The sequence below is a fragment of the Salvia hispanica genome, chromosome 4, assembly GCF_029641045.1.
Source record: "Salvia hispanica isolate PSC_SH4W2 chromosome 4, Shi_PSC_v1, whole genome shotgun sequence".
NCBI lineage: Eukaryota > Viridiplantae > Streptophyta > Magnoliopsida > Lamiales > Lamiaceae > Salvia > Salvia hispanica.
The window spans coordinates 9779324-9850348 of NC_142695.1; the positions used below are offsets into that span (position 1 = coordinate 9779324).

The following is a 71025-nucleotide window of genomic DNA, read 5'->3' on the forward strand; positions in this document are numbered from 1 at the left end:
GAGATTTTCTCATTATTTATTCGATTTGATTGTTTAAGTTTACGTACAAGATCGATTGTTCAATTTTTGGATTTTATTGCTTTCATAAGATTACATTGGTAATTGGAAAAACAGATTAAAGTACTGAACTTTGCTTCTTGGAGATGGAAATACATTGCTCATTTAGGATTCTTTGGGAGAAAAAAATGAACTTCTTATGTTTTTTCGTGCTGTGTCTTGCTGAGAGTGAAATAATGTGTCCGAATCAGCATCTGGTTTGGCCCGGTCCTGTCCAAGCAATAAGGCTGGCCTAGTTGGCCGGTGTCGTGTCAGCCTGGCCAGGTCTATTTGTTTGTCATATTTATTTCCATGTCATCTTCCTATTATTTCTCACATTTGTGATTCAATAGTATGTGTATGGTTGATGTGCAATACTACAATTTAGATTTTGTGATCAACGTTTTCAATCTACATCATATCTAGCACATTGCACCTCAAACAAAATGCTGGATCAATTCATTGAGGTTGAGATTGAAGCTGAAAAGCTCTTATTGGGACGGCATGAGGTAAATGGACTTGATTTTGTTTTGCAATCTGCAATTGTTATTTTCATATCCGATGCTTATCATGTGTTGTGACTGCAGTGGGTTGAAATTGATAAAATGAGGAATGGAAACAGGGAAGCTTTGACAGCTCTAAGAAAGAGGGCTAAAACTACAAAAACGAGTGTCCCTTCACCTTTCGAATCTCTGATGAAGGATATTGATCCAAGGCCACTGGTGAAAGAGGTCTGTGCTACATGTGGTCACCATAATGCTAGAGAGAGCACATTGCTAATGTTCCCTGGAACTGACACCTTTGCAACTATTCCGTTTCATGCTGCTCATACCATTTTGGAAGAAGGTGGCTCTTTCTCTGTTTGAATAGAATATAATGTTTTTGGCAATATTTATCCATAAAATTGCTAATTGGAGGATCTCTGCTTATATTTTGTTGTAAGTTCCCTTTTTGATGATGAGTGGTTCAGTTTAGGTATGTAGGGTATATCTATTTTAGGTTTCTATAAAAGAGTGATGGGTTATTGTGTTCTATAAAGGAGTGATGGGTTATTGTAATTGTTTCATAGTGGTAATTAAGATGCAAAATTGTTTAATGGTGTTATTACTACATGGATGCATCATTTCATAAAGCAAAGGGCAAGTAACCATAGGGATTATAAATCTGTGATGTATGAGCAAAAGGTTAATGCATACATACATATGGTTGCGGATATTATAAATGGCTATATCAGCATATCTCCTAATGTCAATAAGGCCCAAATGTGAATGGGATGTGATGTTGTGAATAACACGAACTAACCTTTCATCATTGTCTGGAATGTTAAGGGCTATCAGATGCCTCTTCAGCCTTTCTCTCTCATTTTGGAGCTACGTAACTGTATACCAAATAACCAAAGTCTAACTCACTGTTTACACTCACTAACGCAACTGAATATTTATGTACCTTGAATGTACTATACTCGCTAATAGATTATTTTGTCCTAATTTAACTGAGCTGGATTGGCTAGCTTTAAAGCTTCCTCTCCTCTAGTGTCAGATAATCGTAATACTAGAGTCTCCTCACAATTGTTTTGATATATTTTGCCATGTTTCACTTTACTGATGGGTTCTATATTTTCTTGTTGTAGATCAAGCACGCCTTGATTTTGATTCCAAAAAACTCCAGAGCTTTGTTAAAGAGCAATCATTAATTCTTTCAGAAAAAGGTGCTCTTTCCGACAAGATAGGTCCTGGTGTGCTAAAATCCCTGGTGGCCTTAAGCGACAAACCAAAGTAATAAGTTACCTGCTTAAAGAATCTAAGTATCCATGTCCTTATTTTATGTCAGAGAAATTACATTCATATGTTGCTTCTGTTCAGGATTGAGGAGGAAAATTGACAACTCCCTGCAGTAATGGAGGAGAAGTGAGTTATTTCTTATAGGGTATGCTAACACAATATTAATCTATGACTGTGTTTTCTTTCCTTCTTGATTTATTTCTAAATGCATGAAGAGGAGAGGTTGGCAGCAGTCAAGTTATGTGATTTGAATAGTTAGAATGTCAATTCTAGTGTACAGCTTGATTTTGTAGCCTTTCTTTTAAAATTCCATGTCCCATTATTTCGAGTTAGTTTAATATTGAAGCTTTTTATTGCCATTGGGCACTCTGTGGATGTATGAGAAGATGTTCTGCTTGATCATTGTTGGCACTCCTTCATTATTAATATTTATACATCAGCATATAAAAAAAGAGAGAAGGGTGAAGAAGATGTTCGACTTAGACAGATAAAGAGATGTGAAATCCGCCCTCCAGTCTGTTATCCTAACCAAGCAAGACCAATAAATTCATTGGTGTAGCAGTCTTTTATGATGTGCTACTGGGAGCCTTGTGTCAGTAATTAGGATTGAAGGAATTTTATGTGTTCATACCTTTCTAGTCCTGACACTTATGTCCCCCTGTACCAAGTGAAATGTAAATAGAACTGAGATACTTCCACTTTATCAATTGAAAGACACAGTTACAACTCATTTCCAATCTTGCCCAATATAATTAGCTTCCATAGAACTTAATAGTATCTCCTCTATTTTATATTCTCCACTATTGACTGTTGCATCACAATAGAAATTTCTACAGTATTATGGATGTTGGCTTTACGGGAACGTAGCTTAAGGTCCCATCTAATTATGAAACATCCATCAATATTTGTGTCTGTTCATTAGTATTATTTTCTTTAAAGCTTTTCATCACTTCCTTTTTTTTGGCGTTTCTGGTCCCATTAGCATCTACCCTTTTGCCCTCTCAGCCAATCTTTACTTTAGAAACCAATATCCTCCTTTTGTCTCTGTTAAAGCAAGTGCTTATCAGTATGCTTGTTGAAGCCTTTGTTTTTATGAAAGTAAGTGTGACTGAATTGTTTCTTTCAATTACAGGTGTAAAATTCTGCATGAAGATGACCAAACACATGCTAGAGTAGAGCACGAAAGACAGCGACTTGAGGAGCTTCCTAGTGAGTATGATATGCTACTACAACTACCAAGGTTGCTTTTCTTGAATCAAGCCAAAAAATGTTGTCTTAAAGAAGAGGCTCTTAGCACTCTCCTAATTATGTTAGAAGGTCACACTTGGCCTAACACTAATGAAAAACTGTGGGGTTCGTGGCATACCTTACTTATGCCAGAGCCGTTGCTCTCTTGATCTCTTATCATCTGGTAACAAAGGGTTGTCTATAACATTTTACTTTTTTCTATCTTCTCTAGTTAAGACTTGTTTGTGCCTTTTTACTCTCTGATTAGCACTAGCAGTAGTGAAATAGCTTTATGCTGGAGAATATAAGATAGCGTAAGCACCGGAAACTCTTTGAATGGACTGGTTAACATAAAGGTTTTGGTAGTGCAGTAGTAAAGCACGCGGTGTAGAGGAAATGGAGGAGCAAGAGCATACTTTTGGGACCCAGACGTGTAGGTACACTTGTATTATGTTTTTGAAACAAAGCATCGTTAGACATTTCTATCATATACCTTGCTCGTAACATATGATCGTCTGGGTCTGCTGATAACTACGATAGCGAATGTCCTCAAGCCGCTGCTTGGCTCTAATTTGTGCATCCATTGAATGTCTTTGTATTATTAGCTTCAAAGATGGGGATATTGTGGGCCGGTTTTGTGGTGAAGTGGCTATCATTCGGTGGGCATGATTCTTGTTTGGGGACAAAGTTTGAAATAATTAAAGTCGGATTAAAAGTTAGTTTTTCTTGGCTGTTTTGATTTTGTAATCCCAAATCAATGTATTGTTTGCACTTTGCATGTGTTATCGTTGTCATTACTTTGATGATTAGAGTTGAGAGATATTGACAGGGCATAGATAAAAATCGTTGCTGCTAACGACTTGTCTACATTAGTTATTGTTTAACGAGGAACGAAAATGTCGTGCAATTATGGAGGCAGCCACAATTTTTGTGCAATTATTTATGTATTGATTGTATTTGGTATAGGAAAGAAATTGTTCCCTAGGTTGAGTATTTATTACTAATTGAAATAAGACTAAAACTTGACCGAAATCCATTAATTTTATGTGTATTCGTGTTGAAAAATTGTTGCTATTCGTGTCAGTAACTCAAACCAAAATTAGGACAATGACTTCAATCTAACAAAATATATCAAAGGATTGTATGATGATTGATTATTTCAATGGACCAATATAAACTTTTCTTGTTGGGTTTATTGCCCAAAAATGAAATTTTGGCAGTGAATTGAAATTGACTTCACGGTGGAATTGCATGTGGCATGGTTAAATCGTAGGAGTAATAAATATTTTGATGTAGTGAGGAGAAAAAAGGGGTAATTACTGGGGAATACCCCCTCAAGTTGATGGTACCCAAAACAAATAAGTAGGTCTATGAACATGTGCAACAAGTTGCTGTCAGCTGACAAATTAAATGAGAACTCTTGTGGTTTGTTGTATCGTTTGTTGGCATCTGTGAATGTTCATTTTCAACAAATAGTAATGCCTGCAGCCATTTCTCCATTCATTCCTGTCTCTCTTTATTTTCTAACCAAGTTTGATCAGGAAACCCACCGCCGCTATCTCAACGGACGAAGCAGAGCCACAAAAGAAGATACTGTGTCTTATGAAATCATGATATTATTGGTAGTAGTATTTGTTTTATGTACAATAAATTGCGACCACCTTGGAATATTAAAATCATTTTTAATCACTTGATCATGAAGATCATAAATATTTGTGGATTTTTCTAATAAATTAATATTTGAAATTATTCAGCCTCTCGATCACTACAAAAAACATGGGCTTTTGCGAGCAACTATTTGTCGAGTACATACCGAGCATACGTTTTAGTTGATAATCAACTTCTCGGGATATTTTGGGCCGAAAAATTGTTGAGTGGAGTACAAAATAATACTCGGCGAATAATCAACTCTTTGATGCCGACAAATTTGATCGAGTTTTCAATGATAGAAATTGCTCTGTAAATGAAAGAGTAATTTTTACTGAACACTAGTAGGGTGCTCGATATTTTGACCGATTATTTAATAAAAAATAGTATTACCAAGTATATAGTGTGTCCTCAATATTTTGGTCGATGTTTTATACTTAACCTTTACCTAGTAATGTTGTGCTTGACAATGGGCATAACTCATCTCAAATTCCACTTATGAGAACTACTCTTTAAACTTGTTGAGCACCTCATTCTTCTCTTTATTTAATTATGTACACCTATGTACTTCTATTTAATTATCATTTATGATAGACAAAATCATTCCTTTTTTTGTGATTTCTTGGTTTTGAACTTCTTGATTTATGAAGCTCCTTAGCTTGCAAGACATACTGCAACTCATCAAGATCATTGGTTATTTTTGAACCAATCGAAGGTCAAGTGAATCATTTAACTTGCTATAAAGATAGCAAATTATCAAATGAAAGTGACCAATTCAATAATAGTTATTCACAAATCATAACTTGTCAATCATTTGCGTAACAATCAGTCCGCACGTACCTAAATTCAGAACGCGATGGAGGATGGTTGCAAATCGCAATACAATAATACTATATCAATTATACAGTTCCGATGAATAATACTCTTACTCCAAATATCTTTACAAATCGCCATATCTCTTTATGGCTATTTCAATGAAATACAAATGGCCGTTTGTTTTTATAATCGTTTAAACCACTACAGTTGTTTATGAACAAAAGTTTTAAATTATTGAAAATATCTCATTTCTCGTTTCTTCTAACAATCCAAAAATATTACTACTAGTATTTAGAATTCTCGATAAGTGCGAGGAAAATCTATATCATCAGAACAGTAAGGGTGTCTCCGGTGGCGCCCCTCCCACTAGGACCTCCACTAGCCCTTCCCATAAAAACTGTTTGCCAGCACTAGCCTTTCTCATTCCACTGCCACATCACTAGTCCTTCCCACTGCACTAGGACTTCCACTAGCCATTCCCACAATTATTCAATTTACGGACTAAAATCAACGGAATTATTAATACGTCGAAACGAAATACGGGAAAATTCGAAAACTTCATTAAAAAAATTACATTAAAAAAAAATTACATAATTAAAAAAAATTACATAATTTTAAAAAAAAACATAGTTTAAAAATAAAATTACATAATACCCTCGGCTCTCACTCCTCATCCTCGTCCTCGTCCCCATCGTCCATGCCGCTGCTGCCTCCGACGTCCCCGCCCCCGATCTCGACGCCATAATCATCAATGGGTGGCAGCCTTAAATCGCGCCGACATTGGTCGACCACCTCCTTGCACAACCTTTTCAACACTGGATCCTGCGCGTTATACCACTTCATAGTGCTTTGCATCAGGGTCTTCATTTGCTGCGCGCGGGCGAGACAGTCGTTCTCTGGGCCTCCTGGGGACTCCGATTCGACCTCGTAGGACCCGCTGCCGCTGCCGCTTCCCCTCGCCATCCGCTGCGCAGCCTGTTGCCCCATCGGGCGCCGACGACGGCGAGAGTCTGTTCGTGGTAGCGGGGATACTTCCTCGGCTTCGGGGAGCTCGTGCGAACCAGCACTGCTGCTGTACTCACCGGAAGAGTTGATCTTCGTCCACTTCCAGCCCGATTCGACACCAATCGCAAACTTTTGCGAATCCTTGACCACGAGAAAGGCCTCCCACTGGTCAAACTCTCTGATGTTCAACTCTCGGTTGGGGTACTGGGCCAAGGTTTGTCTCTTCACATCATCCTCAGACATGCCGCTAGTTACCATGCGCATGTTGTTTTGGTAGAGGGCGGCAAAACGACAGAGCTTAGGCCTCAACCGAAGCCACTGTTTCCGGCATTGCTCGGGTATGCGAGGCTTCGCCCCAGGCGGTTTGACGTTGCGGTAGGCGGCACTAATGCGATGCCACATTCGGTCAACATACTGGTTCGCCCCGACATAGGGATCCTCTATAACACCGATCCATGCCTTCGCAAGCGCGACATTTTCCCACACGGACCAGATCGTCCTCCTCTCAGTCTCATCCTCGCCCTCCTCCTCCTCTGCCCCCGTGTGTGAGGAAGAGCTCGGGACTTTGCCCTTGCCCTTGCCCCTACTCCCGCCTCTGGCCTTGCCCTTGCCTTTGCTCCTGCCCCTTGCAGTTGGCTCCGCCTCATCGGGAGTCTCACGGATCGGCGATAGCCCCAGATCCTCAAAAGAGAAAGTCTCGATGCCGGCGTACTGAGTCTCCGGAACAGTACTTGGGGAATCATCGGCCAACAAATCTATATATGGCCGATACACAGATTCCCTAGGCGTCCTCGGGCTCCGCCTCTCCATCGACCCACCCACCGACATATTTGGCGGCGTACCGCCCATCCCCACTGCCCCGGGCATCATCCCTCCCACCCACGCCACCTACCGCCCATCCCCGCTGCCCCTGGCATCGTCCCACCCATCCCCGACATATTTGCCGGCATACCCGCTGCCCCTGGCATCATCTGACCCATCTGACTCATCCAAGTGTACATAGTGTAGAACATTTGGGGGTCATCGCCGGTATACCGCCCATCCCCGCCGTCCCCGCCATCTAGGGATTCATCCCTGCAAAATTTCCCTCCGATCCGATGGGAATCGAGTGTGTGTTTCCTCCGCTCGTGGTGGGGGAGTTTCTATTGTACTCCATTGTAGTAGAAATGAAATTTGTAGATTTAGAGAGAGAAACTTATTAACACAAGTGGTGTGAATGAAATGAAGTTGGGGGAGCCCTATTTATAGAGTTTATTAAAAAAAAAAATTAAAAATCTCGGACATCCGACCGGGACGTCCGACCTTCGCCACTGTGGCGGACGTCCGGTCGGACGTGCGCACGAGGGGCGAGCCCATGGTAGGGGCACTCGGGACGGGCGTGGACGGACGTCCCGCTCACTACGGCGGACGTCCGCCGGTGGAGACACCCTAACAGCACAATATGTCCTATTTCTAATGAATCATATAACATGCCAATTACATGTACCCTATATAAAACAGTACATAAAATCCGTATTGCAAAAGTATACGACACCCTAACTAGGTATATATATGTAAAACAAAAGTTTAAACTTTATTGAAATAAAATAACAAAAGGGGCATAAATTATCCAATTGAGAGAAGTAGAAGTAGGAGGCAATGTTGGAGTATGGATGGGGAAACCCACCACCGATTATCCTTTCCGGTGACGATAACCGCCCTGTCTTCGACCTTTGCACCATCTCCGACGCCGCCAACTTCGCTAATCCGGACAACCACATTCCCTTCTCCAATGCCCATTTCACCAGCTTCTACAACCCGCCCCCGCCCCCGCCCCCGCCCCCGCCTCCGGCCTCCTACAACAGCCGAATCGGGCTCAACCTCGGCGGCAGGACCTACTTCGCCTCCTCCGAAGACGACTTCATCAACCGTCTCTACCGCCGCTCCAGGATCATCGAGCCCGGTCCAGTCAACTCGCCCCGCTGCCAGGCCCACGGGTGCAACGCCGACTTGACCCACGCCAAGCACTACCACCGCCGCCACAAGGTCTGCGAGTTTCACTCCAAGGCCGCCACCGTCATCGCCGCCGGCTTGACCCAGCGCTTCTGCCAGCAATGCAGCAGGTCCCAAATTACAAAAATACCCATCATTCATGCATTGCATTTCTTCAAAATTTCATGAGCGATCCCGAGGGCATTTCCGTAAAATTAATTTCATACTTGCCAATTTCAGATTCCAGCTGCTCTCGGAATTCGACAACGGCAAGAGAAGCTGCCGCAAAAGGCTTGCCGACCACAACCGCCGCCGCCGCAAATCCCATCCAAAAATCACCTCCGCATCTGAAAACCTTGCAACTAGTAAAATACTTCACCTCTAAATCTCGCACACAATCTTACTCCCTCCGCTCCATAATAATCGTCATTTTATTTTCTGCACTCATTTTGAAAAAATGATAGTAATAAATAGTTAAAGTGAATAAATAAGAGAATAATGTAGAGAACTATTAATTTTTTTTTAATTTACTCTTTCTCTACTTAAACTAATTTATTAAAAATGAGTGAAAAAAATGAAATGTGTTTACTACTATAGAACGTAAGGGAGTAGTAATTAGTAAAAAATACGTGGACTGATTTTGACAAAACATTTTCAGGGTTGCCGCCTGATTCCGGCCCACAGTCATCGTCGGTGACGGTGGCCATCTCGCCGCCTAGAATCTCGCTGGATTGCTTCACGACGAACTCGCTCTTCTACACCAACGCGTAAAAATTAGGCAGCAGTATCATAATTGCCATCACATTCAAACTTAATTTGCTTTTTTAATTTTAATATCACTATGATTATGGTCACGTACTTTGTTAGCCAAATATGAACAATGTACCTTCATGTTTCAGGGGATTCATTTCCCACTTTGCATGCCTAACTTCAGCTTTGACTGTTTTCATATTAATGAGAAAAAAGAGTTTTTCATGGAAATTCCATCTGCATTCAAGATGAATTTCCATATGTGTAAAAGGGTTGGGTTTGGCAGAGAGGCACTCATGCAGACTCTTGCTATTTACAGTTACTGCATTAATTTCTTTTTGTCTGTGGCTCACTCATATTTCGATACTGTAAAATTAAGGATGAGGGGGTAAAAAAAGAACAAAAAGAGGAGCCATCTTTTTCATCGATTTATACTTTGAAAATGAATTTATAGTGAAGTGGTAAAATTTTCTTGGTGAAGAAGATGCCAGTAAGTCAGTCTGTCTCCTGCATGGAGGTATTGGTTGAGGAAAGCTATATTTGTGGGACCTTTTTTTGTCTATATATCACACATCAACTTTTTTTCAACGTTGTTTTTCTTTTATTATTATAATGATTGATTTAATCAAGGAAATAATTATAATTGAACAAATAAGGCATCATTCAAAATTGTAGACTGAAGAATGGTAGACCTTTGGTTATAAAAATCATTCAGTCGATTACTTGTAAAAGAAATTTATATTCACAACATAGATAGACATATACAATCATTGTAAAAATTTGTAGTGTCGATCTGAAGTGACTTCCAATCTTGATGGACCGATGCCATTAGTGTGGTATAAAACTACATTGATAAGTATTACTCCCTCCGTTCCATAGTAACGGAGGCGTTTCTTTTCGGCACGGAGATTAAGAAAAATTGTGTTAGATGAGTTAAGTAAAGAGAGAATAAAGTGGAAAATAAAAAAAGGTAGAGAGATGAAGATAGGAAAAAGTAAGAGAGAGTAAAGTAGGTGTGAAAAAATGTGTTGACTTTTACTAAAAAAGGAAATGACTATATTACTATGGAACGTACCAAAATGGCAAAATGACTCTATTACTATGGAAAGGAGGGAGTATTTCTTTGTTGGTTAATCTAAGTACGACGCCTCGGTGACCAATTATTTCTCAATCTATATAATTGACCTTGAACATACGGTATGAGTTATGCACTACTTTGACATATTAGAAGGTAAAGATTTTTCATAAGACTATTACATCCGCCCTTGAAAAATACTTTTAGAAACTTTTGAAACGGCACGTGTTTTTAATTCACAATTGGTAAAATAAGAGAGAAAGATTGGTAAAAGTAAGAGAGATGAAAAGAAAAAATAATGAAATAAGAGAGAGGAAGGGAAAAAGTAGTGAAAGTAGTGTTAATGGATTATGAGATCCACGTCCTAAAATAGAAAGTAACTATTTTTAAGGGACGAACCGAAATAGAAATAGTTTCTATTTTTAATGAACAGATGTAGTATATTATTTGTATGTGTTGAGTAGTGGTAATTAGTGTTGGAGAATGACTAGTATTCAAATTTTATTAAATCAAGGTTCAGTGCGCAATATCCTCAAAATATGTTTTGAAAAAGAATTTATTATAAGAATCCTAGCTAGTTAAAATTTGTTCATATATAATTGGTAATGTTCCACAAGTATATAGCTCAACTGATGCAAGCCCGGGTACGCAACGTCGAGCACCGAGACAATTTTGAGGCCTTGGATTGATTAGCGGCAAAAAATGAAGGAGAGAGGGGCGATACGAAGACGAGGGTTGAGCGGCCGGGAGAGAGATAGCGTCCAAGATGAGCCACTAGACTGGGTGGCTCAAGGGAGGCCTAACCATCCGACCGCGTGGAGCTCTTTGACGGACAGAGCAAACTACCCTGTCGAGTATCCCTTGCCACACTATCTCACTCGGCCGTGTGAGTTCCTCCAAGGCGAGTTAGTAGCACTAGCTTTATTTGGTAGACTGTGCTGAATCCGTATTTTGGCTAATTTCAGCATTATATACATTGAATTTAGGACATTTTGTGCAGCGAATAACATGATATCGTAGATCATAATAAATATATACAAATTGCATTTTTCATTTAATTTTTGTCATCTGGATGTATGAAATTGAAATATCGTTCGGATTGTCATAAAATTACCTTTAGTTTAATGACATGTGAAAAAAATATTAATGAAAAGAGTTGTATGAAATAATGTTCTTTGGATTTTTTTAGATTGGTAAGGACTTTAGTTTAATGACATGTGAAAAAAATATTAATGAAAAGAGTTGTATGAAATAATGTTCTTTGGATTTTTTTTAGATTGGTAAGGATTGTCAACGGTCATTGAAAGTGACATGCGGCATTAAAATTTTAAAAAATTCAATGAAATTATAATAGTGCATCGAGTTCATTATCTATATGATATTATTCAAACAAACATCATCAATTATTTTATAATTAAAAAAAATATTAATTCCGTAAAAATAAATCTTATAGCTCACATACTTCTGTCGTGGTTGATCATCCTAATCTGTAGCTCTTGTTTAACTTAGTTTTAATATAAAAATGAGTTTTTATTTGATCAATTCTCTCTCTATTTATAAATACCTCCATACCATTAAAATTGAATGGTACAAAAATTATATACCTCCCTACCATTAAAATTGAAACTTGGTCTGAATTGAATGGTACAAAAAGTATTTATGAATCATTGAATAATAGTAATAGTGAATCTTGTTTCCACCGTATTCAAAAATCTTTTTTTCAATTCCTGCTACTGTGGAGGGGGGACTGCCTTTGCAAATTTGGTAGATCGTCCTATCATTTATGTATACATGCCATAATATCAACCAATGTTCATTAATTCTGACTATTGCACGATATAACATTATAACTGTATATTTGTTTGGTTTTTAAATGATAGGACCATACCAAGAACCCCTTACTATAAGTGAAAGAAAGAAAAAAAACTACTCAATACAATACCAAAAATTTGAAAAAAACTGAGACCCACAATTCTTGCTTGGAATGAGAAATTTAAGGAAGTTTATTGTATAGAGCAAGATGAGTTCAATTTAGAGTATTAAACATTAAGAACAAGAAATTTGAAATGACATTCCCACTACTACATGTTTATCTGCCTTTTCCCATGATAACATCCAAATACTTTCCTTTCTTTCAGAATTTATTTTCTATTTAAGGGGAAGCATCTTTGTTTAGGAATATTCGGTAATCTAGAAAATCAGATATCAGATGGCCCAGTGTGATTGTTTCGGGGCCCAGCCCACAGACCTTGAAAAATGATAAAAGCAAATTTGAATCAATTTATTAATGAAATACTACCTGATGCTAATAACATCTCTACATCCACAAAATAGAATATCTTTTCATTTTAATATGATAGTATCATTAACCATGGTCTTGGTTATTCGTTTAAACTTTAAAGTACTCCGTACAATCTATTCAAAGATATTTGTGGAACACATGTTCTAAACAATTAGTGGTGTGTTTCTTTGAAAGAATTCAATGCCCTTCCTACATAACCTAATTAATGTAAAACATACGATTATGCAATCATTGTCATTAATTTTCTGAAAGTCAATAATGCTCCGTTTATGATTATAATCGCTTACCTTTTGATTTTGGTTACTATATGGTTCAATATACTAAGAAATGGAGTACATAATGTTATTGTATGCGTTTTGGCATTTGCCACGAATAAATCATTTCAATCAAATATAAACAATCGATTTCATGTTTGTATCTCGACGAATAATTTAATTTCTAGCTAATAATAATGTTAGAAATCCACGTCATACGAAGAATCCAGAGAGTTTGGTCAGTTTACTAATCTTTAATTCTTGTCATATTATTACTAGAGAAAATAAGTAGAGGTTTACAATAATAAACAAAATAACAAGCGAAGGCGAAATGATATCCACAAGTTTAGATGCACAAAAAACAAAGTTAAAACGCAAAATCAATACCCCAAAGGCAGGTTGTTCCACAGGTCAGAGCAATCTCCAGCGGCGCCTTCTTCCGATGGCCGGTGATCGTGGCCCAAAATAAGCCCGAAAGCCGACTCCGGGCCCTGCATGAGATTCAGTGTCACGTGCCCGCGGCTTTCGGGCTCAGCCCACCCCGGCCATATCTTTGCGGCATCGAAGACCGACGCCCGATTCTCCGCGATGAGCTCCCGCAGGGCCGCGCTGCACCTCGCCGGGAGATCCGGAGCCCCGTAGCTCGCCGGTGAGTGTGACAGAAGAGAGAGAGCACACCCACTGTTGCTCATGCTCACTAAATGCGGCTGCCTGCCTAATATAGTAGTACTCCATTTTTGTCATTAGCATATTTTAAAAAACTCTTAATTTGGAAACAAATGTGGATAATTGGATAATTAAGTTACCTTTGGTAGCAGCAAAAGAGGAAATGTGTTGTTGCGAGCTCTTTCTTCTCCTTTCGTTGTGGCCTGCCAGTCTCCTTCTACAGCTCCTCTTCGTGTCATCAAATTCTCCAACGGCATGAAACCTATATAATTCCATTAAATTAAACATTTGAAGAAAACAATACTAAAGTAGTGGTTATATAATAGTAGTACCATCTACCTGCTGCATTGCTGGCAGAAGCGTTGGTCGATTCCGAGAAGCACGACTTTAGGGGCTTTGGCGTGCGTCTGGCAAACCTTGTGCCGCCGGTGGTAATCCTTGGCGTTGAGCAGAACAGCCTGGCAGCCCTCCACCTGGCAGCGCGGAACAGAGGAAGGCCCTTTGGATCTCTTTATGAGTGGAGAAGAAGAAGAAGAAGAAGAAGACAGATCCCCAAAGTAATGCCTCTTTCCGAGCTTCAAGCAAGTCAGATGCGGATCGGGATTGCGATACCCAGCTTCCTGCATCTGCATCGCCTCCCATGCATTATTACCGTTATGCCCTCCTGCTGCACTGCTACTGTTACTGCTACTCCACCCGTATTCCATTTTTTTCCTTCCACAGCTACTACACCAACTCTGTATCTCTGTGTGTGTTTTATGTATATATAGTAATGGATGGTGCTGCAAAAAAAATGGGATTTGCTTCTTGTTACTGTAAAAAGAAGGAAGGAAAGGAAATATGGAAACAAGGTAGGGGAGAAAAAAATAAAGTGTGGGGGATAAGATTGATATGTGACAGTTGTACAAGTAGGGGTATGGTTGCAACTGCCCTTCTACTGCAATAGGGTTATGTTCTTAAACAGAAAAGCTGCTGCACTTGTTGCAGACTGATATAAATCTACTACTCCACCACCATTATTCCACTCATTTCCATTTTTAAAATTTTCTGTTTTATTCTATATACATATGTCATATCCAACCAAATAAAGGGACCAAAACTACTTTCTATATAAGTGAGATGTTTTGTGCTTTTAAGGCTATTCGCGCGTCTACTCTTATCCATCTTTTAACCATCTCATCTCTTCATTATTCATGGATTCCACTGTACTTTTTCACCCAATCTCTTAACTAAAAGACACACCTGCATTCCTCCATGAAATGAGATCCCTTCCTGTGCAAAATGCCACAACAGGGGATGCTGTAGTGATCTACACCACAAATTAATTTCCCCTACTTGTATTATTATTTTTCATTTAAAAAATGGATGGTTTGATTCACCACAGCATCCCTGCTGTGGCATTTTGCACAGCAGGGGATCCCATTCCATCCCTCCATCTCTTAATCATCTCATCCCTTAACTATTCATTCAATTTCATTTTTTATTTTTAATTCCAACAAATTCAATTAATAGAAACACACTTCATTAAATAAAATAAAAATTACAATTTAAAGGCCTAAAAATTAAAAAATACATATTTAAAATCCTAAAAAAAATTAAAAATACATAATTAAAATACTCTAAATTACATTATAAAAACTACTCTGCCGGTGAATCATCCCCCGAAGTCGGCGGTGCACCCAAGTTAGATCGATCCTGAATACCAAGTTGAGCTTTCATATGCTCAATTCCGTCCATATGGGCATCAAATTGGCGAGGATTCATTTTTGAAGTGTCAGCCATCGTGGCGAGCAGATACATGGATATTAGGGCAATTCATTTTCAACAATTGGAGAGGAAAGAATAGATGAGTGAAGTGTTTGTGTGTAAAATGGAGAATGGAACAGGAATGGAGTATTTATAGAATAATAAAAGAAAAAAAAAATTAAAAAATTCGACCGTTTGCAACGGTCATTTTACCGTTAATTTTTTTTTAAAATTTTTGAATTTAAAAAATAAATAAATAAATTTATGACGTCATAATTCGATGCACCCACTCGCGGGCCGGCGAGTTGGCGTCACGCCAGCGCGCGCCACGTGGCCCGCGCGCGTGGCGAGACAGCTCAAGGCCGGCCCCTTCCGCGCGCGACGCACGACGAGCTAGCTCGTCTCTTCGAGACGAGATGCATGCCGCATCGCCGTCTCGATGCCAGCTCTTCTCGTCGAGACGAGACCGAGACGGCATCGAGCCGCGATGCGAATGCCCTAACTCCCTCATTTTCTAATTAATTGAGATAGTCCCTCCGTTCTTTTTGAATATACACTGTGGATTCAGCCAATAAAGAAAGAGTGAGAAAAAGAGAAAAATAAATTAAAATATTGTTAATCGAAAATGGATCTCATCTTAATATAGAGAAAAGACTTTCTAAAATTAGACAGTGCATATTCTTGTAGGATGGACTAAAAACTAAAGAGTGCATATTATTTTAGAACAGAAGGAGAATATTTTTTCAACATAGAGCTTTAAAATAGTGTATTAAATGGATAATGAATAAAATAAAAGAGAATAAAGTAAGAGAGATGAAAAGAGAATAAAATTATAAAGATGATTACCGATTAACAAAAAATAGAAATGACTCTTGGAACTCGCCAAAATAGTAAAATGACTCAATTAATACGGATTCGCAACGAGTTTGAATGCAAAATTGATAAAGTAAAAAAGTGATAGGGAGAAAAATAATTAAAATATTGTTAGTGGAAAATGTAATATTCCAAAAATTAGCTTAAAATAAATTGTTTGAAAAAGTAAGAATTACTATATGAATTCCAAATATTAGAAAGTAATTTTCTTCCCTCTTCAAGAAAGTCGAGATTGTTGATTGGGAGGAGATATTATACCCACCGTCCAATTTTTAATCATAACGAATAATCTAGAAAAAGAGATACTCCCTCCATCCGTGAATAGGAATCATGTTTTTCTATTTTAGTCCGTCCATAAATAAAAGTCCCGGTTCATTTTTACCATAAATAGTAATAGGGTCTCACCTTCACCTAACTCATTCCACTCACATATCATTTAAAACTAATATATACAAGTGGGACCATATTCTATTAACCTTTTTCCATCCACTTTTCTTAACATTTTCTTAAAACCCGTGACGTCAAGGAATGAGACTCCTAATAGCAAATTGAGGAAGTATTACATACTTCAATATTTTTATTTATGCCATGTGTACACTTCAAGTAGTACTAATATTTTTGCTATCTCTATAAATAGAGAAGGGGAAAGGTCCGGTAAGGGGGGAGAGAAAAACTATACGATACCCTTGAACATGATATCAACTATTTTCTTTCATATATTTGCAACATTTTTCTATTGGGGAATTAAAAATGTCCGATACATGTTCGTCGGTGAATGGAGGTAATGTAAATTGAGGTCCTATGATTAGTAATTTATTTGACAGTAAATTATTATTTCTACTCTTAAAGTGCTTATTTATTGTTCATTCTCTAAAGATGTTATGCAAATATTGTGAAACTATACCTATTACTTGAAGATTATGGTACGATATTTTTTATAAGTAAATACGGAATTTAATATGGATATTTGGTATTTTAGAATGGAATTATTTCATTAAGGGATAGAAGCAGTGAATTTTGATGTGTATAGTAACAAAATACTTGAAAAATTAATCTAAAAAGGCTTAATAAGAATAAGATGTTACAGGGAATGAGTCCCACCTCATTAGAACGAAAAATAGTTTTTGAAATTGAAAAGTGCATATTCTTGAGGAATTGACTATAAATGAAAGAGTGCATATTCTTGTGGGACGAAGAGAGTAATTGTTTAAAATCATACCTACTTCGTTCATAACTGTATTTTTTTTCTTTTTGCCATTTTTTTAGTATATTTGGTAATTTTATTACTTACATTTAATAATAATATAAAAATATTACTCCGTATTTTACTTTATTAAATTTTAGTAGTAGTACTCCTCTCGTCCCATAAAAATATGTGTACTTTTCATTTCCGTTCATCCCAAAAAAATATGAGTATTAGCACCATTTATAGAAAGTTGTTTACAATTTATACCACTATATCCTACCATTACAACTCATTAAAACTAATAATAATATGGGTCATACTATCCATTAACTCTACTTTAATTAATTATCGTTCTCTTCTTTTACTTTATCAATTATGCATTAATTTTCGTGTAATTTCAAATGTCCATATTTTCATGGGACCGAGAGTATTAAATTCAAGAAATTCATTACTCCCTCCTTTCGCGAATAGGATTTCCGTTTTTTTCATTTTAGTCCGTCCGTGAATAGGAGTTCCGGTTCATAATTACCATAATGGTAAAGAGGCCTCATTTACACATAATTTAAAACTAATATACATAAGCGGGACCCCTATTCGAGTAACTTTCTTTCACCAACTTTTCTTAACGTTTCTTACAATCCATGTCAAAATAAAAAGAGACTTTTATTCGTGAACGGAGAATGAATTAATTAAATTGATTGGATGGAAGAGGTAAAATTATTTAGACGGACTATGCACGCGGGTAATGAGTTGGTAAAAGGAAGTATATGAATTTATGACTTTAAATCATTATTGGATATTCAATGCAACAGTCTGTAAAGTGAGTTTTACACACAATGCACATACTTCATCTCTCACAATTGCACCTCTCCCGTCAATAAACATGGACCAATCATATTTTACCTGATTGAGACCACTCTTTACCGTTCTTTTTCTCTATTCTTGAAGAGATATTGTTTCATTTTACTCAATTAAACATGCCAGAAAATTTAGCTAACAATATGCATGTAATAAAAAGGAATTACTTTTGTGTAAACATATTCTGTTAGTATAACTAGGGCCGGAAACCTAGATTGTCAGTTCATTGATTTTAATTTAAAAATTAAGGAAGCTTAAGTACCCCCTTCAATCTCTGAAACTTTTAGTTTCTGATAATTCTCCGTCCCACATAATTTGGGACACTTTGACTCGACATGGGTTTTAATAAATTTAATGGAAAGTGAGTTGAAAAAGTTGGTGGGATGTGAGTCCTACTTTTAAAGTATTAGTTTTATAATAAAACATTAAAATGTGAGTAGGATTGAGTTAGTGGAATATGAGGTCCACTACCAAAAATGGTAAAAATGAAGTGTGTCAAATTATGTGCGACGACCCAAAATATAATACTAGGTCAAATTATGTGGGACGGATGGAGTATAATATTGTTTTGTGAGTTAATGGAAAACAAAGAAAAATGAAAATAAAAATAATAATATTTTCATTTTATTTTTAATGGGATAATTAAAAAGAAAATGATTCACATAGTTTGCGAGTATATATCTAAAATTGGAATGAGATCTCCGACTTTGGAGGAGTGCCCCGTAGAAAGTGTTGCTTCTTACATCCCAATATTTTATTCATCAAATAAAATTAAAATTTGCTTTTTACTAGTACTTCCTCCGTTCCATAGTAATGGATACGTTTATTTTCAGCACGTAGATTAAGAAAAATTGTGTTAGGTGAGTTAAGTAAAGAGAGAATAAAGTGGAAAATGAAAAAGGTTGAAAGATGAAGAGAGAAAAAAGTAAGAGAGAGTAGAGTAGGTGTGGAAACATGTGTTGACTATTACTCCCTCGGTCACACAAAAGATGTCACACTTTCCTTTTTAGTTTGTTCCACAAAAGATGTCACATTTTCCTTTTTGGAAAAAGTTCTCTCTCACATGAATATAAAAGTTATATTTTCTCTCTCCATTTAATACACAAAACCAAATCTCCTAAAGTCCCATGCCGTCCCACAAGCGTAACATTTTTTGTGGGACGGATGAAGTACTAAAAAGGGAAATGACTCTATTACTGTGAAATGTATCAAAATAACAAAATAACTCTATTACTATAGAGCGGAGTGAGCATAAAATAGTGAGATGTGAGAAACAACGGCAACCCTTAAAATTAAATGCTTATTAATGAAAAAGTATATTGCCTTCCTTTTTCATCTTTACCAAGGATATAAAGCAGGAAAGCGAAGTGACTAGTTCACATAAAAAAAAAGTGTTGCTCGCATATTGCGCCAACTTCCTTTTTTTGGTGGAAAATGAGGATACAATCACATATTCCGATTCCCATACAGTAGACAACTATGTTTCCTACCATCAAATTATAGCATCGATTAATCTGATCTATCATCAATGAATTTTAATTATATGAAGTGTAATGCTAAGTTGATCAATTTGAAAGTCAATTATATTTTACAATTTTTGCTTCCAAAATTTTCCTCCTGTTTCCACATGCATGCAACCATAAATTTAATAATACACACTCACATATGACATATGGAATAAGAAATTCAACAAATATTTACTGTATTCAATATCCAATTCTTCAATTTTGTAGTAGTATATTGATTTCTGAGAAGGAATAATTAATTGGGGTAGAGACACGTGTAGTTAGCCCTCAGAAGAGCCGTACGTGGGAGGATCTTGTTCATCGTAAAACACACTGTTTCTTTTAATGAAACACAAATCCATGCGATAATATATATACATATGAGAGAGATATACCAAGTGCAATTTTGTGAGGGGACCATTCAAGCGCATAATTCTGTTTCTTTCGCACTAACTCAAGCCGGGGACCATTTTGCCGATATAAACATACCACATTGTGTGCTTTTTCTTTCTTTTTGGTTTGACTATAAATATACTGAATCCATCCCACTAATTCTGCTCAATTGGATTTGCAGACTAAGGCCGAAAGTCTCTTAGCAAGTGGCAGGGCTTGAACCCGTGACCTCAAGATCACCACAGTCTACACTACAACCTGTTGGTTTACTGGTTGTGTGTGTTTTTTCTAATTTTACATGGTTCGCTTTTTTTTTCAAAATTGATAAATTTTATATGTTTGTTTTTTGGGTGACCAAACCAAAGTATTACATGATCTAGCAATGGATTTTGCTTGTATGGATCCAGTATGGTATAGCTGTTTTGAATCCAATAGTAGAACTTGATATTATTAAGATCCCGGTACAGGTAGCTCGCAAATTAGGCCCAAAACTTAATGGGCATGTTTATTTATTAGACTTGGATCTGATCCAAATATTCTTTTTCCACACTAGACGACAGTTTTTGATTCATGAAAAACATTGAAAGTTGTTGTAAAATTATCAATCTAACTCTTCCAATTAAAATTTTATCTAAACACTACTTTAATCCCTTCTACACTCATTATATTTTAATCCTTACATTAATTCTGGCAATTAATTTCAATAGTACTTTAACGGATTATTCGATTTGCAATATTATATCTTAGGATTAAATATTTAGTGTGTTTGATTTATGAGATTGACTATAACTCAATTCTAAATGAATAATCATCTGATGATTATTCATAGTCAATTTTCTCAACTAAAATAATATTACAATGTAATCATAGCGGGATAATGCTCTAGTATATTAGTATTTTATCTAAAAAATTGAAGACTATCTAATCATATTGATTAAAAAACTGAAATTGACCAAGCGATATGCTAGTATATACAGAATGATTAACTATTTCCTAAGAAGAATTGAAGCTTACCAAAGGCAGCACAACGTTAATTGAATGTTAATTGATCTATTAGTTAATATGCAAAAAATAATTGATGGAAAAATGATACTCCCTGCTCCCTCAGTCGACAAAAATTAGATAATTTTATCATTTTGAGCCGTCCATCAAAATTAGACCAACCTTTTCCTTTAGAGCATCTCCAACCATTCCACTAAACTCAAACCTATTTTAGTGTAAAACTCACACTAAATATTGATTTTGTAACAACCGTTTACAATAAACTCAAACCCAAAAGAATATTCCTCACCCATTAACTTTTTATACTTTTCAATCATACCTATATGTTTTATCTAAATTACACACTAACCCTATGACACTTATCAATAACTTAAATTAAATTAAAAAATATGATAAATCTATTATTTATTAAACCAAAAAAATTACATAATATAGAAAACTTGAATACAATAAAAATACAAGTACTACAAAAGTTATCAAAAGGTATAAATAGGTTAACTAAAATTCAAAATTAAACTTTATTTAAAGATACCACAAGTATATACATTAGGTATCGTTTTAATTATTAATGTTTAACCGTTGTTTGTTATAGTACTTGATAACGTATATAGTTTGATATTATGCATTAGGCATAATATTTGTTTAAAATTAAATATTTTTTTGTCAATTTTTTAAACTAAAATAAATCAATTCTTAATATTAAAATTTAAAAGCTATCAAATTATGTAGAAATTTAATAAAGCATAACTAATCAATATCAACAGGCATAACTAATTAATATTTCTATTTGTTAATTTAGAAAGAAAAAAACTGTGTGTAGCTTTTTAACTAATCAATAATATGTGTATATACTAATATGGGCAAGCCCACTAATTAATTACCAACCAAATATTAATAGAATAAATTTAGGTTTTTTTCTATCTTCTTCTTCCCTACCGCTAGAACAGTGCCGGTAAGTTTTTGTTTTTGTGTATTTTTACTTCTCTCCCTTCCCCTCTTTCTTCCCTTTTCTTTCTTATGTTAGATAAATACTTATAAAATGATGTGGACTTGAATGTAATAAAACAAAATCTGAAAAGCTTTTTGGTAACTAAAGGTAACATTTAGTGCAAACCTAAAGATAGATATTTTTTCTTCAAAAACCTATAATGGGATTGGTTTTGCAGTACCGTTGGGGGTATTATTCTACTGCATTTTAAGTTTTGCAGTATTGTTGGAGATGGTCTTATCCCTCTTCCTTTATCAATTGCGCATTAAAATTCGCGTGATTTGTAATTTTATTTTTTATATATATTTGAGACATAGCAACATCATTCTTAGTCATGTTAGTTTTGCAACCGCCTGAAATATACTTAGAGATGATAGATGTTACATCATATAATTGGGTAAATACCCACCAAATTAACCAAAATTTTCCAAGCAAATTAGCCTATCTTGTACTCTAGTATATCAATATTACCAAATCAACTAAATTTCGTACTCAATCGGAGCTGAACATTTGTTTGTGCTAGAATTATATTATGGTCTAAAAGTCTGATACACGTTTCCTTAGTAAATCGAAAATAGTAAGTGGCGTGGGGTATACTAGGAAGAAAAAGCACCGAATTGGATAGGAACAACCGCAATCAAATCATTGCATTTAACATAAGTTTGGTTGAAACAGTTAGCTATATGTTCACCATTCCAAGCAACCATTCTTTACTTCAAACGCACAAAATCCCCCCAAAACTTCTTCCTCTCAACACAGCCATCGCTTGCTTCTGACAGCAACAACTACAACATTTCTCTCTTACACCATGCATTATATCCTATTTTTGAGAACGCTTCAAATTAAAACTCTTGATCATGTTTAGCCACCAAAAGGAATACATTCGCTTAAAATTCTTGATCAATCCCACTTTAAAACTAATTAAGAATCCAAATTAATTTATTACTCTTACCAAACTTCATTAAAAAGTCAAGATTAATAAGAAAGAGATTCAACCAACCAATCAACACAAGAATGTTCTCATTCATGCAAAAAACAATTGCAAACTTATGCAACAAAGCTAATTAGCCCTTTTCTTTATATCAAAGCTTGCATACCTCCTACCTTCATCTGTTACATCATTCAAAACAAACTATGTTGATATCATTTCTTTCTTATTCTTTCCTTGTCTCCTTCATCACCTCACCATCCAAAATCCACGCAAGAACACCTTCAATCTTCACCGTTAACCCGCAAAACACTTCCTCCGTGGCCGAAATCCACGGATACAAATGGCACGAATTCGAAAAGTTCCGCGGCGCAATCAAGGGCAGCTCCGTCAACGGCATTTCACAACTCAAGAGATATTTACACCGATTCGGATATTTAGAAGCACAAGCTGACGATGTATTCGATTCCAATCTCGAAAATGCAATAACCAAATATCAAGAGAAATTAGGGCTTCCGGTCACCGGCAAGCTCGATTCTCCAACAGTTTCAGAGCTCATGTCGCCGAGGTGCGGCGTTCCCGATTTTACTAGAAAGCTGCACGGCATCAGAAATTACGCGTACTTCGCAGGCCGCCCGCGGTGGGGGAGGAATATTCCGATGAAGCTGACGTACGCTTTCTCCCCGGAAAATCCGATCAATTCCTCTCTAAGCAAGGAGGAGATTAGGGTTGCGTTTCGGAGGTCGTTCGGGCGTTGGGCGTCGGTGATTCCGGTGGCGTTTGTGGAGGCGGAGGACTACGGAGGGGCGGACATAAAGATAGGGTTCTACAGCGGGGAGCACGGCGACGGGGAGGCGTTCGACGGGGTGCTGGGGGTGCTGGCGCACGCCTTCTCGCCGGAGAGTGGGAGGTTCCACCTGGATGCGGCGGAGACGTGGGCGGTGGACTTCGGGAGGGAGAAATCGGCGGCGGCGGTGGATCTGGAGTCGGTGGCGACGCACGAAATAGGGCACCTGCTGGGGCTGGGGCACACGGCGGTGAAGGAGGCGGTGATGTATCCGAGCCTGAGGCCGAGGGAGACGAAGGTGGAGCTGAAGATGGATGATGTGAAAGGGGTGCAAGCGTTGTATGGATCAAACCCTAATTTCAGTTTAGGGGCATTTTTAGAGTCGGATATTTATTCGAATGGAGGAAATCAAGTTATTAGCCTTACTCTGAGTTTGTTGCAATTCTTCACGATGCTGTGCCTCTGCATGTAGATTCTTTTTTTTTTTGTTTTGTCTAGTGTGTGTGAATTAATGTGATGATGTATATTTGTTTAAGTGTTTTATTCAATTTGTAGTAGAGGATTACTATTTTATAGTGGTACTTGGAAAAGGAATCGGTGATAATTGAGACATTTATACTCATTATACTTTCATTTTATTTCTGCTTTTGTAATTAGGGGCAAATTCATTAGAAAAATTAGTTGTATATATAAACCCGAGGAAAAATTCACATTATGCTTGATGTTTCATTTATATTTTAAAGCATTTACGTGGTTTAAGTACACAAGTCTAGGTCTTCGCATTATAGACGGAATGATGGTCATGTCATCACTAAAGGTCTTTTATTCAGTTGTTCGCAGAAGTAAGCTTGATTTTTACAATTTAGATAGAATTTGAGAATCTATCGTGAACGGTTTTAGTATTAGTTTTAAGTGGTTTTAGTATTAGTTTTAAGTTGAGCGTCTTCTGTGGATGAAAGCTTCAATCCTTTCTCCAACTCTTGAGTGTCTCTCTTTTATATTCTTCTCTTCTCTTGGGTGGCAAAAGTCCTTTTAAGTTGAGTGTAGGTCTTATTTATAATTGAAAGGTTGATGTATATGCCTTATTTGTATCCAATAGACCCTTTGGAATGCGGGTGTGGACTCGGTCAGGTAGCTGGTGTCGCCTATTTTAACCTTGTTGGGTGGCCCTTTCTAGAATCTCTTGACCATTTTCACCCGGACAGGTGGTTTACAATCAATTCTTCACCAGGCCCGGTACTCCTTTCTACTCTTCTGGAGTCACACCCTTTCTCACCTGACTAGGTGGTAATTTGACACCTATGTGACTCGGTCAGGTCCTTTGTTACTTCACTTGACTGGGTGGCTTTGAAAACCACTCCTCACCTCGCCGAGTGAATTTTTCTAAAGTGCAATTTATGACCTTTCTCGTCTTCATACTTCAGTTGTTGCTTACTTTCTTCTATCCTAAGCATTAGGTCATATAATAAAGTCAAAATGAGTCTACAGACTACACTTCACTTTAAAAGTGCATAAAAACATGATAAAAGAAAAGATCCACATCAATTCTAACCAAATCCTAATTGCATAGATTAATAGAAAGATAATTGTATGGTCATTATGAATATGATTTGGTTAAGAACTATGATGATACTTTTTTGACGATTATAACGACATTTTTTAGCTGGTGTTTTAATATTGTACAACTGGTGTTATATATATAGTGTAATGACATTGTATAACTTGTGTAAGATCTAGTGTGATGACATTGTACAACAGACGTGATGACATTACTTAACTGATGTAGTTACATTGGATAAATTGGTGTGCTTACATTGCACAATTGTTGTGATGACATTTCTAACATATTAACATGCAAAACATAGGAGTATAAACTTTCATATAAACATATGCAGTCAGAATATAAGTATAATCTTACTTTTATGTGACATATATTTATTTGAAAACAATTGAAATTGACAGAGTTATGTAGTACTCTATCCGTCCTACAATAAGAGTTACACTTTTCCATTTGGTTCGGCCCATAATAGAAGTCACACTTCATTTTTACTATAAATGGTAAGTAGGTCTCACATTACACTACCTCACTCCACTCACATTTTATTCTAAAACCAATATAAAAAAGTGGGTCTCATATTCCACTAACTTTTCCAATCCACTATTCTTTACATTTTTTAAACCCGTGCCCACAATCAGAGTGACTTCTATTGTGGGACTAATGGAGTATTTTTTTAGGAGAAAAAAATGGTGAGATTTAATTTACTACTCTGTCGCCTATTTTTCCGTCTTGGTAATATTACAGTGATGACATGGGCAAAGAAAATTAGATCAAATAGTTAATATTAGTTCTTAGTTATGCATTAAGGGTCAGTGTGCTTGTGTGAAGTTACATTTAATATATTTTGTGAAAAAAAAAATTAATTAAAAGAGTTAAATAAAGAAAATTATTAAAGATATTGTTCGAAAAGAAAAAAGTAGCTAGCCTTAATTTGTTAACTATAAATTTCCTTTTTTTCGTCTTGACAATATTGCCCATGTGATGACATTCTATAGTTAATAGACATGGCTAACATTTAATTGTGGTTATAAAACATTGGATTGAATAGTTATAATTAGATTTTAGACTTTAATTTTGTAGTATACATTAATCAACGGCCAGTGTGGGTGTGCGTTAAATTTCGTTAAAAATGTGCTGAACATCTCTATTGTGTGTTAAATTTCGTTAAAAATGTGCTGAACATGTCGACTTCATGCTTTGACTATATATCGATAAGACTAAATTATCGAAATAGAGCTTTATTTGTTGCCTCTCCACTTCTTGAGTATTTGAAAGATCTAATTCCCAATGAATAACAATAGTGAAATACTCAATAAAATCATAGTGCAAAACGTAGATTAAAAAAATAAAAATCAAAACTAGTGGATAAAATAATTGGTAGTAATTGATAGGTAGTGTTAATGAGGATTTGGAGTGAACCAAAAGGTTTGTGCAAGCCTCCTGCATATATGAGAGGGATGAGAGGGATAATAGATGGAAGATATCTTTGTATCCACATAATTAAAGATGCCAATATCTTGGCCGCCTCTTAGTGTCAAACGATCACCGAAATATATGGAGTCGGGTGTCAAGTTGAAGTCAGCCGCCGGAAGCGCGAATGAGTTGTTGTATCTGACAAACATTGCCAAACCATCCAATGAAGCCTCCATTTTGGTGAGTGTCCCTTTGTTGGCATCGATTTCATAGACTTTGAAATTAAAGGTTTTGCGTGGGTAGTCCATACGAACAGTTAAGGCGTATTTCATGTGGGATCCGTCGGGCCCGACACGCCTGTGGATACCACGCTCCACTAGAAATAGGCGGTCGGAATGCTCGTCCATCACCAGATAGCCGTGGTGATCAGATAATCTTCTGAAGAAGGTGTCGTCAACCTTGAAGTCACCCTCGGAATACAAGGGATGCTCCCACAGAAAGGAGGGAGATTCGAGGTCCCAGCACTCGACCGAGGTATGCGTTAAGCAGAAGAGGCGTTTCTGGCGGGCGGAGTAGGCGATATCACACGGGGAGCCAGGTGCTGCTGTTGTGGCTGGGGAAGCAGAGCTGAACGCGGCTGCTTTGGCAATTGTAGGTGATGATGGCGCGGAAGTCGTGGGCATCGGGAGAGGAGGAGGTTAGGATAATAAGGCCAACTAAGTTTGGGAAGCTTTATATGGCGACCGGTGATGGGATTGGAGAGGAAAGCCTGTTGGTTGTCTTGATTGAATAATGCCATCCAGCCGTGGTTACATCCCAAGTCATGTATTACTTGGCGGTGGCATCTCCTTCTTGATGCTCACCACTTTCTTCTCCGCAAGGCTGTACAACTTAGTACTATTCCTATCATCATCTGATTGTAGTATCAGCCAAGGGGATATTGATATTTCTGCTTGTCCAATAATTCCTATTCATACGGAATATAAATTGGAGACTCATTCTCCTCGGCATATTGGAGTATAATATAACAATATTCCTCCCTCCAATTAATATAGGAAGATTAAATTGAATTCACTCTACATAACTTGTGCTTCAAGTCTTAAGATTTTATTGTAATTAATATAGAATGATTAATAATATACGGTAATTAATAGTAATTTGAATTTAAGATTCACCCAATCTTATTATAACTTGCGCTCCAAGTTGAAGATCATCACCTCTTACTTATTTAATACTCCGTATAATAAGATATGCCCTAACTCTATAATCAACTATTACGCAAATGAAAAAGCTCCTAGTATTTGGAGGTGCGGCCAGATTAAATTTAGGGTTTAGGAAGAATAAATTGAATTCCAAGATTTTATTTGAGATTATGTAATTAGGGCTAAGATTTTATTTGAGATAGTATATAATTCAATCTTATAAAACTTGCGCCTCAAGATTTACTATTTGAGACATACATAATCAATTAATATAGGAGGATTAATTTCAAAGATTTCATCCCAATCTTATAAAATACTAATTTGTTGAAGATACGAATTAATAACAGTATCTATATATATACCCTATAATGCTATAATCAACCAATTACGCAAATGATGAAAATGCTACTAGTATTTGGAGGTGCGGCCGCCAGAGCCATATTACATGGGCGTGGGCGTAGGATGATGAGCACGAGCACGAGCACTAATCCATATCCATGGCTGATGCTGCCGCCCACATTCGACAGAAGGCGCGGTGGCATGGTGTACAACTTCTACAGCCTGGCCGATGAGGAGGTTGTGCTGATCAACAAGTACGGCCAGGGACCGGAGCCTCCCGAGATCCCGGACGACAACGCCCGGGTGGCTAGCATTGATGAACGACCGCAACGACGAGCTGTTCCTCTCCAACCCCATCACCCGGCGCCACATCAGGCTCCCCCCAATCCAGTCCCTTCCTGACCCCGTGCTCAACCTCGAGCGGCAAAGCCACGGTGTCGAAGCTAATCCTGTCTGCAGCCTCCCCCGGCTCGGAGGAGTGCCGTGCCATGGTGTCACAGCCAGGAGTGGGTCCCCATAGGGAAGCCATACATGGATCGAGAGAACAAGACTTTGAACTTGGTCTTTCCCAAGTCGTACGATGACTTTGTGTATTCTAGCAAGAGCAATGTGTTGAGTTGCTTGACCAAGTCGCAGCTCCACGAATCGGGGCTGGAGGAATGGGACCTGACGGACATGCATTCTCCCAAATTAGCTTGGATTCGGACGCACACCAATAGTCCGTCGGGCCGATTGATGATGAGCACCTGGCGTTGGCGTATGCGGAGCAGACGGATGAGCTGTTCCTCGTGTCACGTTTTATCCACAAACGCCAACACAAAACTGTCTTTTTCAGTACATATAAAATTATAAAGGAGGATGGATGGATTCGGACAGGATCGTCATTTTCATCTCATCTCGCCTTGTTTCTTGGAACCAATCACGCCTTTGCCATCTCCCATTTCAACCCCAATTCCATTCACTTCACCAACCATAAACACCATTATCATCGTCATCATCATCATCCAGATGTCGGAGTATACCATTGCGGCGACCATACTCTCTCAAATTGCTACTATCCCTTGCATCAAACCAATACTACCAATGTTGTCCCTGCACCCATTTGGTTTACTCCAACACTTGCTTCATTCTAGTATTTTTTTTTTATTATACTACTTACTTTTTGGGCTGCAACATGTTATTAAGTTTATCAAGTACATGAGTTAGCGTATTTATAGTGAACAATATATATAGTTGTTGTGATACTTATTAAGTATTTGTTGGTATGCTGCTAACATATTGGATTTTAAATGCACAAAAGCACGCCAATGTTGTGGTACTCCGTTAAGGGAATGTGCGTACATTTTCCGAGCGCACCAACAACTTACTTCAATTGAATTTCTTGCTCACATTCCTCAATTTTTACCACTATTTTCATCATAGTATCTATTTCAAACAAAATTTTATTTATCAAGCTATCATTCTCTATAGCATTTAGAGTTGTCGGACTAAAAAACAAAGAATGAATAATCAACTCAATATCCATCATATGCTGAGGAATATCACTTTTCCATTTTGCCATTTTGGTATGTCTCGAAAATTTTGCCTCATCCCAATTTTACTCTTATAATTGGTTTTTCAATCATTAAATTCCACATAATTTAATCTTTAAGAGATGGTTAATGATATAACTATTACAATTAGATTTAATAAATGAATATTTGCATCAAAATCTTTTAACATTATCACATGGTTACATTGTTGAGTAGAACTGATAAAAATTCATTTACAAATACAAGAAATAGACTAATTTAATGAGAAATATTAGTGTCAAGTTCTAACCTCAGCATATTACATAAAGATTAAAGGCCACTATTCAACACACAAGGTCTTCAACATGAAGTGCTCATAAGAAGCTTGTGGCAACACTGAGGTCATTCAAGTTGGACATGATCTGCATCCGTGTCGTACCAATCTGATTAGCAATTTCAAGTTGATCTTCGAGCGCCAGCATCTCGAAACTGCCAAAAGAGGGTAACTTTTTATTTCATAGACGGAGAAATAGGCTAAGTAAGGATGTGTGTGCGAAAGAGTAAGATACGTACTGCACGAGCAGCTCACAATCGACAATGCTGTCAGGACCTGGGCGATGAGCCTTTCCATTCGAATGGAAATGTCTGGAAGATCGTGGATTTAGTCCAGCGACATGGCAGACAGAATCTACGAGCTTTTTCTGCAATGACTGCAGACGGCGAAAGGTAAGTTCCTCCAGAGGTGCAATGCTGCCTTCCAGGGTACCAAAAAGTAAGGCAAATCGGTTTGTCTTATCAGAGCCAGGCACAGTTCGATCAGCAGATGTGGGAAGAAGCTGCAACCGTAGAAATTTGGTAATATGGGCGCCAACATGAAACTCAGCTCTCGACAGAAGCTTCTGTCCTTTCCAGCTCTCTGATACTTTTGGAGCATAATAGAATATCTATATGTTGCAAAAAAAAGGTTACCAGTTATCACATATAACCATTTATATATATGAGCATATCACAAATATTCAGAAAGAGAAAGAAGAAACACTATATTTATACATATATTTTTTAAACTAAGAAGAATATACTTCACTTGAAAAACACAGTATTAAATAGAAATCAAAAGGCAACCTAAAAAGGAAAAAACACACTCGAAATGTTTCATTATTTGTTCACAAATGTGCTAACCTGAACATTCTTCTGGTCATCTGAAACAGTGAGGCTGAGTGTGCTTCCATCGATCAAAAACTCAGTTGCTAAACAATCAAGTGACCCAAAATCTTTTGACAACAGATTGAGTTGAGAGCCCTGCTCTTTCCAACTAAGAAAATTTATGCTTTTGTGAATATCACCGAGAAGAATAAAATTTTTAACCTGCACAATTTTCATGATTAACAGCAAGTCCAGTAAAAAAGCTTGAAAGTTCATAATAAAGCTACAGTGATGCATCTCTTTTAGAGTTTTATAAAACCAAACAGGGTATAACAGATTGCAATTAACAAGATAGAAAAGCATTTTAAGTTGAAAGTTAAACATAGATTTCCTAGGAAAACTCGCCCAACCCATAAGTTTTTTCAATTCATGTCTTAACAAAGAATCTAAGCAATTGAAAGAGCATGTCTGCTATCTCAACTGAAAATTTTACACTGGCAACATTCAGCTCCCTTGCAATTGAAATTCGAGGATGTTGGCAACACCATATTCAGTGATAAAATAATCTTGAAAATATTTAAGATTTTGATGTCCATACTGAACAAGAATGACTAGGATGTTCAGTTGGGAACAAAGCAATTATAAATAGGACAAGTCATGCCTCTGCAACCATTAACCTATCTCTCTCTGTATAGCAAAATGCACCTGACAGAATTGCTTGGACCAAAGCATAGATTGAAGAGCAAGTGAGATTTGTTTCCATATAATTATAAGTTCACTGTTTATGCATCTATAACCGTCCTCGGGTCAAGGAGCAAACATATTTTAAAATACACATGTTTCATGTAGAATAAAGAGGGGCTTACGATGTTTAAGCTCACGACATAGAGAGGTGGGACATCATGAAAGGCAACACCGTTCAACTCAGAGCCAGTCCATTTGTGCAGAATAATTTTAGGACCTGAAGCAAGTAGTAAATGGCCTTGAAGTGAAGCAAGAGCTGATATAGCACCCTTCAACTCCTTGGAATTGAATTTTGTAACCTGAAAAGACTAGGATAAAGTTAAGCATTGAAGTATTAAAAATATAAAGGGCAAGATCAGACACCGATATGACTGGTTGGAACTCTGGAATAAGTCTCATACAACCCTCATATTAGTTAAAAGAGTCTAAAGAAAAACATCAAGCTACCTTCACCTGTATATTGTCTGAGATTCTTTCAACAGAATATAAAAGAATGCGTCCTCTTGCTGGAACATCCTCTCCTTGTACATAAGCAGTTCCAATTGCCAAAAGTGTCTCATTTCTTTGTGCAGTGGTGTTCTGAAAGTACATAAACACAACAGGGAATATGAAAACTCCACAGATATCTGACCATCTTCATAAAGAAAATGGCAAAACCAGATAGCACAGGGGAAAAATGGAGAAAACAACAATGTCAAATGTCCAATGAAGCAGCAAAATATGTGAAGTTGAGCTTACAAATAACGTCACCACTCGCACAGTAAGAGCGTGTTCAGAAGTTTGCATAGGAATAGTAGCCCAAGTCTGCCAGGGGCCATTTATTTTCTCTGGTTCCATAATCCGAACCTCAAATTCTTCCATGGGATATGTCCCCTCCATATTAATGTTATCAGGCTCAAACTGATTTCCGACTTCTTGATCAACAAGAGATGAGAGCACTTGATTAAGTGGCTTGAGCACCTACATGAAAAATCAAAAGAACGGTTAGTTAACCCAGCTTTAACTTTATATCTTATTATCATTTGGTAATCGCAATATGGAGAGGCAGAATGGGGGGGGGGGGGGGGAGGCAGAACGGGGTCACGTAAGTATTCATGGAAACAGATTTAAATATTCAATAAGTTTGTGTGCTGATGGAAACTAAATACGAAACTGATTGCTGATACACTAAAGAAAAAGACTGCATGATAGAGATTGCCCTTACTGGAACAGAAACTATAACAGGGTACAAGTTCTTCACTGCAAAATAGGTAACTTGATGTGGAGTCCCCTTCAGCCCAATCTGCCAGCACTCCCAATAGCCAATGGAGAGAGAGCAAAGGCACCCATACAAAACACAAAGAAAAGCAACTCGCATGAGCAAATTAGGCACATATGACCAATAGCATACAAATTGACTCGTGGAGAAGAGAAAATTGAGAACTGATGGACATGCACCTTTTGTACAGGCCAATAATTGTCATATGATAAAGCTGGAAGCTGGCATATTTTCAGAGCACCCTGAAAATAGGAAGATTATATATTGCTCATTGACATAGCAAACAAGGTTCCGGCAGAATTACATAATTAGAATGCTAACCTCTGAAGTTATACATATAAACCCATGGTTGCAGTTAACATTGTGAAGAACGGTGAAGGCTACTATAGGTCCATCACACCCCTTAAACAGAAAATGATAATAGTGATTAATGAGCTCATTAATTACTGGAAAACTGGAATACGAATATTCTAGTATTACAACAAAATGCTATAAGAATAGTTGCTTAGTAATTGAATCAAACTAACCTGTGGGTGCATCCGAAGCCGCTCTCGAAACATCATAAACCACATTGGCCTTGAGCCAGAAAGAAAAAAACCTTGTAGACCACCAACATTCTTGAAAACAGTGATGCGCTGTGAGCAGACTCCAGATGGTGTCTCTTCTTTTGCATATGTGTCCAAGGGGACACGAACAAATCGTAAATTTCTAAGCCTAGATGCATTTGTATTGCTAAGATTAACAGAGTTCTGAGAAGAAATGACACCCTCAGTCCTGAAAGCATTATCTGAAACTTCGTAAATGTAAGCATGATAACAAAGAATGGTCCCATCAGACAATATTCCTAAAAGGAATGGCCGGTTATGCTCTGAATCCCATCTCCGCATAGACAGCTCAACCACCTTTATATTGTGAGTGGCCTCTTTTCTGACTTGTCCAATATCTTCAGAATCTTTGTTTGTGAGGTTAATATGATTATTCGCTGCGCCATGGAAAAATGTATCTAAGATGTGGCTCCTTCCAGATACAAATTTATCGACCAAGAAAACACTGTTAAAGTTAGGTACATCAAATATCTCCAGATCTCCATTGTCATAGCATAGAACACAGTACACGTCACCATGGTTATGTGTTGAACCATCAGCCCCATCAATAGCCTCACCAATCCCAGTAGAAAGCCAGGCATCAGTACTTGTCTTACGAATCCATGGTTCGGGACCTTTATCATGATAGAGATTAGAGAGTGCAAGCTAATACCAACTTATCAAGTTTTCAGATACTGGTGGATTGATGACTGAAACAGAGCAGGTGGATGGATCTGGAACAAAAGAATGTCAAGAAAGGTGAAGTATACCATACGATGCTTGGAAATAAGTAAAAATATCTGGTTGTACCCATAAATGTGTCTCTGAAATACAGAGCATGCATGTATATAGGTTGTAGACTACAATGTTAGGTTTGCAAGACTGATCTCCAAGGGATACAAATGTTATTGCATTTTGTATATTTAAATAGAAATAAAGATTCTTGAAAGCAAAGTACATACAGCGAACACAGCCAAGTAATTGCAACTCTATAAACTTTGTCCACACATACCTCCAACAAGAAGCTGAATGCTTCCATCAGTCATTCTCAGCAACACATAAGGATCAGCTATGGAAACTGAGGACACAGTTGCCCCATCAGAAGCTGCATTCATCTCTGTATTGGAAGATTTTAAGCTCAAATCTTGAGTCATAAAAGCACCATCAAGTATCCAAGCACCACGAGCAAATACTTGGATAACTCGACGTCTGTTTGAATATTAGCATGAAACATAGTCACTTATTAGAATTTCCATCAAGTTATTGTGCTAAGATAAACTTTTTCTACATAAGCAGGAATCCATGCATTCAAAAGCTAGGAAAGATTTTCAAACTAATGTCACAGAAAGTTTTGATGCACCAAGGTGCCAAAACACTCTCCCTCTCATAATCTTATAAAGAAGAGAACTTCTCACCATCAAATCTCCTAATAAAGCATATTTGTGTGCTGTTAAAAAACAGCTGACAATAAGTAATTTGATCCCCCAGCATAATTTAGTCATTAGCAGAACCATTTTTCACCTCCTTCCAGAAAAGGACTAATTTCTTCCAGAACCTCCAACCCCTTCCCAATAACACATGCGCGCACACACATACCAGAAAGATGTTATATGATGGTTTATCGGTAGACTAAGAAACACACCTTCCAAATAAATTTCCTGCAGCAACTGTAGTTCCTTGGACGTAATAGTCCACATTTTCAGTTACCTCCTCAAGATTATTAGCAGTTTGCAATACCTGTAGAGTAAAACAAGAACAGAATACAACTGTAAGAAAATAAGAGGTCAAGGCAATAAGAGTTTTATACAACAGATAGTGATTAATTTCCAAATGGTATCTTCTTCGGAAGGACAAGGTGAACAACAGCATACCATTGTACGATTTTCCAAACTAATAATCAAGTATGCATGATATTCATCCTCGTCAGCTACTCCTTTAGAGGAGTCACTGCGCGAATTTTTGTGGTAGACAGTCTAAATTCCTTTGCAACCAGGTAATGATTCCTTCAGAAACAAGGTATAAACAAACTCATGAAACAATCAAGGAGAAACTAAAATTCTCTTAAAGCTTTACATTCTGCAAAGAAGAAAGAAGCTCTCAATACAGTTACTCAGCCTTAATTTAATTATACAACTTATACATAAGACATTACGTTTAGTACCCTAATAGAAAAAAGATGTATGGAGACCAAATATGTAATATTTAAGACCCTACAAAAAGGACAATTTCAAAGTGTAGATCAAACATTTTATTTATTTATTTTGCATTTTCTTTATATATATGTTTTCTGGGAAGATAAGGAATATTAATCTAGCTAAAAAAACAAAAGGGCTTGGTATGATTGACATCCCAACTACTAAGTTCCAATGTTGAAATAGAAATTTGACATTAACAGATTCTAAGAAGAGATATTCTTATGTTTTTTTTTTAATCTTAATTTGACAGTTTTTCAAGAGAATTACAATGAATTTCATATACGATATAAATGGCCACAAGTGTGTAGCCTAATAGTTTTACCAATAGAAAACTAAGTTTATAAAACTGACGGCATCACATGACAAGCTAACAATGTAAGAATAACCACAACCTACATGGTTTTTTACTTTTCATTCTCTGTTCTAAAAACAAACTGACTTATTCACAGATAATTCATTCATATTACTACTAGACATTAGAAAAATCATGTGTAGGACAGTAGGGTAAAACATCTTCCAGAATTATGCAAGAAGCACAGCAATAACCAGATATTTAAAAAGCCCATGTAGTGAGAAAAAGGAGGTGTACACACTTGAGTTATTGTATCTGGGCGGATTGATTTTTGAAGTACAGTGAGAGCACCATTTTTTCCATGGCCAGAACAGCATACCTAGAGAGGGGATGCATACATGGTTTGTATATCAGATAACAAAGGACTGTAAATTTCTGAACAATGAAGGACAATTTAATAAATAAGGACAACACTTTTAGCAATGCATTGGTTATCAACTGATAAGCCAACTTAAACTGAAGAATGAAGCTACAACTAACCAGTTCATGATTACTTTGCTTTGCAACTCCTGTAGCATTTGGATCGCCATTAATTCTCAAACCATAAGAGAAATCCTTTAGTGGACCAATATTAAGCAATGAATCCCGTACTGCAAAGGTAAAGTTTTTCTGCAAAAAACCAAACAACCAACTCATCTCTTAAAAAATACTCCAGAAAATTCTAAAATATATTTCAGTATAAATGCATTAAAACCAAATGTCAATTCAGCAGCTTAGAATGAAATTTATCAGCATACTATGAGAGATCTGACATGACATCCAATCAAGTTCATCAAGGTCAAATTACAACAGAAACAAAATCCAAGATAGGAAACCATAGGATATCATCTAGTTAATTCATATGACTTCACATTCGAGATGAGTACAACCTCAAGTCCATAAACATAATATCGCTGTTCTACAATTAAGATTGCGCTTCAGTAAGAAACTAAGATGCAAAGTTCAAAGCAGCTAGAATTTTAAAAGGCTTGTCAATGTTTGGAATTTATCAATCCTAGGGGAGAATGTAAAGAAAACATTACAGTCCCAAACTTACAATGAGAGATCCAACAACAATAAAAGCAAGTCAAGGTGGTCTGGTGAAGTTTAGTTTTTACATTCATCCTCAAAGCAATTGTTGAGCCTTCTGATTGAAATCTTTGATAGATAAATTATAAATATGGGCCGTATTCAAAGCAATGTATATTTTTAGGCTCTCTTTTGAGAAGATTCTCAGAATATGCTTAAAGCATTTTCCCAAACAAAATTCAAGCTCACAAAGAGAGGCTGATGTTATATAGAGCACCAATGACTATAAAAACAAACATCGCAGATAAGCTGAAGAAGCATCTTCTACGATCCTAATGAAGAGAATAAATGACAACCTTGATGTCAAAGCAATATATGATGCGTATAGAATTTTCTTGATGCTAAAACAATTAAAATTTTAAGGTTAGTTTTAAGAAAAAACAGGCCAGTTCTCTTTGAGCGTGGTTCTACTTCACATTTAAAAATCATAATAAAATTAACACAATGGAGCTCAGCAAAGAATGCAGATCATGGTTTAACCTGAGCTATTTGAGCATTGTTTGGACCTGTGCAATAGAATGTAAGTTCCTCGCTGGTAATCAAATCCTGCAATGCATCAGAAGGAGATCTCCGCAGTCTCTTCATTGAAGGGGCATCACTTTCAATATCCCCAACCTAGAGATAAGGAGAACATACACAGCCCATGTTGAGTTAACTGTGCCTTAAGATACATAAAAAAAATTAGAGACTTACAAAACCCATGGCTAATATTATGCCAGCACTTAAGAGTCCGCATTTCAATATCAAGTCTTATTTTAAGAAAGCAAACTTGAAATATACTCATTCTGAGTTCTAACAGTCAAAATGACAAACCTCTTCCTTTACACCAGGACTTAGCGTCGGAGCTCCAACTCCAGAATAGTACTGTACAAGCAGACTATCACCCAACCGACTGCCCAAGAAGAAAAACGAGCTTCCAATGGTAGTAATGTCCTATAAAAAATCAAGTTCAATTGATGAAAAATCTATCATTACAGATCTTCATCAGGTAATGTGCAATAACATGAGCTTAATGTGGCTGACCGATGTAAGGACTGAAGCTCTTGACTTCATCAGTTCAAGCCTCTGAACAACTCTGCAGAATTGAATAGGACAGCATATCAAATATACAGTATATGGACTACATAAGTAATGTCACCGGCCTAGTTTTTACACAATCAAAGGCAAGCCAACAATGCATAGCCCAGGCATATTTATACATCATATTCTACACTTGAAGCTTAACTGCTTAAGTATCTCATTTTTGCATACTCTCAACCAAAATGATAACACATCACTAGGAAGTCTTTCAAACCAGATCTGCAGAGGTTTAATTTGGCAATATTTGAAAAGCTATAAACATAACATAAAGAAATTTACAGATATTCCCAGTAACACGCTTTACCAACAGATCATAAGATAAAATTGTTGAGCCAGATAAGTCAGCAAAAGAATATCTAAACACCCATGTCAGGAACAGAATATGCAAAATTAGATGCAAGGGTGACTTAGTTAAACAAAATGAATACGGCACTTCCGTATGTCTCCAATAAGAGAACCAAGTGAGAGTAATAAATCGCCAACCTCCCATCATAAACAAGAGTAAGCAAAAGCAGCTCCCCAGATTTAGAGGAGAACGCACCAACATCATTAGTTAACCATGTCGCAGTGGCGGCATCAAGCTCCGTAGTAAATCCAGACCTAGGCATCTCTTGACTGAAAGAGGAGTGCATATACATTAGAAATAATGCAACTTCTTAGTAATAAAGGCTAGGTTGAGATATCAAACATTCTAACCAAAGTTATTAACAGTAAGTACTATGTTTACAAATATCACCTTTTAAACCAGCAAACCTATACGTACACTAAGTAGTTTTATTAGGAACGGGATGGAAGAACAATGTATAACCTATCCTATAAGGTGGCACTGTGCTTTGTGATGCACTTATTCCTAATGTAAATCATTATAAGAGGCAAAGTCAACAATGAACCAATAGCTTGTCTAATAATACATGCACGGTCTAACTTAAAAAATTAGTAGATTATATTGAATGGTAATACATCCTTATCCACATATTATAGAGAAAAGAAGGGGGAGAAATAAATAGTGAAGCTGAAATTTCAACTTTCATCTGCGGGAACAGCAAAATTGTTCAACCCCAAGTGACATGAAGCAGACTGATCAATTAAGCATCATCAGATATAGAGCAGGACAAAAAGAATGGAAAAGCATTTGATTACGAAGATGCAATGCCAAAAGAGCAAACCTGGCTATGATAATGAATTGCATTCGCACCAATTACAAGAACTCCACCAATAGGTGAAGGAACTGCAAGAAGCTTGTACGCATCATGAGGGAGATTCTGAAAATCATATAGAAAAATATAGTAATTAGTTCATATTAAGGTTGGAAATTGGAGGGTGGTTAGCTTTAAGCTAGTGTACAAACTCCAACGTTCTTCCTTTGTAATCTATCAATGCGTAAGAAAGGTACAAATAGAAGATAACCAAGGCATCATAATGAAGGCTTTCTCAACGATGGATGTAGGTCATTAAGTAAACCTCTAGCACCACAAAAATATGCTATCAACGTTAGCACGTAAAGAAAAAATATTCCCAAGACATGACATGATAAGCTCTTAAAGAGAACCACTGATTAGACCAAGCAATGGCTACAAGTAAGACTACTTTACAGCAAATCAGAAGAGTCCTCTTATTAGAGACCTTTGGTGTACCCAAAAAAATTATGAAGTTGAATTGAGAATTTAATCATTTATTATAAAATTGATTACCACTTAGTTGCTGGCAGTCAAGAGTGTCTCACTGAGTTGGAGTCGTCTATAGACTGCACTCTCACTTAATTTAATCCACAACCACATTAAATTATAACTTATAAATTTTAACTGAAGAAGGTCAAAATCTGGTAACTACAACCTTAAAGCATAAAACAGATTTTTTTTCTTTATCACTAGCACCAAATTATCCAGATTAGAGAAGATTTTGACAATTCCACCTACTCAAAGGAAAATATACAGAAAAGATCTATGCCGTAGACTTCCCAAACTAGTTTTTTTGCCCTGTAACCAATAAGCTCAACTTAAACTTGAGATAAAAGGAGCGGCAATGATGAGAAAGTCAATAGAACCAAACAAGTAATAGTCAGTCTCTGCCTTTTAGAATACCACACTTGATAGAATTGAATAATGCAGTCATTTTAGAAATCAAAGCTATCAAAAAAGATGATCCCTAAAACAAAACTTAAACATTGTCATAAATTCAAAACACAAGCCAAATATCTTTATAAGGATCTACTCCCCACCATTCACTTTCTGCCTTTTGAGAGCCTCAAAATCAGTGTCATCTTCACATGCATCAAACTCCATATCTAAGCATCTCTTCACAGTGCCTTCCTCAATCCATTTAGAATTATTGTCATTCTCTATACTGGACAAGTCAGGTGTGTGAAAGCTTTTCGAGAGATCTGTGAAGTAAAAAAATTAATAACAGAATAAAACCAATAGAAGAAGAAGAAGAAGAAGAAGAAATACCTCAGCAGGATCATCTCCAAACAATAGATTAGACAGCTTCACCTGAGAACTAATAGGTTCTGAAACAAAACCTTCATGAATATATTTTTCAACAATTTCAGGAGTTTTACAGACTTTATTCACAGTAAATGGATGGCTAACTGGATAATCAAAATGATCCTTCAGTTGAACTTTAAACAGAAAATTCTTTCCACAAAGCCTGTCCTCCATCGCCTAGGAATGGAATGAGTTAAATGAATCTGCAACAAAAATAAAAGATACCATAAAATATAAAAAAAAGTATTAAAACTGTTGCATTTTTTCTTATTATACATACCTCATCCGCATCAACAATATCATCAACGTTCAAATCCAATAGTTGAATAGCCTCTCTATCCCAAAGTAGAAGTGAAATATTGCTAGTGTCATCCACAATATTTAAAACAAATCTGTACCTACAAAATATTCAACTTTTAAAAAATTAAAAAAATGCTATAACTCTGATTAATCAAACTAATCGAACTACTATAACAATAATAAAATGAAACACCTCCTTTTGGCATAACCAGAAGTCTTCTTACAACGCACACAATAATACTTCCCGGGGGCAACTTGTTCAAGCTTCTTCACACAAATCTTGCAGGACTCATAAAACCATTGACATAGTGACATTCCACAGAAATAACCCTTCCAAACACCCAATATGAACCACTATGTGAATAAGAATAAGACACAAACTAAGTTGAGATTTTAATCAGTAAAGTAATAACAACAAAAAAAAAAAGCAAAATTATATATAAAAAAATATTCACTACCTCAAGACACAGGACATCCTCCAGACTCTTCAGTTGCAGGTCATCAAACTCACTGTTTATGTTCTGTCCAACCTCACCTAATGACACCATATTCATGAAAGTTGGATCCACAGATATCCTAAAACAATAAATTAAGTTTAAGAATGTTAAAATTAATGGCATAATATAATTACTATACAGTTAAAAAATTCAATAACAGTTGTTATCATACCTGCTTCTAAACTGCTTAACCTCACTTATATCAGCATTGATAAAAACTTGGGAGGAATTAAAATGTGTTGACACACGCATCTCACCTAAAAAAACAGTTATTGAAATAATGATTAAACAAACTTACAGAAATTATAACAAATTAAAAAACTAATAGAAACAAAAAAAAAAACTAAAACAAACAGAAAAATAAATATTAGTGAAATATATTACCTCTAAACATATTTGGCCGGCAAAATTGAACAATTATTATAGGTAGGGATGTCAGTGCAGCCCGAATCCGATGGACTGGCCCGAAAAATCCGCCAAAATTACAGGGTTAGGGTCAAGAAATTGCAACCCGATAATGAATCGGGCTTAACGGGCTAGCCCTATAGGGCTATCGGGTTCTATCGGGCTGGCCCGACGGGCTACCAGGTCAGCCCGTCGGGTTATATAAAAACCTTATAAATTATTATATTAAATGCCTGGTATCAATATGACTCTTAGTCTTCCACTTAAAATTTATTATTTTTTTTAAAAAATGACGTTTCCACTTTCACTTTCTGGATCCCACAATATTCTCAACATCCTAAATTCACTTTCACGGTTTCACCTCCAATCCGTCTCACTTCACTTTCAAGTTTGATCAGGTGCTTTCACAGTTTCACCGCCACCATCTAACTCCTCTTTCAAGTTTCATTTGGTGCACTCTCTAATCTCCCCCTTCTCTTTCTTTTTATTTATTTGTGTATCAGTGCATGTCTATGTTCATATAAATATGTTTGATAATTTAATTTCTACAGTATTTTTAAAAGTTCTATCCTTTCCGTATATTCTTATATATCTATAGACCTGCAAAAGTGAATTTTTTTGTTAGGATTTAAAAATTGGATTTGCACTTTTTTGTTAAAACCCTAACTTACCGGATTTGTTTAATGAATAATGTATTGCTTTTGTTTTTTAGCTACTGTTTGATTAGTTGCTTCATTACTAAATCCACATTTTTTAATTAAATATTGATAGCATTCACTTTATATAGTATGTGTTTTAGAACTCTATACTAAACAAATATAGGTGATTATTGATTACAGCCGATGCAAAACAGAGGCATTTAGTTAGTTTATACATTGGTTATACTTATACATGATTATTTTATTAGTGATTAATCAATGCTAATAATATCTATACATATATAAAGGGGGAGTTTTGAGAATATTTACAAACTGCCATTATAAATTAAAAATTGTAATTTAATATAAACTCTTTTTTTATATGAATCTATACATCTCAACGGCAATTTCACAGCTCTCATTGAATGTACTGATAAATATTGCAACAAGAAGACTAGAAAGAAAGCTGTACAGTCTAATATTAATAAATTGAGTAAATGTATATAAGTTACAATCGATAATTGATGTCATAAATTTGAAGAAGTGAAAAGTTTTATAGGATTATTATCATGTAAGTGGAGAAAGTGAAAGGATTTTGAATAAATTCCTCATATTTTTATTCACACTATAAATATATGATACTTGGGTAGCTAAAAATCCAATCACTCACAGTTTATTTTATACAAAATTCAGATTTGGTAGTTTTTGTTCTTACTAGATAAAAAGTTCCACATCATATCATGATTCTTCACCTTGGTCAGTGATCTGCATCCTTTCGTTGTATTTGTGTTTGTGAAGTTGCACTCCCCAGGAACTAAGAATGAGCTTCAACCTTAATCTTCTTCAACAATAAATAAGTGGGGAACAAGCTGAACGGATGAATTGTGCATGTATGGTGAAAGGAGTTGCAGCAGTCGACGATGGCTAGGCGCCAATCGTGTTTCCAGCTATAGAAACGTAAAATATAAAGAGAAGAGAGGGTGGCGATAGCATTTCTGGGAAGGAAAAAAAATTATACAGAAGTGAGAGGCAGGTTGCTTATAATCCTTTCAAATAAAAATTATACAGAAGTGAGAGGCAGGTTGCTTATAATCCTTTCATTTGAAATTTGATATAGCCAGTGAGTTTAAGAAATTAAACGATTGTGTGTAAAATTGTAATATTGGCAGCTTATTTTGAGGGCTGAATTTTAGGGATATTAGTTACAGTACCATATATTGATTTGGCCATATCTTTCTTATTTCGCACGCATATTCGTATATAACAACAATTGGAAAAACTGATGAATTTTAATTGAGAAATTATTTTTATCATAATATATTCTATAATATCAATATAGTTTTTTAATTATGTATATATCTTGAACTATATTTAGTAAAGATAAATAATTTACGATCAATCCTATAATAATGGATAAATTATAGTAGTACATATTGTGCTCTATATTTAATATAGATAAATTAGTTAAATTCTATCCCTATATAAATACGAATATGAATTCAAATTTGTGTTAAGTTTTAAATTTAAGAAAAAATACTTTTCTTTTAAATTTGGTCACAAATTATAAATTGTTTTTGTTGACTGATTCTTTCAAAATGATCTCAATTGAATTATATAATCATATTCATGGATTCATTTAAAGTTTGAAAATTGATTCTAGAATATTTTATAGAAGATGTGACTTGTGAGTGTATCTATTTTATCGATAAAGAAATTTAACAATGTACATTTAATTCTATATGTAATATAGTGCATACTCGCTCCAATAAGGCAATAAATAATACCATTGGATAGATGCTTGGAGAATACAAGGAAGATTTTTTTTGGTTTACCGTTCACATAGCCCTATTGTAAAGCACTTTCTTGATATGAGCATATAAACAGATTTAGAGCCAAGATTCATGTAAAAAAACCTCTACTATCAGCAAGGATTATCAATTAGGCCGACCCAGTGTAAGATATGAAATAAAGATCTAAAATCTCTAAAATAGAATAAGTGATCAACAAAGTAAAATTGAACTGGGACGGAGGGAGAATTTTATTGATATTTGATTCATTTGTAGGTCATGATGAGTATAATTTAAAGTAAAGGGTTTAGGATTTAGGCAAGGTTTGGGTTTTTAGGGTTTAGGATTACTATATTGCAATGAAATAAAGTTCGGCTAGAAAGTATCTCACCAGTGCAAACTTAAATTATAGCTTTTAATTTCTGTAACTGTCACTATTTTAAGGTATTTCTTAAAATGATTTTGGCTAAACAATAAAGTGTGGGAGTTTTAATAAACGCCGCTGAACGGTTACATTTAATAAAATAATAAATAGTACTATATAATAAATGGTAATGGAATTAGTCGTTACTGTTACACTGATTAGAGGAGTTGTAGAGTATAGTAGTAACACTGATTAGAGGAGTTGTAGAGTATAGTAGTAGTATAATTTATTAATTAATGGAATAAAGTCAAACATTTTAGTTCACAAATTGGTACTGTTACATATTTAATAGAATTAGCCTTAAAACTATAATAAATAAAATAATACAATGCAAAATTAAGCATCCCATATGTAATAATAGTAATATGTTATTTTAATTTCTTTATTTTGCTACTTTTATTATTGTACCTTTTGAGGTTGTTTATAATACTTTTTTTCTTAACTTACAAATTATTATTTTATTTACTAATGTTAAGTTTTATTAATATTTATATATTTGTGCTTTTTATTTGTTTTGTAATTTTTCATTTTATATTTTACGACAATATTATTATCTCCTAATATTTTATTTATAATATTATATATTTTATTAGATTTATATACTCTTGATATATATTTTTACATTTTTGTTAATCTATATTGTCACTTATTATATTTATTTAGAATATTAATTAAAATAATAGTGTGAAAATATTCTAAGTCGCGCATAGCGCGTGGGTTAATACTAGTTTATATTTATAATGCAGATTTATAATTGTTAAGAATGGAAGATTCTTCTCCAACAATTAATACTGAAAATGTGGAGACTCCAGGTGATTCCAAGCCTAAGAAGAGACTAAAGACTTCTGATGTTTGGAATAACTTTACAAATGAAGAACCCGACAAAAATGGGAAGAATGTTAAGTGCAATCATTGTCTTCAAAGATGGAAATATGAAGGTACGAAAATGAGAACTTCCACTTTTAGTCGCCATATGTTGGTATGTAAGAAGAAACCGAATTTTGGAGATGTGGGTGCTATGCTTATTAATCATGATGGCAAGTTAAAGGGTAAGGATAATGTGATAGACCCAAAAATATGCCGAGAATTGATGATTAAAGTATCAGTTGCACATAATCTTCCATTAAAGTGGGTTGAATATAGCGAAATGCGAGTTTTTTTGAAGTATTTGAACCCGGATATGAGGTTTATCTCTAGAAATACGCATGCCTCGGATGTGATGAAGTTGTATGAATTCGAAAAGAAAAAATTGAAGATAAGATTGAGTAGTCTTCCTGGAATGTTGTGCTTGACTTCTGATATTTGGACTGCTTGTACTAATTCGGGATATATTTGTTTGACTGCACATTTTGTGGATGAAACATGTAAATTGAATAGCAAAATACTTGCATTTTGTTCAATGCCTCCTCCACATAATGGAGCTGAATTAGCTCAAAAGATTTCTGACATTTTGGTGGATTGGAACATAAATAGGAAAGTCTTTTCTCTGACTTTGGATAATGCTTCTGCTAATAATTCCATGGTGAAATTGTTGAAAACAAGACTTCAGTTGCAAAACTCATTATTGTGCAATGGGGAATATTTTCATGTGAGATGTTGTGCACATATCCTGAATCTTATCGTACAAAAAGGTTTGAAAGTAGCTAGTGATGCTTTAGATAAAATTAGAGCAAGTATCAAATATGTAAAAGCATCAGAAGCGAGAATGATCAAGTTTAAGGAATGTGCACGAAAAGTTGATATTGAATTTATAGGCAATGTTCCTTTACTTTTCTCCAACTGCTGAAGATAAGAATCAACGTTTGCATCCCAAATTGTGCAAAAGATCCTGTTGTGACTGCAATAAAAGGGGAAAAAAAGATTAATAAGAGCAGAAACCTTGATTAGATATTTTCAACATTGTTTTCAAACTTACTTCTCATTTGCAATTTCAATCTCAATAAGTCTACATTTAGGCTGACATAGAACTCTCCCAGGTGCAACAATCACTCCAATTACATCTACAAAACTGAAAAGTTAATATCTGGAAAATTTTAAAGTTACAAAATATCCAAAAATATGCAAACATAATACCAAAAAATGTTTCTTCAGCAGCTCTGTCAAGCCTTGCAAAACAGAAATAAAAAGAACACTAAAAAAATACTCAATTAGACTATCAGTTATTAATACAAATATTTACTAACTAATATAAATATTAATATAATAAAAAATTTCTAAATCGAATATATCATATATATGCACATAGGGGAGTGATCAATTGCTAACTCATCATTTAATTGCTAACTACAACTAATTTAAGGCTACATGATTTTAAAAAAACGTGTGGTTTACAATTTGCCACGTGTAATTTTTGTTTTTATTTATTAAATCGAAAAAAATAATTAAAAAAACGCCAAATTAGGGTTTTGGATGAAAATGTCAATATAGTGTTTCGAAAATATCAACACAATGCTTTGAGAATGTCAACACAAATTTATGATTGACATTGTATATGCTTTATATTGACATATTATCTTAGCTGTATTGACATTAGCCTGTGTACGAAAAATACGAAAATTCTAGATTTTTTTTTTCAAATTTTGACGTCGGAACATATGCATGTAGTATATCGTTGGAATCCTTATAAAACTATCTTTAATTTGATATATGTTATATGAATTTAAAGTTTTGGGATTTCTTTTAAAAGTTAGTTATAACTAACTTGACATTAATACCCCTATTGATTTTTATTGGAATTAATCCTATAGCCTTATTGACGTTTTTTGTTGATCGTATTGATATTTTGTGGTTAATGATCTAGGCCTTTAATTTGAATATCTAATGGCTATTATTGAGTTGTAGTTAGCAATTAAGCATTGAGTTAGCAATATAACACTCCCCTATGCACATATATATAAGTTAATAGTAATTTTACTAAAATATTTTAAAAAATAGCATGTCCAAAATTCGGCCCACTAAATTTTAGAAGTTTCCATTAATATAGCTTAAGTTAAGGCCCATTAAATTTATGCATTTATTAAATTATTATAGGAGTGGTTGGAGAGGGGTATTTATATGGCTCCCAGGTTCCCCATAAAAACATCATTATGAGTGACCTTTTAGATTATAATAATCAGAAATAAACAATAGAAACAAAATCAAATAATAAAAAGAATACTGAAATATCTGATACAACTATTCTAACAATAATATAGATATTTACAAACTATATAAACATTAAGTAGTAAAATAAGTCCAAATCGTATATAAAATATATATCTACAAATATATAACTTAATAACACTTAATTTGAAATTATATATTAAAATAACATGTCATAAATTTGGCCAGTTAACTATTACTCCATAAGTTTCCATTAATATAGCATAAATTAAGGCCCAATTCACTCTTATTTTTAGACTGGATTCTTGTGTTATTTATATGGAACTTAATAAGTCCTATATCAAAACTGAACCCTAACTAATAACAGCCGCCTCTACTACTCTTCACTCTGCAGAAAATAGAGAGAGCAGAAGAAGATAAACAGGTGTCTCTCACTTCTGACGACGCAATTATCATCCAAGAGGCATAAATGTCATAGCAGGCGTGGCCTCCCTAAAGCCTACTCTACTGCATCAGCAACAAAACCACATATCTACAGAATAAACATATCAAGGTACGAAATACTCTATCTAAAAAATGGATGTAGATTTATTAATTTATCTACTAAGATTTCTATTTGGATGTCCATATTTTCCAAATCTTAGTTAAAAAAAAACCATTTCCAATATCTACTTTTTCCAAATTAATTTATAGTATATCACTGCTCTAAATAATGACTAATGCATCCAAAACAATTAAAAAACTGTTCTATAGATGTTAATCTTAGGGATCAATATATTGCCTATTGTCTGCAAATTTATGTATCTGAATTTAAGGTTTACACAGATTGAAACTTTTTTCTATTTCTTTCAGGGACAAATTGCAATGGGAAGTAAATCTTGGATGACAAAGTATTATTTCATAACTTCATTAAGGTAATATTTTCTGATTCTCATTTAGAAAACGAATTTCAGGCTTTTTTTTATTCATAAAAGACTAAAAGTAAAAGGTTTTGAATATGCATTTAACATTTCAAAAATTTCTTTTTCACAGGCAAAAATCTTGGTAACTGGAGGGAATCAGTCGCAGCTTTGGAGAATGAAAAAAATATATTATTGTAATAGAATAGTGGTATTTTATAAGCCTATGGAAGCCTAATAGAAATAGGCTGCAACCCTATAGAGAATTATCGGTCCATACAAAACTAATCACACATAAGATTCACATTAAGCAAACTGACTTTTACAATAAGATAATAAAGATTAAGACAAGATGCTGGCAAAATTTTATGACGTTTCCTGCCTAAATGTGGGCCCAGTGGCAGTTCTGTAAATTTTCCAAACAAGTCTCCCTTTATATGAGTATAGATAAGGTCGATTTTGCTTCATTGATTTTAGACTTTATTTGAAATATTGAGTTTTAAATATCTCAAGTAGGGTGAATTGTTTTCAAACTAGTTCTCCCCCGTTAATTGACACTATTTTTTTTGTCATTCCTCTTTAATTGGCATCATTACTGGACTCTAAAATTCCACAATAATAATATAGTGGATTCTTGCCTCGTTAATCTTATGTAAGTTGTGATCAATAATGAATAAATTGGGTGGAAAAAGTTTATCGAATGGGAGTAGGGGTGGCAAAATGGGTAGCGGGTAATGGGTAATTCCCATCTCGACCCGCTACCCGCCGGGTATTGGGTACCCACTACCCGACGATAACGGGAAACGGGACGGGATCGGGTAATGCGTTTTAGAGTTTTACGGGTAGCGGGTATACCCACTACCCGCGCGGGTATACCCGTTAGTCCCGATAATACCCGTTATTATTAGTATTAGTCATATTCCATCTTTTAATACTCCCTCCGTTCCATATTAATAGACGTGTTTCAAATAGTTAAAGTGGAGAAAAAAAAAGTAAATAGTTAAATAATAATAGCCTTATACGCACTCATTTTAAAAAATTAAAAATATATAGTTAGAATGGAGGAAAAATAAAGTAAGAGAAATAATAATGTAGAGAATAGTATTTCTATTATTATTTTTCCAAAATGAGTGAGAAAATGAAATGCCTCTATTAATGTGGAACAATGGAAGTACTTTATCTAAGAGTTCTTTTGAAACATTTATATATTCCAAAGAACATACAATTGAAAACTCACCGAACTAGCTATAGAGTGTTCCCTAACTTTTATTCCCAATCTATTCAATGTTTACCATCGATATTAATAAAGTAAATTAGGGAACATTGACGGTTGTTATGATTTTCAAATTTTTTATTAGGATTTCGGGTCGGGTACGGGTACCCGCAATGTCGGGTACGGGATACCCGACACGGGTATCGGGTAATCCCGGTATGTCGTGGGGCGGGTATCGGGACAACAATTTGGCTAGAATCGGGTACGGGTACCCGACTTGTCGGGTACGGATACCCGCGGGTAACCCGTTTCGCCACCCCTAAATGGGAGCCTTAGGTTTATAACTTGATTTTATTCATTCACTAGTGTATCATCCGTGCTATGCATGGGACATAAGATTTTTCAAATAATAAAGATTTATCATCAATATATAGAGAATAATTTTGAAGAACGAATAAAAAGGAAAAAATATTACAATTTTTCACAGGTAAAGATAATAATACAATGATTAAATATTTTATACATAAAAATAAATTACTAATATATATCACAAAATGTTTTTATGAATTATAAATTGCGATGAAGAAGTAACCTTTTCTAAGATTTAGAATTGGTTGAAAATTAAGCTGTGAATTTAGAATTTTAGTTATGTTTCATATATAAATCACATTTAAAAATTAACATAACACTTTAATACTCCCTTCGTCCCACTTTAGGAGTCCCGGTTGAGTTCGGCACGGGTTTTAAGAAATATATAAGAAAGTTGGTGAAAAAAAATAGTGGAATGTGAGTCCTACTTTTATATATTTATAATACTCCCTCCGTCCTAAGAAAGTTGATACAAAACTTTTGGGCACGGAGATTAAGAGTTTATATTAAATAAATAGGAGAGATGGAAAAAGTAGGAAAAATAAGAGAGAGTAAAGTAAATGATGGAATAAAGTAATAGTGATTAGATGTTTTGTCTTTTGCTAAAAAAGGAAATGACTCAACTTTCTTGGGACGGACTAAAAAGGAATACGACTCAACTTTCTTGGGACGGGGGAGTACAATGTAAGTGGAAAAAAGGTAAGTGGAATGTGGGGTTTATTACCAACTATGAAATATTCTAACCGGGACTCCTAAAGTGGGGCACCCAAAAATAGTAAATCGGGACTCCTAAAGTGGACGGAGGGAGTAGAAATTAGTTTAGACATGTTAATTTGGGCTAAAAATAAGATAATAATGCTTTCAAGTTTCAACTCTAACTTTGACTTTGTTTCAACTCTATTTATAAGCTTTGAAGCTAAAAATAAGATGATAATGATTTCAAGCTTCAACTCTAACTTTGACTTTGTTTTCTCTTAATTCTTTTGATTTTGGTTGATAGTCATTTATATAATGAAAGTTAGTCCAATCTGTACGAAACACATTCTTGAGGTGATGCGCTATACAACGCATTTTACTAAACTATATTCTTTTTTTTTCTTTCCTTGTTCTGGTAAAACATTGCTTTGAGCAACACCACCAATGAGCCGAGTTATAAATATTCAGAGTCATGGTCAGAGTCATATAGAAAGGTTGCGACGAAAATTAATGTTATTATATAGTACATTGAGCTGAGTTATAAATATTCAGAGTCATGGTCAGAGTCATATAGAAAGGTTGCTACGAAAATTAATGTTATTATATAGTACATTGCTACGAAAGCGCCGCTGAAGGATAAGGTGCAGAATGCAAAGCAGCCCAAGGCGAAGGAGGAACTGCCCAAGTTGTACTACTTCTGCAACTTTCCAGGTTGCACTGAAAAATCAACTGACAGTAATGCGATTCTTCGTCACTTTGAGAGTGATCATGGCAAAAACAAGAAATTTTGTTGGGAGTGTGGCAACGGGGTTGATGACGGTCATCCGTGCAACACTTACTTTAGTTCTTGCCCAAGGGAAAAGATCTTTGACAACTATAGGGACCTGTGTAAGCTTCAAGTGAAGACGGCGAAGGATCAGCAGAAGATGTTTGCGGAGGAGGAGCAGCAGAAGAAGTCGGCGAAGAAGTAGAAGAAGTGAATGTATCTACTAACTTGTTCTAGTATATAGAAGATTAAGTTTTTGAAACCATGAGGGAATTAGGAGAAAAGAGAGTATGTATTTGGAGTATGCATATGCACTTATTGTGTTTGTTTCTCTATGCTTAATGTTTTTGTTCTCTCCCCGATGGTTGTGTTTCCAAGTAAACAAATACGAGTTATCTCCCTAAATCGTTACACCCCAACATTTTCTTACCTACTAACATAAGCTGAGTTTAGTTGAGAAATCTTGACAAGTTTTGACTATTCACAACGCATAGGCGGGAAATCAAAGACTGCCACAGGGCAGTACAAGAACAAGAACCAATGGCTCTTGATACCAAATAATGTGAATCTTCTAGATTGAAGACTCATGAATTTGCCCTGGACTTATTCTTGTAAATAAACCCAACAAATAAACAAGATAAGCCAGGAAATAGAACAAGAAAAATGGATTAAATGATAGAAGATGGATTAGTGTTATGATTTAGGTGAAGAACAAGAAAGAAATCTCAAAGGCACTTTCACATACACACCTAATGGCTCCACAAACTAGCAACACAAGAACTAGCAAGCATACCTTTACAATCAACCTTAGCCCGGTAAAAGATCGAATGCAACCCGATGGAATTTGATAAGTCTTCAAAAGATGAAGAAGGTGAGCTCTCAAATATGGAGAAATTGTCTCTTACAAATATTCAAAAGCTCCTTGAAATGAACCCTAGCAAGATTATTTATACTAGGAGTTAAAAAGAAGCAAAACAAAACAAGTCTTGGTCAAAAAGTCACATTTCGGACAAAACACCCGACCGGGTGATTCCCACGGCTCATTTCACCGGTCCGGGTGAAGTTTCTGGACAAAAACTGATTTCTCGGCAAAAAACCTGACCGGGTGTTTTCGGGCTGGCAAAACACCAGCCCGCGTGTTTCTTTCTGCACTGTGTGACTTTCTTAAAACCATCATAACTCTCTCATCCGGGCTCCGATTGAGACGTGTAAGGTACTCACGCGAAGCTCTTTTGACAATGAAGACAATGATGGTCTTAGAAGAGTATTTGGACACCATCTTGATAGGTATATTGATGTTTGAAACGGACCCCAACTCCGGTGTGGTTCATTGGATGCCTTCGTTCCTTCTATTGGTTTGGCACTTCCCAGATTCACATCATCCTCTCCTTCTTTTTGAAAGGATTTGTCCTCAAATCCGGTTTTTAGATTCATCTTTCGGACACCTGGATTCACATCATTCCCTCCTTCTTTTGAAGGATTTGTCCTCAAATTCGGATTAAGCATACCTACAAACCAAGTAAGTCCAAATCAAGTATCATAGTTTTAGAAGATGGACTAGGCTTACCTAGGGTGTAGAGAGCTATATAGCTAATATTGAAAATCTCCATGTGGAGTATATTTAGTGCATATATGGCCTCATCAATCATACCGTCATCATGATCATAAAGTAATAACAATATTGGAAAAATTCGGCCACTAGGGATTAGGAAGCTATGATCAAACAATGAAGCTTGCATCAAGTAAGAAGCATATGATTTACAACCTAACCATACTACACATGTATACTCAATTTCATAAGCAATGGTATGGTTACCAAGTTTTCTCCTAACACAAATGTGCATCCCATCAAGACATTTTTCTTGATCATACTCTAACGAGCCCAAAATATAAGCACATGATATGGAGGCACAAAAGTCTAACAATTCATTCACATGGCACCTAAAAAAAAAATCATTTGTTGTAAGATCTTTGACGAAATAGCCACAAAACATACCAACTCCATTAAAAGGTTTGATTGTCTTGCAATAATAGAACCTATCATGCCAAGACACACATGCATCAAACACTTTGTACCTCTTGATCCCAAAATTCACCCACTCTACCAATCCACATATCTAATATTGCCTTCATAAAAGAATTTATATTCTTGGAAGGGCTAGGGACACACAAGAAATGATCTTCATAGCTTGTAAGACTAAACTTATCAAGTAATGATTCAAGTTTATCATGCCACATATCAAACAAACCATAGGCGATACGAGTATCAATACAAATGGGCATTTGAAAACCAATCACATTCACTTGTTTCATTAAATCATTATCACAAGTTAAGGTGAGAATACTTGAACCTTGAGAAAGAGGTGATTCAACTTGACATTGTTTCCATGAGTTCATCACCGTTAAGAAGTTGCTTGGTGCATCCACGATTCGGTGTTCACATTCCAACCCTTCCAATTCATATTTTATAAAGCCATCAAAGAGAATAGACATGTTAAAAGAGTTAGTGAAATAAGGGTCATTCTCCTCACCAAGAGCAAAAAGGATAGGGTGATTTAGGGCCCTCCCGAGGTTGATCTTAGAATCTAACAAACAACTTTTTTTTCTCACATGCTTGTAGTTTTTCTCTCTTGGTAGTTTTGATTCACACTCACCCCCACCACTCTCTCTTGGCTTTTGCATATCACTTTTTAGCCTTTTCTCACACTCTATATTTTCTTCTCTTTCTTGCTCATTCCTCAAGCACTCATTTACTTTAGCAATATCATTTGGCTTCGTTTCAATGCTCAATACTTGAAGGTCTTTTAATGGCTCACGCTCGTTTTCGGCTTCCACTATGCTAGACACGCCATCATTAAAAGTTGGGCGTGCGTCTTCTTCATGTATGGCCGTGGAGGACTCTTCTTCATCATCACCGGCAACAAAATCCACCCTATGCTTGACATGCTCTTTAACAATGTGGTTAACATCGCCACACTTATTTTGAATCAAGATCTTTGAAGGAGTGAAGTTAGATGACAACCACGACGAAACCTTCGTGTGATAGCTAGGATGAGATAGGTCCACCTTCTTTGGTGGGATGCTTCTTCGGCTTGTGTCTCCACCACCATGTCGAGGGCTTGAGCTCATCCTTGCGTTACTTGAGACTTCTTCCCCCATTAACCACTCATGCACCTTATGACGATCATGATCCCTCATCCACCTAGAGTGAGACTCTACATGAAACTTTGGAGCTTGTTCCCTTCTGCTCCCTTTATCAAGTCCATTATCATGGTACGTTGACTTGTAGCCACTCCTACCATGTCTCTCTCGGTCACTAGGTGCCATGGAATGGTTATGTCTAACTCTATCTCTAAGGTGGCTTATATCCTCATCATACGCCGTAAATCCTCCTTGCATAGCATTCACAATACCCCGCACCTCATGCATCTCCTTCATGATTGGGGAGAACATCTCTTTGATAGTACCATCGGATGATAAGACGACTTTCTTTATAGGCGAGTTATGCCTAGAGTTCACCATTTCAAGTACCTACAAAACAAATTGGACAAGACTAGGGACAAGTCCCTTTTTTTTAGTAACACAAACAACACACACACCCGAGAATGGAGAATTTAGTGAGGAGCTCACTTCCCATATTGTAAAATCCCCTTTCCCCAAACTCACACCCAATGTCACTCGGAGGGCTTAGAAATTTTGGTGGCTAGGATACTCTCTCTCACTTGCTCTCAAAGATGTTAATCCACAAGGGTAGCACAAATCACAAACAAGTTATGCAACTAGGCAAATAATTACTAGTTCTAGAAGCCACGAGATATAGTGAAAGCAAAGTACTATGCCAATGGGACAATTCAACAAACACTTTGTGTGCACAATTTCAACCAACAATAATAGATCAAACAATTGATGAAATTTTGGCCTACAACTTTTAGACAATCAAATTGACGTACCCAATAACTGATGGATAGAACTTGAGATCTCTCTTCTTTTTTTTTGACAATTTTTCTAACAATTTTCACCCTTTGGGGATTTTTTTTTTCTTACAAGAACAAGAACCAATGGCTCTTGATACCAAATAATGTGAATCTTCTAGATTGAAGACTCATGAATTTGCCCCGGACTTATTCTTGTAAATAAACCCAACAAATAAACAAGATAAACCAAGAAATAGAACAAGAAAAATGGATAAAAGGATAGAGGATGGATTAGTGTTATGATTTAGGTGAAGAACAAGAAAGAAATCCCAAAGGCACTTTCACATACACACCTATTGGTTCCACAAACTAGCAACACAAGAACTAGCAAGCATACCTTTACAATCAACCTTAGCCCGGTAAAAGATCGAATGCAACCCGAAGGAATTTGATAAATCTTCAAAAGATGAAGAAGGTGAGCTCTCAAATATGGAGAAATTGTCTCTTACAAATATTCAAAAGCTCCTTGAAATGAAACCTAGCAAGAGTATTTATACTAGGAGTTAAAAAGAAGCAAAACAAAACAAGTCTTGGTCAAAAAGTCACATTTCGGACAAAACACCGGACCGGGTGATTCCCACAGCTCATTTCACCAGTCCGGGTGAAGTTTCTGGACAAAAACTGATTTCTCGGCAAAAAACCCGACCGGGTGTTTTCGGGCTGGCAAAACACCAGCCCGCGTGTTTCTTTCTGCATTGTGCGACTTTCTTAAAACGATCATAACTCTCTCATCCGGGCTCCGATTGAGACATGTAAGGTACTCACGCGAAGCTCTTTTGACGATGAAGACAATGATGGTCTTAGAAGAGCATTTGGACACCATATTGATAGGTATATTGATGTTTGAAACGAACTCCAGCTCCGATGTGGTTCATTGGATGCCTTCGTTCCTTCTATTGGTTTGGCACGTCCCGGATTCACATCATTTATTGTCAATTGGTTTTAAGATGGAAGAAGAAGAAGTTGTCAATTGGTTTTAAGATGGAAGAAGAAGAAGAAGAAGAAGAAGAAGAAGAAGAAGAAGAAGAAGAAGAAGAAGAAGAAGAAGGAGGAGGAGGAGGAGGAGGAGGAGGAGGAGGAGGAGGAGGAGGAGGAGGAGGAGGAGGATGATATTGGTGTGTGGCATTATATAGATAATATGCATGGTCCTCCTAGGCACTTTGGTATGGGACAAAGTAGTTATTCAAATTGAGGATATGGTAAAGAAAGTCAGAAGTATGAATATTCAGTTGTAAGATATGATTAAAGTATATTTTGGGGTAGATTAATTATTGGTAACAATTATTGCAAATAATGTCAGTTTTGGTTCAAAATTGTTGATTTTTTTGACAATTTTTTTATCGGCTTTTCTTTGTTTTAAGTCTTTTAATCCTATTTTGGGTCAAAATTGGCGCTTAATCGATACTATGAATCAAAATTGGACATACATAAGTAGTTTGTTTGCTCAAGTTCAGCTCGTAAGAGGTGGTTCAGATTTTAACCAAACATTCCTTATATGAAATTAATAGTGAATTAATTTGAAGCAAGTTTGGTTTGTTTAATTTGGTCAACTAATTAAGAAGCAATTAAAATTAGGATAACTTATTCCTTAAAACTTGCAATTTGTATATAAATCCTATTTTTTTTTAGATATTTGCCAACTGAGGGAGTGTTATATTGTTAACTCAACACTTTAATGGCTAACTACAACTGAATAATAGCCATTAGATATTTAAATTAAGAGCCTAGATCATCAATCCCGAAATGTCAATACGATCAACAAAAAATGTCAACAAGGGTATTAAGGTCAATTCACAACAAATTAGATGTAACTAACTTTTGAAAAATATCACATAACCTTAAAACACATGACAGCTGAATATTGTTGTCCGAGAAAAATTGTTGTATAGTGTATAAAATATTGCTGGCCGTTTTTTTATCCTTGAATATTTTTTTTAATGCCACATGGCAGTTGATTATTCAGCTACGTGTACAAATGATTGACTAAGATTGATGGTATGTTGTTACTTTAAGAGGTGGTGGCATCCTAACACTCCCCTATATATATAGGAATGTGATCAAATGAAAACTTTAAATATGGTATAAACTCAAAACTATGATCTGGACCATTGAAAAATGTACAGATCACAAAAAAGTATCAACAAGAAAATGTTAATAGAATTTCAACGATAGTCAATTATTGATGTTGTATTAATTTTGTTACCCAATCCATTGATTTATCCATTCCTAACAGTAATTGATAAGGCCACTCAGTGGTTTGTGTTGTCACTAGGACTGTGCTCGACCATAGCCCTTCTTCTATGACTATAAAAGTATACATTTTAAATAAAATCAAGTAAAAACTTGCTTTCAAACTTGGAAAAGAAGAAAAGTTAGCAACTTGCAAGTGTACAGGATAACAAGAAGTAATAGTGATAAAAGCAATTTTTTGTAATAGTGATAAAAGCAATTTTTTTGCATGTGGCCTCAGATTTTTCTAATTTTGTTAATTTGGAAGCAAAATTGAACGAATTACAATTATTAAAAGAGGGGACATCTTTTTTTGTCCATGAACTTTGCCAAAGTATCATTTTAGGTCCGTGAACTTTGAAAATATCATTTGAGGTCTGCCAACTATGAGTTTATATCAATTGAAGTAGTACTTTTTTACTATATCCAAATTTTTCTGGACGAAAATACCCTCAATATTTTAAGGGTATATATATTTTTAATAAACTTATCATCTACTCATATTTTTATAAATATCTATATTATATATTTTTGATGAATTTTCTAAATATAATTTGACCTTCAATATTATCATTTGATTTTGTGACATGCAAGAAAAGATCCTTATTCAATTTTTTATTATTAAAGAAAAGTTCTTTATTCAATTTTAAAATTATTTAATATAAAAAATTGAAGAAGCAATTTGACTTGCATTCACAAAATTAAGTGATAATATTGAAGGTCAAATTATATTTAGAAAATTCGTCAAAAATATATTGTAAAGATATTTATAAAAAAATATGAGTATATGATAAGTTTAAGGTATTGAGAGTATTTTCGTCCAGAAAAACTTGGAAATAGTAAAAAAGTACTTCAAATGATATTAACCCATAGTTGATGGACCTCAAATGATATTTTTAAAGTTCACGGACTGAAAATGATTCTTTGGCAAAGTTCATGGACCAAAAAAGATGTTCCCTCTTATTAAAAATGTGAAATATAAAGCAAATCTGACCGTCCTACTTAAACAGTTGCTACTATTCCTCAGTGTTAGTTTTGATTTCAACTTTCATTTTGTAGTATACTCCCTCCGTCCCCATTAGGAGTAACACTTTGACCGAGCACGGATTTTAAGAAATGCTCCCTCCGTTTCGGATAATTCGGGTCACTTTGACCGGATACAGATTTTAAGAATTGTAATGAAAAGTGGGTTGAAAAAGTGTCACGCCCGCATTTTCTAAGAATAGAAAACACGGTTGATCGCGACTAGGGGATGATTAAAGAAGCGGGGAAGAAAGGGGGAAACACACACTTTCGACCAAAATATTTTAATAACTGAAATAACTTAGAAATCAAAGTAGTATCATATCAACAAAGTACCAATTCTAAAGAAATAAAGACTAGAAAGTAAACAATTTTGAAAAGAGTTTGACTCTCAATGCTAAAAGAATTTTAAGGAAAAGACACACTGCGGAAGCGTTTAGGACACGGAAAATGCCGAGTATGAAGACACGACATATCCAACGATACTAAGCAAGTCATAAATAATCCATAAATTCTGCTCAACATCCTCCCCGTCCGTCGCCGCTCAATCTGCCCGAAAATCAAATAATTAAACTCCAGTCAAACATTTATTAACCTAACCCAAAGAAAAAGAATAAATAACGACGCCAAATTTGTTCCAAGTCTACAGTGCTCTGTCAGTCCAGCATGCAACACTTAAAAAACAGAAACATACAACTAAATAAATAATTTAATATCCACGTACTCCCAAGTCCCAAACATCATATGTCAATACATAAAGAAAGGAGAATTATTTTTAAATACTATACCCCCATCTATCCACACGTGAATACTCACTTCCCAACACTTGTTTACCCATTTTAAATATATATTCAACACTATATAAAATGAAAGAGGAACTATTAAAGAATTTAGATAATTACTCTCCAGTCACCCCTCCCTCAAACAACTATATTCAGAAAATGATAAAAAAAAAACAAAATATACTATATTACTCCTTCAAATAACTCTCTATCACAAAAGAACAGAAAGCTTATTATAAAAAGAATTTAATGCAGTATACTCCCACATCTGCACACGTATATACTCCCCATTACAACACATTGCAAAACAAGGTAAAAGAAGTAAAATTAGTTTTGTGTGCATACTGCCCATATATGTATGTATTAGTACATTCTCGACTCAACACATTTTTAATAAAAAGGATGGAAAGAAAAATACTTATGTATTCCCTTCTCTGGCTGTCGAAAACTTCTTCCCTCTCTACTGTAACTCTCCCTCTCAGTCATCGTCCACCACTTACAAAACAGAAACGAAATCCACTCCCATATCTGAAACACATATCTCGGCTATAACTCTCTCTCCAGTTCTCCAAAATTTTCGTCCAAAATCACAAATAGGAGGTACCCATCTTTCTCTTCCAAAACTCACGTCTCTCATCCTTTTCCCAAATCTAAATCTTTCATTAAAAATTCATAGTTGTTCGTTTCAAATATTTATGCAGGCAGATGAATTCAGAAATTTGGAATTTAAGAGAAACACAAAATGACATTCTAAGCGTTAAATACCGAAGCTTTAGGAGGGAGCGTCATTCAACAATTTCAAGGATTTCAAAAGAATTTATTCTCGTGTGCGAATATGTGATCTACGTCATGGAATGATGAGGAGATGATTTCAGATTAAAGGAGATACATTTAGGAAGAATCAAACTTGTTAGAAAACTGGGGGAATTGAGATCACAGCTCTCTCGATTCAGAACTGCAATAAGATGGAATTGACTACAAAATTAATATGATTATGCGAAGGTTTATTATCCAAGAGATTGAGGAGAATTTACCTCCGCGTGGAAGAGAAGAAAGAACTGCAGCACGTTTTTGAAAAGGATCGTGAATGTGTATTTTAAGCAAAACTGATAGAGATATTCATGGATTTGGTGGTTGGAGAGATTTTAGGGAGTGGGGGTTTTTGTGAAGAGGAAAACGTGTAGAATAGAATTAGAAGAAGGAATTGTTATTGACTGAGTATTTGACTGCATGAATTAAATAGCGATTATGAATAAATGGTTATATTAAAAAAAATATCCCAATTGAATTAGGATGAAAGGTAGGAGAGAATATTAATAAACAAATGTGATAGACCCAAAATATATGAAATTTAGTGCTTAGATTTAATTGTGGTGTTTTATTATTTTAGTACTTTGGTGTTATTCCAAGTACTTAGACGAACGCCCAACTTTTCCATTGACGATTCTCACAACAATCTCGTCGACTATTTTCACCACACAATTAATAAACAACAAAACAAGCATTCGAAAAAATTCCATTCGCAACTAATCAAAACGAAGACGGTATTTTAATCAAGGTCTATCACTCGCCCGTTCTCAAAACAAAACTCATCGTGAAAAGGTACTAAAAAGACGGGTGTTACAAAAGATTAGTGGAATGTGGGTCCTACCTTTATATATTAGTTTTATAATAAAATGTGAGTAGAAATGAGTTAGTGGAATATGGGGCCACTTCAAAAAATAGTAAAAGTAAAATGGGACAAATTATGTGGGACGGACCGAAATGGAAAACCTGGACGAATTATCTGGGACGGAGGGAGTATAAAGAAAAGTTGATTGAAAAAGTTAGTGGAATGTGGGACCCACTTTTTTATATTGGTTTTATAATAAAATGCGAGTGGAATGAGTTAGTGGAATGTGGGACCTACTTACCATTTATGGTAAAAATGAAGTGCTACTCTTAATTGGGGACGGACCAAAATGGAAATTAGTAAATCTTATTCATGGACGGAGGTTCCATTTTTCCATTTTTGTCCATCCGCTAAAATTTGCCTCATTTCACTTTTTACCATTTTTTACAGTGGATCCCAAATTGCACTAACTCATTCCTACTTACATTTTATTATAAAACTAATATATAAAAGTAGGACCCACAAATTCACTAATTTTTTCAACTCACTTTCCATTATATTTCTTAAAACCCGTGCCCGGTCAAAGTGGGACAAATTTTAAAAGTCGAAGGTAATATATTTAAAGATTAGTTATGGGTTAAATAAAAAAATTATAAAATTATAACTAATGTATGGTTTTTATTGTTAGGGGGGTAAAACCGACCAAACAAAAAATAGATAAGACAGTCGCGGTTGTTACAAATCAAAGAAAATAATTGTCACCTCAAAAGTCAAATCAATTTCATTATTATAAACATGACATGTCACTTTTAAAAAAAAACTTAACACACAGAAATTCAGACATAATTATTTGCGTTAGAAAATTTTAAAAATTTAGTGTTCCTAAATTAAGGATAAAATATCTTAATTTTTTATTTTTTAGAACAATTTCATTTGAATCCTCTAATTTTAGTTGACATCATGAAGATAAATATGTCTCAAGTTACTTGAGTCGTATTCTATTTTGGATTGTCCTGAATTATTTGAGTCATTTATCTTTTTAGCTAAAAAGAAAATATTTAATCACACCTATTTTATTTTTTCTTTTACTTTATCTTATCTCATTTCTCTTATTTTATTCTCTCTTTTTACTTTATTTTATTTTATTAAACTCACTCAACATAAATCCTGTGGGAGGGAGTATGAAATTTAGAAATGTCTTAGTGGAGAAATAGTTTTGCGCACTTCATCTAAAATCATAATAAAACAAACAATAATTGGGTTCAGACCCAACTTCGTTATATTTTTAAAAAAATTGTCCATCACATTTTTATATGACATCATCATCATAATTATAGTACTACAAATTACATACATCTTCCAAGAGAGATTATATATAGTTCATAGTTACAAAATGAAAAACAATAAGAGAGTGCAGGAATTAATGGATAATTATATATGGTACGGATGAGGATGTATGTGTTTTTAATAGTTTCTCGAAAAGGAAGAACCATAATGGATAGAGTCGAGTATACTATCAATGTATCTGATAAAGGAGGCAACTTTAGGTACTATGAATATTGTTTTTGTGGAAAAAGGAAACGAAACCCAATCGCATTCAATTCCCCCACTCCTTAAATTAACTTCCACCCCCACCTATAGCTACGAACCCTACTGTTCTCCAATTATTTTTGAAACTAGATCATACATTTGTCTTTGTTTTTAGCATTGTGCATTGATTACTTCATTTATTGGATATGGAAATTTGAGTTAAAATGGTGCATGAAAGATGAAGGCTTTATCAACTAAGTAAGCCAAAAAGGAATTAAACAAATTCTATGACTATACTTGTACAAACTACAAGATTATCTCTGACTATATATTTGAGGTTGAAAGAAGCTAGAAGAGCAGTGTAACACAAAATATAAAGTTACATTTCCACATATATAATACTAACATGATAGTACTAATATTATTGGGATAGGAGAAGTTGAGCCTAGTAAAACTAATTTAAAGTGAAAAAAACACACTTGAAAACAGCATACAACCATCACATACTAACATAGACAAGTAGAACACAAGTTTTATTGGTTAAATTTCCATGTTTGGGTGGAGTGATTTGATCAGCACATAACATCCTTGAGAAGCTTGTACCTGCGGGCGGAGGGTCGTGGCGACGGGTTTTTTCCGGTGGGCTTGTTGTGGTCGCTCCTTTGTTGCTTGATTTTGCTCGCTTCATTTGCATGCTTGTTATACCTTGATGATGATGATGGGTTCCTTTCCTCGCATTGACACCAATCACAAATCTCAATTGGCTCCGCATATTCGCTGTAGTAATTGCTGCAGTAGCTGTGGATTCCATTTCTTCTCAGATTATTATACACGTAAATAAGGAAGAAATCTAGAATCAAAAGGTAATTAGTGCATGAGATGAAGAGAGAGAGAGAGAGAAACATACGAGTGCTGGAAGCGGTTGCGGCACTTTGAGCAGTGGAAGAGCTTGTCTGGGAACCCCACATCGCCACACATACTACACACATCTACCATTTTTCTTGGGTTTTACCAAAACCAGATGAAATTTATGTAGAGAGAAGAAAAGGTACAATTAATGAAGTGGTTTGTGTTCAAGTCGGTTTGAGGTTGAGCATGATCTCTTATATATACATGTGCAGCACCCGCACACAAACAAATACTAGTCCTCCACTGTATATTACAGATTTACAGTATGTGTTGTAGACCACAGGTTGCTTGCCGTCGTTTTCAGTTAAGAGAGAAATTTGTGGATAATGACACCTATATCCCTTTCCTCTCTTTCCATCTTTATTTATTGTTGCCTTTTACACCCAAACTACTTGGGAGCGTGTGAGATTCAATTCCTTCACTCTTTTGGACAAGGACAAAAATATTAATGTTATTAATATATTTCCATTTTTTTAACATTAAGACATATGGCGATAAAAAGGAAAATATAATTATCCTCAAACGTAAAAACCCGTCTACATCAGTCTCATCTCATAGTTGGAAGGTATTTGTCATTTAATCATCTTTTATTTGGAATTTTATAATACTAGCATGTCAAAAGTTTTATAGGAGTGAAAATCTCCTCATCTTCACTTTTAAGTATTGTGGTCGACAACACCAATCATTGTCATAAGAAATTATGCATTTCCCGTAATTCCATTAGAGCACAACAGCGGATTCCCTCCCTCCCGCCGCACCATGCTACAATTCTCCGTAACATTATCATTCTTCTATTTTTCTCTATTAGTCCATATTTTCCACAATGGACATCCTCTCACCACACCCTCTCCATGCCTCTTTTAGTATTAATTTTCATTCTTCATTGTTTCAGCGCTGTGAAATAGAAATACTGAGTGAACAATAATAAAATAAAAGTTTACATAGGAGAGAGAAATAGATTTTTGAATGTACAAATATGCATCTATAATAGGACCTTGAAACATGTATACAGATATTTTGAAAATATAAGTACCGCAAATATATATGCATCAATAAAAGTATACATCTTATGTTGTTTATTTTCAAGAATGCTTGAAAGTTCGGGTCATAACTATAGTTAATCCAAATTTAAGTAAGAAATTTTTTAATTAACAAATTGATGTCGCTATTATTTATTGTACTACTATGAATCTGATTCAAGTTCACAAATTTAGACCACATTAAGAAAAGGCTGGGGTCGAATTGAAGTTCGTGGTATTGGCTCAATATATTAATTTAATGTTGTCAACTTATCGAGAGATTTAAATAATGACATGATTATGCGGCGAGATTAGTATATTAGTCTATAAGAACGCTACTGAAAGTACATGAAATATTTTTCAAGTTTAAGAACCTCAATCATGAAAGATTTGATACGACGTATATATGTAGGTGGATGCGCATCTTTGTAACGTACGTATGTGGAAGAGCTCCTTATTCACATTTGAAAAACTATTTTCCAACTTTAGATCTTTTTTCTTTCTTTTTTAATTCAATATCTAAATTAAAAATTCGTTAGGGGAAGGCCTATATTTCTTTCACAAATCAATCCAACTTTGATTGGAAATCATATTAAGCATTGTGCTACTTTACATAAAGAAAGTTGAGTACCTAACAGCGTACACATCAAGTGTGAATTTCTTGATTTTTATATATAGGGATGTTAGTGTAGCCCACAACCCGTGGGCTGGTCCGAATAACCCGCCAAATTTATAGGGCTAGGGCTGAAAATTTATAATCCGATAAACTACAACCCGATTAGTCCGCACCCGATTAACCTGCAACTCGTTAGGGGAACGGACCCGAAAATATGATGGACTGGCCCGAAAAATTTCTATTATTCTATTTATTTGACTCCTAATTCATCACTTCATTGATTATTTTTATAATATATAGATAACTACAGCTTTCCATTTAATATTAAATATACAAATTATATAGTATTAAATTTTTATTAATATACTAATAGATAAATAAATTAGAAACTTCAATTTTACTAAAAAAATATTTAAATTTCTAAAAGATGATTTATATTTCGAGGAAATATGTTTGTTTTTCATTTTGCAAAAATCTGAAATATTAATATTTTCATCATGTTTATATTTGAGTTTAAGCATATAGTATCTCAAATTATCAAATTTATCACAACTAAATGTTTTACATTTTATAAATATAACTAATTTTCATCATTATTTATTGGATTGCTTGCATGTTAATTTTCTCCGTAGCGATCCAATTAACCCGTTGTGCTAGCTCGACACCCAAGCTTTTAGGGTTAGAGGTGAAAAATCACAAACCCATTGACCAACACCAGATTGACCTACAACCCTATAGGATTGGCCGAAATCCGCTGGGATGATCCGATTGATATCCCTATTTATATATATATATATATATATATATATATATGAAGAAATGATATGCAAAATACAGTAACATGCAAGTAGGATAATGAGATCCATAGACCCCCAAATAATTAGAAAATATCAAGGCTATTTTAATGATTTCAGATTATTCAAATTAGAAATTATTTCATACTCCCATTAGTAACGAGAATTGTTGAGTCCAACTTGATCCAAATATTAGATGAGCACTCCATGAACATCAAAAAGCCTCAAAGAAGAGCCATAAGATTTGCCTTGAAGCTCGACACCGCATCAAGAGGAGTACTGAAGGCCCTCAGAAGGCCTTCATCAGAACCAGAAATGATGCCTCTATCTCCAGCCTCCAATGTCGACGTAGAGAAGGTTTCGTCAGTGTCAGCTTCACCCAGGGGACATCAAGAGCATGCCAAAGAACCATGAGCGGACGTAAAACACACTGTTTGGGATATGGTGTTATGAATTCAACAGACGATGAGCATTCCCTCCAATGAGTTAAGGTAAGCTTGTAGGCCAGCACATAGGTGCGCAAATGATGCATTACATTTTTTTCCCCATCAACTTTAGGAGAAAAATTATCTTATGTGGTTGACATAAACTTTCAAGTAAATAAGCTCTACGAATTTGTTCTATTAAGTTTAGTGGATAACTCATTATGTCACATCGTTTCCTGAGATCACTTGGAAGCTTCCCTAAATTAATTTAATTTTTATCTTCACTTGCCAACTCTTAAAGTTGAACAAGTAGGGGTTCACTCACACAAATTTTTTTAGTTATATGATGTTTAAATTTAAAGAAAATTTCTAAGGTTTCAATTATGTTAGTGAGTGAACCCCTACTTCTTCAACTTTAAGAGTTGGACAAGTGAAGATAAAAATAAAGTTAATTTAGAGAATCTTCTAAGTGATCTCGAGGAACAATCAAACATCACTAAACTCAATATATCAAATTCGTAAGTATAATTTCTCTCCTAAAATTGATGGAAATTAAAAAAACATAAATTTGTCTCACTCTAGTTTGATGAATGCTACATCCATTCCACAGTAGTAGAGTCGTATTTTTTGCACTCATTTTGAAAAAAATGATACTAATAAATAGTTAAAGTGGAAAAAAAAATATAATTAAAAAGGAATAATGTAAATAGAAACTTTCTTTACATTATTCTCTCTTATTTTACTCTCTATCATTTTGAACGTGGACTCAATTCAGCTACGATTAAATAGACACAAGCTTAACTGCAATTATTGGGACCACCACGTAAAATAAACATTTCTATTTCTTTTTAGATTTTATGGGATTGCAGGCCAATTGTCTATTGCAAAGGCTTTGGCCGATTTTCGGTTTTGACAATCATCGTAAATTTAATTTGTGTCTAAGTTTATTTATTAATAAGGTATGTAGAAGTACGGTAAAAATACTAGAAGTACACTAATTGTAACAGTAATAATTTGGCATAATGATCTATCAACGTCATCATTTTGGTAAGGGAAAATAAAACGCCATTACCATAATAAATAAGTAGTTCTAAACATTTCGTGGACAAAAGGCATTCATATATGCATGAAAAAAAGATTTTGCCGTCGAAACGAGGGACAATATAATAAATCTGTACTATACTAATGATATAATAATCCCACGAAGATCTAACAATGATAAGTATATAATAACTATGATTAATTTAACCAACTTTACACAGAGAATCAGATTTTATTCTCATAAATATATTCTGCATTAATTACTGGAAAAAGTCTGCGATAGCTGAGTATTCTTAAATTGTAAAGAATGGCTGACGAACTTCCGATGAATTTGATTCTATGAATATAAATCAGCATTGCATCTATTCTTAATTATATTTTATACGTGACTATATAATTTCGTGAAAGTGCATGAAGCCATAGATTTTAAGCTCATTCATGACATGTTTGATGTTTCACTTTTATATCAACCTAGTTCCATTAACCGAATACGAACAATAAACCTAAAATTGTTAGAAAATTGATGGTTGTTACAATAAAACCTAAATGGCTCTCAACTCGCTTGTTTTTGCAATCAGTTCTAAACGTTACTATGATTTTTGATAAGTCTCTCTCCTTTTATGTAATCTTGTTAAAGCATCACTGTGTCTGTGGCCAAGCCATGGTTAACAAAATAATAGGGAGATCAACATAATAAAATATTTGATGAGATTGATGGAACTTAATTCTCAATTCTCACCTTTCATACTAGTGGACAGCAGGCAAAAAGGGCATAAAGATGACAATATCTTTAACCAGTCAAGCAATTGACTCTAGTAAGAAAGTTGCAACTTGCAAGATTGGGGGGGGCCTGGAAAAAAGTGAATGGATTCAACAAAGGAATGATCATTAGAAAAGGCAATTCCTATCCTCACACAAGATAACTAGAGGATGACACTAGAGAGAGAGTGCATGTGAGAAAGAAGCAATCTGTTGCTGCATTAGCTATTTAGCCTTTCTCAGCCACTAATTATAAGATATAGATGGATAATTTCTCACTCGTAATCAGAAGATATAGATGGATCAAAATGCTAATAGAGTGGCATGATGTAAGCCACACCAAAATTTTATATGCTAGTTGTAGTGGGAGATATACAATCATATATAGACCATATATAGCAAATAAGATTTTAGGAAGACAAGTTTCTAAATTCAAATCGTGTTTACTGCAACTTAGATGTAAGTCCAACAATGAAGCGAATTCCAATAGATTTACTCCCTCCGTTCCGTCACAGTTGAGCCGTAATTTTTCGGCACAGAGTTTAAGAAATAAATATTTACTTGTATAGTGTGTTAAGTACTCCATATAGTTAAAAAAGTAAGAAAGATAAAAGTAGAGTGAATAGAGCAGTAGAGAGGATAAAGTAAGAGAAAGTAAAGTAAGAATAAGAAACAAATGTTAATGAAAATGACTTAATTATGAGAGAACTTTTCAAAATGGAAAAATGACTCAACTATAAAGGAATAGAGAAAGTACATCTTTTCCATCTTAAAATAATTTGTACTTATTGTGTTATCAAAAAATGGTCGCATATCTTTACCAAAAAAAAAAAAAAAAAGAAGAAGAAATGGTCGCATATAAAACTATGTTACTAAAAAGTTTTGTGCTAACTTTTACATAATAAAAAGTTGAGAGAATCATAACCGGCAAAGCAATGGATTTCCATGGCTAGATTCCATGCCTAGTTCCACATCCAAGGACAATGGATCAATGAGAATCAAGAGGATATAGATATTAGTACTGGGGCAGTGATAAAATACAAACTCATATATTGTATAAACTCCAAACTTTTCAATACAATGTAAAATTTTAAGATTTTGATGCAACACAATTTCAATACAATGTCAACACAATATCAACACGGTGTCAGCCGTTGACACTATGTTGATATTTTCTATTGCTATTATTTTGTAATCTGTTGACATTTTTAACGGTCAAGATCATAGTTTGGAGTTTGCACAATATTTAGAGTTTCCACTTGATTACATTCCTATTAGTACTAATACTCTATCACAGACATATATAACAAAATTTCTTCATTAAAATATTCTAAATTTATACTCCCTCCGTCCCATAAAAGATGTCACACTTGTGGGACGACACGGGATTTTAGGAGGTTTTGTTTTGTGTGTTAAATAAAGAGAGAAATATGGAGTAATTTTTATATTAATGTGGGAGCGAACTTTTTTCAAAAATAAAATGTGACATCTTTTGTGGGACAAACTAAAAAGGAAAGCATGACATCTATTTTTGAAGTACATGTAATTGTTGTTTTTGTTTAGATATATAAGAAAAGTTCGTCTTAGGTGCACTAGTGTTGGCAAATTTTGACATGATACGAAAATCCGACATAAACACGCACAAAATTAATGATTTTGGATTCTATTTGAATCGACCAAATATGAACCTGCTGATTTCGAGTTGGTTGGTTTGGTTCGGATAACCTAAATAATAATACTCCCTCCGTCCGCGAATAGGAGTCCCGTTATTCCATTTTAGTCCGTCCGAGAAAAGGAGTCCCGATTCACTTTTATTATAAATAGTAATAGGGTCTGTCACGACCACAACTCCCTAGTGCTAGTGAGCGTAGCTATTTCGCGACTAAACAATTCTCAAAAATCAAGGGACAACGTAAAAAGGGTGAAATCACTCAAATCAAAAGTATCAAAGGCATATGGGTACATAGTCAAAACGTGATCAGAGTATCAAGACTAAGTTCAAAGCTTGCTAGTACATAATTCTAGGTTTGCAGCGGAAGAGTCCAAGACAAAATAGCACGTATGAAGACATGCTACTTTGGGCTACCTAACTACTTATTTAATATGCTTGTCCCAACACCTTCGCCTGCTCGTCCACGTTTAACCTGCACATTTGAAAAATAACATGCAGGGCTGAGTATTTGATATACTCAGTGGGCACATTGCCAAAAATAGTTCTATCTTTAATTGTCAATGCCACAGTTGAGTGATCACGGGGTTTTACTTTAAAAGACTCGAGTCACTAAAATACTTTTCCTTTAGTAAAGATTTTGATTGCGCAATCACGTAACATAGATATACCATATCTGAACCTTGTGTGAACCGGGAATGTGGCCACATTCCACGACGGTCACTGGACCGGCCAACCCCTTTTGTTAGCTCACGGTCCCCTTATGTGTACACTAGTCCGAGTAGGGTTTGCGGCCCTACTGGGACCCGAATTCGATTTAA

General features: G+C 35.2%; 6 protein-coding genes and 1 pseudogene across 17 annotated transcripts in view; 3 read left to right on the forward strand and 4 right to left on the reverse strand.

Moving 5' to 3' along the window:
* Positions 1-4710, forward strand: part of LOC125192675 (uncharacterized) — a 5023-nt gene extending 313 nt beyond the window's left edge. The window contains exons 2-8 of one of the 11 annotated variants that reach the window (XR_016137679.1): positions 463-545; positions 624-882; positions 1667-1811; positions 1899-1962; positions 2950-3030; positions 3416-3481; positions 4586-4710. Coding sequence is in view for 4 of the 11 variants with exons in the window: in XM_048090297.2 (XP_047946254.1) it covers positions 483-545; positions 624-882; positions 1667-1811; positions 1899-1917 (486 nt within the window). In the remaining 7 variants the exon portion in view is untranslated. Of the gene's footprint in view, positions 322-424; positions 546-623; positions 883-1666; positions 1812-1898; positions 1963-2949; positions 3267-3410; positions 4561-4585 lie in introns of those variants that run through there. The other 10 variants (XR_016137680.1, XR_007171451.2, XR_016137681.1 and 7 more) reach the window with 10 other exon arrangements.
* Positions 4711-8117: 3407 nt separating this feature from the next.
* Positions 8118-9434, forward strand: LOC125194618 (squamosa promoter-binding-like protein 8). The gene is made up of 3 exons (XM_048092866.2): positions 8118-8614; positions 8724-8848; positions 9142-9434. The coding sequence occupies exons 1-3, from the start codon at positions 8151-8153 to the stop codon at positions 9252-9254; spliced, it is 702 nt and encodes a 233-aa protein (XP_047948823.2). The 5' UTR covers positions 8118-8150; the 3' UTR covers positions 9255-9434.
* Positions 9435-13153: 3719 nt separating this feature from the next.
* Positions 13154-14546, reverse strand: LOC125197240 (squamosa promoter-binding-like protein 7). Its single transcript, XM_048095960.2, has 3 exons — positions 13870-14546; positions 13671-13792; positions 13154-13579 (listed from the first exon to the last, which is right to left on the reverse strand). The coding sequence occupies exons 1-3, from the start codon at positions 14235-14237 to the stop codon at positions 13245-13247; spliced, it is 825 nt and encodes a 274-aa protein (XP_047951917.2). The 5' UTR covers positions 14238-14546; the 3' UTR covers positions 13154-13244.
* Positions 14547-23085: 8539 nt separating this feature from the next.
* Positions 23086-24434, forward strand: LOC125196936 (Matrixin family protein). Its single transcript, XM_048095601.2, has one exon. The coding sequence runs from the start codon at positions 23216-23218 to the stop codon at positions 24266-24268; it is 1053 nt and encodes a 350-aa protein (XP_047951558.1). The 5' UTR covers positions 23086-23215; the 3' UTR covers positions 24269-24434.
* Positions 24435-30072: 5638 nt separating this feature from the next.
* On the reverse strand, positions 30073-38854 carry LOC125194620 (cleavage and polyadenylation specificity factor subunit 1-like; annotated as a pseudogene). The gene is made up of 19 exons (XR_016128655.1): positions 38727-38854; positions 38187-38238; positions 37977-38096; positions 37644-37778; positions 36576-36704; positions 36337-36414; positions 35420-35551; positions 35191-35285; positions 34561-34757; positions 33492-34282; positions 33286-33366; positions 33144-33206; positions 32911-32988; positions 32445-32666; positions 32160-32285; positions 31829-32005; positions 30999-31184; positions 30393-30763; positions 30073-30308 (listed from the first exon to the last, which is right to left on the reverse strand). The product of XR_016128655.1 is annotated as a cleavage and polyadenylation specificity factor subunit 1-like (transcript).
* A 409-nt stretch (positions 38855-39263) lies between these two features.
* LOC148927212 (uncharacterized) lies at positions 39264-41917 on the reverse strand. Its single transcript, XM_089056524.1, has 8 exons — positions 41908-41917; positions 41696-41780; positions 41485-41602; positions 41220-41380; positions 41007-41124; positions 40691-40903; positions 39410-39505; positions 39264-39320 (listed from the first exon to the last, which is right to left on the reverse strand). Exons 1-8 carry the CDS (start codon positions 41915-41917, stop codon positions 39264-39266), a joined length of 858 nt encoding a protein of 285 aa, XP_088912650.1.
* Positions 41918-63276: 21359 nt separating this feature from the next.
* On the reverse strand, positions 63277-64082 carry LOC148927213 (uncharacterized). The gene is made up of 2 exons (XM_089069560.1): positions 63880-64082; positions 63277-63770 (listed from the first exon to the last, which is right to left on the reverse strand). Exons 1-2 carry the CDS (start codon positions 63966-63968, stop codon positions 63545-63547), a joined length of 315 nt encoding a protein of 104 aa, XP_088925686.1. The 5' UTR covers positions 63969-64082; the 3' UTR covers positions 63277-63544.
* Between the last annotated feature and the right edge of the window lie 6943 nt (positions 64083-71025).

Bases quoted from the DNA above. Each gene is read 5' to 3' on its own strand.
- LOC125194618 (XM_048092866.2), top strand. From the start codon at position 8,151: ATGTTGGAGTATGGATGGGGAAACCCACCACCGATTATCCTTTCCGGT. The intron at 8,615-8,723 runs GTCCCAAATTAC...TGCCAATTTCAG, and splicing joins TTCTGCCAGCAATGCAGCAG to ATTCCAGCTGCTCTCGGAAT. The intron at 8,849-9,141 runs GTAAAATACTTC...AAACATTTTCAG, and splicing joins ATCTGAAAACCTTGCAACTA to GGTTGCCGCCTGATTCCGGC.
- LOC125197240 (XM_048095960.2), bottom strand. From the start codon at position 14,237: ATGGAATACGGGTGGAGTAGCAGTAACAGTAGCAGTGCAGCAGGAGGG. The intron at 13,793-13,869 runs GTAGATGGTACT...GGAATTATATAG, and splicing joins TTCTGCCAGCAATGCAGCAG to GTTTCATGCCGTTGGAGAAT. The intron at 13,580-13,670 runs GTAACTTAATTA...CTACTATATTAG, and splicing joins CTCTTTTGCTGCTACCAAAG to GCAGGCAGCCGCATTTAGTG.
- LOC125196936 (XM_048095601.2), top strand. From the start codon at position 23,216: ATGTTGATATCATTTCTTTCTTATTCTTTCCTTGTCTCCTTCATCACC.
- LOC148927212 (XM_089056524.1), bottom strand. The intron at 41,381-41,484 runs GTAGTGAATATT...TTATTCACATAG, and splicing joins AGGATGTCCTGTGTCTTGAG to TGGTTCATATTGGGTGTTTG. The intron at 40,904-41,006 runs GTATGTATAATA...TTCCATTCCTAG, and splicing joins ATATTGTTGATGCGGATGAG to GCGATGGAGGACAGGCTTTG.
- LOC148927213 (XM_089069560.1), bottom strand. From the start codon at position 63,968: ATGGTAGATGTGTGTAGTATGTGTGGCGATGTGGGGTTCCCAGACAAG. The intron at 63,771-63,879 runs GTATGTTTCTCT...TGGAATCCACAG, and splicing joins CGCAACCGCTTCCAGCACTC to CTACTGCAGCAATTACTACA.